General features: G+C 30.9%; 7 protein-coding genes and 1 long non-coding RNA gene across 24 annotated transcripts in view; 3 read left to right on the plus strand and 5 right to left on the minus strand.

Moving 5' to 3' along the window:
- Positions 1–1,987: 1,987 nt before the first annotated feature.
- On the minus strand, positions 1,988–6,844 carry LOC104878711 (F-box protein FBW2). Of its 8 annotated transcripts, XM_059734712.1 has the most exons (6): positions 6,630–6,843; positions 6,418–6,511; positions 4,306–4,418; positions 3,070–3,290; positions 2,932–2,986; positions 1,988–2,784 (listed from the first exon to the last, which is right to left on the minus strand). In XM_059734712.1, exons 4-6 carry the CDS (start codon positions 3,242–3,244, stop codon positions 2,220–2,222), a joined length of 795 nt encoding a protein of 264 aa, XP_059590695.1. In that variant the 5' UTR covers positions 3,245–3,290; positions 4,306–4,418; positions 6,418–6,511; positions 6,630–6,843; the 3' UTR covers positions 1,988–2,219. The 8 variants fall into 8 exon arrangements, with proteins under 8 accessions (XP_059590695.1, XP_059590696.1, XP_059590693.1 ...); XM_059734713.1 differs by lacking the exon at positions 4,306–4,418 and having other exon boundaries at positions 6,418–6,532; XM_059734710.1 differs by having other exon boundaries at positions 2,932–3,290; positions 6,630–6,840.
- A 6,362-nt stretch (positions 6,845–13,206) lies between these two features.
- On the minus strand, positions 13,207–16,495 carry LOC104877453 (putative F-box/LRR-repeat protein 19). Of its 3 annotated transcripts, XM_010645697.3 has the most exons (5): positions 16,385–16,495; positions 15,416–15,892; positions 14,652–14,710; positions 14,192–14,517; positions 13,207–13,800 (listed from the first exon to the last, which is right to left on the minus strand). In XM_010645697.3, exons 4-5 carry the CDS (start codon positions 14,323–14,325, stop codon positions 13,263–13,265), a joined length of 672 nt encoding a protein of 223 aa, XP_010643999.1. In that variant the 5' UTR covers positions 14,326–14,517; positions 14,652–14,710; positions 15,416–15,892; positions 16,385–16,495; the 3' UTR covers positions 13,207–13,262. The 3 variants fall into 3 exon arrangements, with proteins under 3 accessions (XP_010643999.1, XP_010643995.1, XP_010643997.1); XM_010645693.3 differs by lacking the exon at positions 14,652–14,710; XM_010645695.3 differs by lacking the exon at positions 14,652–14,710 and having other exon boundaries at positions 15,416–15,867; positions 16,385–16,491.
- Positions 16,496–20,129: 3,634 nt separating this feature from the next.
- Positions 20,130–24,762, minus strand: LOC104877454 (putative F-box/LRR-repeat protein 19). 4 transcript variants are annotated; one of them, XM_059734715.1, is made up of 3 exons: positions 24,636–24,762; positions 20,973–21,331; positions 20,130–20,825 (listed from the first exon to the last, which is right to left on the minus strand). In XM_059734715.1, the coding sequence occupies exons 2-3, from the start codon at positions 21,329–21,331 to the stop codon at positions 20,468–20,470; spliced, it is 717 nt and encodes a 238-aa protein (XP_059590698.1). In that variant the 5' UTR covers positions 24,636–24,762; the 3' UTR covers positions 20,130–20,467. The 4 variants fall into 4 exon arrangements, with proteins under 4 accessions (XP_059590698.1, XP_059590699.1, XP_010644000.1 ...); XM_059734716.1 differs by having other exon boundaries at positions 20,973–22,019; XM_010645698.3 differs by lacking the exon at positions 24,636–24,762 and adding an exon at positions 23,008–23,484.
- Positions 24,763–29,527: 4,765 nt separating this feature from the next.
- Positions 29,528–31,496, minus strand: LOC100265345 (F-box/LRR-repeat protein At3g48880-like). 4 transcript variants are annotated; one of them, XM_010667196.3, is made up of 3 exons: positions 31,362–31,496; positions 30,464–30,828; positions 29,528–30,301 (listed from the first exon to the last, which is right to left on the minus strand). In XM_010667196.3, exons 2-3 carry the CDS (start codon positions 30,820–30,822, stop codon positions 29,788–29,790), a joined length of 873 nt encoding a protein of 290 aa, XP_010665498.1. In that variant the 5' UTR covers positions 30,823–30,828; positions 31,362–31,496; the 3' UTR covers positions 29,528–29,787. The 4 variants fall into 4 exon arrangements, with proteins under 4 accessions (XP_010665498.1, XP_019072311.1, XP_059590658.1 ...); XM_019216766.2 differs by having other exon boundaries at positions 30,479–30,828; positions 31,362–31,490; XM_059734675.1 differs by having other exon boundaries at positions 30,479–30,822; positions 31,362–31,489.
- Positions 31,497–37,323: 5,827 nt separating this feature from the next.
- Positions 37,324–41,022, minus strand: LOC100243054 (protein NRT1/ PTR FAMILY 4.4). The gene is made up of 5 exons (XM_002265314.5): positions 40,703–41,022; positions 39,928–40,145; positions 39,203–39,643; positions 38,588–38,721; positions 37,324–38,439 (listed from the first exon to the last, which is right to left on the minus strand). The coding sequence occupies exons 1-5, from the start codon at positions 40,839–40,841 to the stop codon at positions 37,542–37,544; spliced, it is 1,830 nt and encodes a 609-aa protein (XP_002265350.3). The 5' UTR covers positions 40,842–41,022; the 3' UTR covers positions 37,324–37,541.
- Positions 41,023–57,956: 16,934 nt separating this feature from the next.
- On the plus strand, positions 57,957–61,510 carry LOC100854143 (F-box/LRR-repeat protein At3g48880). Of its 2 annotated transcripts, XM_019216249.1 has the most exons (5): positions 57,957–58,039; positions 58,230–58,319; positions 58,436–58,805; positions 60,008–60,351; positions 60,694–61,510. In XM_019216249.1, the coding sequence occupies exons 2-5, from the start codon at positions 58,297–58,299 to the stop codon at positions 61,163–61,165; spliced, it is 1,209 nt and encodes a 402-aa protein (XP_019071794.1). In that variant the 5' UTR covers positions 57,957–58,039; positions 58,230–58,296; the 3' UTR covers positions 61,166–61,510. The 2 variants fall into 2 exon arrangements, with proteins under 2 accessions (XP_019071794.1, XP_003634621.1); XM_003634573.3 differs by having other exon boundaries at positions 58,230–58,805.
- Positions 61,511–63,896: 2,386 nt separating this feature from the next.
- LOC104882798 (uncharacterized) lies at positions 63,897–67,123 on the plus strand. The gene is made up of 3 exons (XR_788452.3): positions 63,897–64,181; positions 65,602–66,229; positions 66,310–67,123. It is a non-coding gene; the product is annotated as an uncharacterized LOC104882798 (long non-coding RNA).
- Positions 67,124–69,134: 2,011 nt separating this feature from the next.
- The window catches only part of LOC100258440 (F-box protein FBW2), a 2,905-nt gene continuing 1,361 nt past the window's right edge, over positions 69,135–70,678 (plus strand). The window contains exons 1-3 of the mRNA XM_002265206.4: positions 69,135–69,222; positions 69,712–70,203; positions 70,519–70,678. The exon at positions 70,519–70,678 is cut by the window's right edge and continues 181 nt beyond it. Of these exons, the coding sequence (XP_002265242.1) occupies positions 69,715–70,203; positions 70,519–70,678 (649 nt within the window). The 5' untranslated portion in view covers positions 69,135–69,222; positions 69,712–69,714. The remainder of the gene's footprint in view (positions 69,223–69,711; positions 70,204–70,518) is intronic.

Here is a 70,678-nt window from a genome sequence, read left to right on the forward strand (position 1 = left end):
TTCAAATTGGATCTAATGATCAATTGTATGAATCAATATCAAACCAAGAAATGGATTGATGGACACAAAAAGAAATTCTAGCTCTAGAAGTTTTTTTTTTTTTTCCTAAAAGCTCTCTTAAGAATTAAAATTAATTAACATGAGAAGAAAAAACATGTATGAAATGACACTTAGAATAGGATGATAGATTCGCCTTAAATTAGGCAACGTGATGGATGAATAGGCTATCATCATTTAAGAAAATTAAGATCTAATCTTCTCAAACCACTTCTAATGATTAAGTACGTTTGATATAATTTTCATGTTGCAATGAAATAATGTTGCTCTAAAATCCAAGATGAGTTGTTCAAATAATAGCTTTTAAGATAAGGCTTGTGGGATTTGATCCTGAATGCCATATGATGTTTGACCCCACCCCATTACACCAATTGACTTCAAGTGAGATTATCAAAGTTTGATAAAAAAAATTGATATCATAATTCCGATCACAAGAGTGTCCGATTGATTTTATGTACACAATCAAAGTCATATCACATTATCTATAGACCCATTGACCTTCTGAAAACTTATGGCTTTGATCCTAAATGCCCATAAGCTCCATTATAGATTGTTCATGCATGATTAATCTATTGCATCAAGACTTCAAATAAACAAAGGGGAAGAAAATTACCAATAGAAGCCAAAGTCGAATATAATTTAATTTTGTAGTTGAAAGCATTATTTATAAAGACATTACACAAAACTCAAAAATCTGGCTAGAACAACATTAACTCTTTGGAATGACTAATAATTCGTCTTACATAACATAAAGAGGCACACAAGAGATTTTCATTGTGCTCTAGCTTATTAATAAGGCCACCTGAACCTCAACTGAATTCACCAACCCTCAAATTAATAAATCATCAAAATCTTAGGAAGGTGAGTAAAATTTACTTGTTGGTAGAACCCATGCTAAAACCCCATTGAAGTGAAACTAAATGTATTTTCACCCAATGCCAATTTAAAGTTAAATAGAGTATGGTTAGTGATGATATTATGAATTACTATTCTTGAACCATGGAACAATGTGTACAAATTTTCTCAAACATTGCTTTCTACATATGATCTCTTAGATTATGTTTAGTTCCCGTAAATTATTAAGAAAAGAAAAAAATGTTGAAAAAAAAATGTTTTTATCATGCTTACCTTTACAATGGAAAATACGAAAGAAAATAAAATATAATTAAAATTAATCAAAAATTTATATATTTTAAAATCATGTATTCTTTATATGATGAAAGAAAATAAATGAATTAAATTTGAAGAAATGTATAAAAATAATTTATTGATTTTGAATCTATTTTTTATTTTCTTTCACTGATTTTTTTCTTTGAACTTTTCCTTCTTATTTTTTTTCTCTCATACTTTCACTCAAATCAAGAAATAGATTGATGAACACAAAGAAATTCTAGCCCTAGAATTTTTATCCAAAATGCTCTCTTAAGAAAATTAATTAAGATAAAAAAGGAAAAATACATGTGATTACACTCAAAATATGATGAAAAATTCACCTTAAATCAAGCAACCAGATGGATGTATAGGCTATCATCACTTTATGAAAATTAATTCTTGTTTCATATAATTTTCATGTTGCAATGAAATAATGTTGCTCTAAATCGAGGATGAGTCACCCAAATAATAGTTTTTAAGACAAGACTTCTAGGTTTGATCTTGAAAGCCATATAATGTTTGACCCACCCTACTACACCAATTGATTTCAAGTGAAATGATCAAAGTCTGATCCAAAAGTTGAAATCATAATTCCGATGACAAGAGTGTTAGATTTCATGCACACAATCAGAGTCATACCACATTATCTTTAGACACATTGACCTTCAGAAAACTTATAGCTTTGATCCTAAATGCCCATAAGTTCCATGAAAGATTGCTCATGCATGATTGATCTATTGCATCAAGACACATAAACCAATGGGGAGAAAATTACCAATAGAAACCAAAGTCAAATATAGTTTTATTCTGTAGTTGAAAGCATTATTTACATGACATTACACAAAACTCAAAACAATATTAGCATATTTTGCAGCCTAGCTAGAACAGCATTAACCCTTCGGAGTCGCTAATAATTCATCTTACAGTACATAAAGAGGCATGCGAGGTATTTTCACAGCGCTCTAGCTTATTAACAAGCCCACTTGAATTTCAACTGAATTCACAAACCCTCAAATTAATAAATCATCAAAATCGAAATGAAAAGCATAAACACAGTCGTCGTGACAAATTTTATCGCAGAATAGCTCGTGTTCAACCTCGCGAGCAACCTCGCGGTTATACACAAAAGCGGATAGTTCCCCAAGTCCTATGCTCGACCCTTCACACATGAATGAAGGAATATGTGAAGCAAGCTCCAATATCTCGGCATCATCACCACGAAAACCCCGGCAGTCCCTGATGTCTAAATGCACAAGCTGTTTGCAGCCCTGCAATATCATCACTACAGCTTCCTTCTCAAAGTCTGCTCCATGTAGATCCAAGTACTTAAGTTTTGGCAGTGAAGCAACTATGCCCAATGCTTCATCTTTCCTAATGTAGGAATATGGAGCTGATAGCCAAATGAAGTTGTTGCAGTGAAGACCGATCTGTGGTAGGAGTCGTAGGACAGACTTCACGTGAAATTTCCCTATTCTCATCCTTTCCAAGCTTTTCCACTTGCTTACAAATTTTGGAATAATATGTTTGATAGAAGAATTATACAAACCCACATCCAAAACCTTTAATATGGGACACCTACAAATCACAATTCACTTCATATGAAGCCACTTCTTGAATTTTGGAAAATTTTAAGATCAATAAGTACTGCTCTGTAGAACTATATCTTAAAGTCAAAATGATGATGTTTTTCAATATAATAATGTAAAAGCCAAGATGCCTTACTCGTTTGCAATATACTCCAGTGCCTCCTTGGTGCAGTGTTTGGGGAGTTTGATGACTGTGGCACATCCACAGCTACGGTTAACTATGAACTTCATGAATGCAGTGACAGACAAGTTTTCTTGATATGTAGTCACTAACCTCTCTGCAAAGCCCCTGTCGGGGCTGTCTTCTTCCCATATATCGTCAGGTTTGATGTATTCAGGAAAAATAAGATGCCCCCAGCACTGAGGTTCGCGGCTCGCTTTATACCAAGGCTTGCATACAAAGGGAACATCCAACAACAACGACTCCATTCCCACTCTTCCAAATACATTCACCAAAATATCCATGTTTAACTCCTCCCATTTTCGTTCCTCCATCTAAGAGAGCAAATTAAAAATCACATCCCAAATTTTCCGTCTTTTTAATGCTATTTCATACTGGTTTTTGTTGGAATATTTTCAAGAAAAAGTTGCATGCATATAGGTTAAATGCGAGTCTATATTAAAATAACAGCCCCATGAAACCACATATATCCTTAAGATATTGCAATTTTCAGGTAAACAAAACCGAGAACAGAGAATATAAGCTATACATACCATACATAGAACTAAAGCATCTTAAGATGTGTCCAGTATTTAAATGCCCAAGTTGGAATGAATAAGAACGACAATGGCAATGAATCAAAATTCTAAGTGCAAGAATGGATAATGAAAATCCTTGTAAGTACAAGTTTTAATTCTATGATAATCAACTTCCTATTCTTATTGTAATTCTAATCCAAAATCCCTAATGAACATAGAACGAAATATTTTTCCTACTCTCATTATCGATTTCAACATTCAATGTGCCCAAGGATCCATACACAACTAGACAAAAGGAATTTTTTTTATCTAAATATCATCGATTCTCAATTGAGATTCTAAAGGAATTGGTCCATAATGAATGTAAAAAATTTGTGAAAATAACCAATATATCATACAGGCCTCATGCTTTGTTTGGTACAATTTACGATCTAAAGTAGATTCTAAATTAATGGAACAACACCCATCTTCCAACAAAACTGAAAATTGAAAAATTAGCCCAATAATATCATACAAAATAATAAGCAGCAACTGGCAAAGAACGATTGCATATATATATATATATATATATATATATATATATATATATATATATATATATATATATGTATGAATGAGGTTGATGGATAGAAGCTTGAACCTCAAATCGATCCAACTCAACATGGGGAATTTGATTATCAATTTAGATTTTTATTCCATCAACTAAAATTAAACATTTCAAAAGCAAAAAAATACTAAGAAAGAAGAAAAAAAAATTGCAACAAAATTTGATGAATGAAGAGAAAGAAGAAATGCAAAATAATGGATTTACCTAAAGCTAATCTGTGAGAAACTGAAGCGGCAGCAAGAGTTGTGGGGTGATCTCAGTGACCAAGGAGAGGGTAAAGGTTATAAAATCAGTGAGGCTTGTCTTCGTTGACTTGACTGAACACCAAAGAGAGAAGACCGCGACAAAGCCCAAAAAAAAAAAAAAAATTAATGATTTTTCCTCACATCCACCAAGTTACACCATTAAAAAAAAATTATTTTTAAAAGTTTTACGACAAGCGCTGTTTTTTAAAATAGGAAACAAAAAATAGTTTTTAAATGTTTTTTTTAAAACAATGATGTTTGGAAGGATACTTTAAAAAATAGGTTTTTAAAATAAAAAAACAAGAAACTTGTTTGAATGAAAGAATTTATATTGTTTTTAAAAATAATGTCTTACTTTTATTTTATAAATTTGATTTATAATAATATGAAATTAAATTCAAGTTAAGTCTTATTAAAAAATAAAAATTAAATATACGTATAATTTAAAGATAAATATATTTTTTAAAATTATGAAACAATTTTTTTTATTCTAGTGAAACAAAAATTACTATAAGATAAAAATAATTTTAATATTTATTTTTAATAAAAATAAAATAATTAATTTTATTATTATTTTTAATTTATTGTTTGATCTTATGCATGTTTTTAAAAATTGAAGCCTTATTGAAAATAAAAATAATTTTGTAATTACAAATTAATTAAAAAAATAAATAGTTTTTAGTAAAACATAAATAGAAATATTATAATAAAATCATAAATTATATTTTTAGTAGAACATATACTATTTTATGATATGTTAGAAACATAAGGATATTAATATCTTTGCATTTTTTTTTGGTTAAAAATGAATAACGAATAAAATTTTACCTTTTTAATATATAAATGAGTCAATTTTTTATATTATATATGCACACATTTAGTACTCAATTTTAAACATAATATTTTAGAATATTTTGATTTAATATATATAATTAATTGGATTGGTTTTCTATTGCAAATTATTCATAAAAAATGAAAAAAAATTATTAAAAAAGTTAAAGCATTAATTATGTTTTACTCAATTTATATTCTATTTACTTAGTGATTTTTTTTTTTTAAAAAAAAACTGTTGTGTGTATAAATAATAATGAAGTCATGACTCATGGTATATCGGTTTTTCTCTCTTATTTATTTTTCAATAATTAGACTTATTTTTTAGTTTTAAATTATTTTAAAAAATTATTAAACTCATTAATAAATTCAATAAAAAACATTGATTTGAAGTTCATTTTTTTAATGGAAAAATTTATAAAATTTTAATTATATGCAAGAAAGAAATAATAGAGTCATTATAAACTAATTTTTATCCATAAATTTATGGTATTAATAAGTTTATTATTTGAGTTTTAAATTATTCTTAAAAATTATTGGACTTGTTAATGAATTCAACACATTAACTCTTATTTAATTCGAAGTTTATTTGCCTAATGAAAAAAAATCGAAAAATAATGATTTTATATAAAAAAAAAAAGAAACAATAGAGTTGTTTTAAACCAATTTTTGTTCATAATTTTTTTTTTGTATTAAATGAGGTTATTATTTAAATTTTAAATTATTTTTAAAAATTAGTAGAATTGTTAACAAATCCAATACATTATGTCTTGTTTAATTTGGAGTTAATTTGTTTAACAAAAAAAAAATCAAAAAATAATAATTATATGTAGAAGAGAAATATTAGAATATGCATGTGTTTTTATTATCTTTAAAACTTGTTAAAAACAATTTTTACTTGTTTTTTTATTTTACTTTGTTTTTAAAAATTGGAAACAAAGAATAATAACCAAACAGTGTTATGAATTTTTAAAAATTATTTTATGTTTTTAAAAATAGAAAATAATTTTTAAAATATTTTCTTCTTTTAAATAATTTCAAGAGCCAAAACATAGCTTTAGAGTGTGTGCTAAATATCATTGATTTTCATGGATCATATTATGAAGAAATTAATTGATATATATATATATATAAACATAATGATATTGATGGATTGAAGCTTGAACCTCATATAGATCTAACTAGTGCAGCAAAATTTGATGAACGAAGAGAAGTAAGAAATGTAAAATGATGGATATACCTAAGCTGATGAGATCGAAACTGAAGCAGCAAGAGTCGTGGGGAGAGCTTTATATAGATCCAACTCAACGTGAGGAATTTTGACCATCACAGATCTAATATTCTTAGTCTATCAACTAAATTTCAAAACCCAAAATAAAAAAGAAGAAAAATTTGCAGCAAAATTTGATGAATGAAGAGAAATTAAGAAGAAAAGTAAAATAATGGACATACCCGAAGTTGATCTATGAGAAACCGAAGCAGCAACAGTAATGGGGATATCTCTGTTTGAGAGCGATTAAAGGTTGCAGACTGAAGACTAAAGGGAGAGTAGTCCGAAAAGGAAATGATTTTTCCTCCCATCCACTAAGATAATACACTATTAAAACTTTATCCCCTTTTAAAAGTGATAGATATATTTGAACTTTGAAGGTCTGGAAATGGATACCTCTCCTTAGGTTAATTATTAATTGGTCAATTTAATGTGGACAAGGGGCATCTGCTATGACAGCAACCATGTGCTCCCTTCTGCTTAGTGCTTAAGCTCTCTTCTGGGATAGGCTGAAGAGTAAAGAAGAAAAAGGAAAAGTTAAAAAAGGAAGAGTAAAGAAGGAAAAGGGCAAGAGAAAGGGAAAGTTAAAAAAATGGAGAAAAATAAGGGGAGAAAGAATAATAACAGTAGATGGGAAATCCTTGGAAGTTAATTTTGGAAATACAAAGTGGATTGTATTAGATTTTTAATTATAATTTAGTTACATTTGAATTAAGGAGATGAAAAACTTAGTGCTATGTTTTGTTGGAAGAGAGTTTGAGAAAGAAAATAGAGGAAAAAACAAAAGGAAAGAAATATGAAAAATTATAAAATTTTTCTTTTATTTGAGTGTTAATGAAAAAATTTAAAATAAAATAAATAAATTTGTGATCAAAAATGGACTTTTTCCTAAATCTTTCCATCTTTTCTCAAGAAAAATATAGAGATGATATTTTAAGATTTTTTATTTTTTTCTTGACTTTTTTTTTTTGACTTTTTATGATATCAATGTTAGAGTACATGATATGTATTATTAGCTCTAATCTTTTAAGTATTTTGAAAATTGATTGTTTAATATAGTCTTAAAGTCTTGTTTGACATGAGGTCATATATTTGAACCTCAATGTGTGCATATTTATTATTAATCCTAAAATTGCTACTTTTTTCCTTAACTTATTAAGTATATATATATTTTTTTATAAGTAAAGAGAAATATATTAAACAGAAAGAGGAGACACCAAACTAGTGCCCTCTAGGTATACAGGGAGTATACAAAAGCAGTCCATAGACTCCAAACCAAGGAAGGGGAAAAAACAACCCCTACCCTTACTTAGATCCTAGCCACTCAAAAAAGCTAACAAGAGAACAAGGGCTCAAAACTATAAACACCCTAACCTAAGACCACATATTACATATAAAAGAATGTTTTAGCCTTTGGAGTGAAAACACCTCATCCCCAAAAGCCAACAAATTTCTTTCCTTCCATATTGACCAAAATATACATAAGGGGGCCATTTGCCACGCCTTTTTACGGGTTTTCCCCACAAACGCTCTATGCCATCCAACGAGAGTTTCTTTAACTGAACTAGAGAGAACCCAAGCCACACCAAAGAGAGAAAAAAGAAGATTCCACAATGCCCGCGTCTTAACACAATGAAGTAAAAGGTGATCCACCGTTTTTGCTTCAGAAAGGCAAAGAAAACACCTATTTGCCAAAGAGTACCCTCTCCTTTGGAGTTGCTCCAAAGTTAAGATTTTGCCTCAGGAGGCTTCCCAAGCGAAGAAAGCTACCTTAGGAGGCATATACGCTCTCCAAATACTATCATAAGAAAACAAAGCAAATCCTCTAGGCTCCAGAATAGAATAGAACGACTTGATTGACAAATCTCCACTTCTAGATGTTGTCCAAACCACCTTATCCTTGTCCTCCCTTTGCACCCTAAAGACTTGGATTTTTAGCATAAACCGTTCCACCATCTCAATTTCCCAATCATTAAACGCCCTTGAGAAAAGAGGGGTCCAATCATCCCCTACACCATCTGGGTTCCACACATCCGATACCCAGACATCTTTAGCCAGGGAAATGGCAAGTAAAGAAGGGAAGGACTCACAAAAAGGGCTCATCTCCACACCAGTTATCTTTCCAGAATCTCACTCTCCTACCATTACCCACGCGGTAGGCTAAACTGCTATTCATACCTAACCACTCATTTCTAATAACTTTCCAAAGCCCTACTCCATGCCTCCCACTTATGGCTCGAGTACACCATCCCCCATCCTCTACTCCATATTTTTTACTGATCGCTTGCTTCCACAAAGCCTCACTTTCAATGGCAAAGCACCAATTCCACTTACTTAAGAGAGCTTTATTCATCAAAGCTAAATTTCTCACCCCCAAACCACCTTTCTTTCTTTCCAGACAAACCAAGTTCCACCTAACAAGATGTGACCTCTGTTCAAGTGCACCTCCCCTCCCACAGGAAGTCCCTCTGAATCTTCTCCAACTTCAGCCTTATTTTTTTGGGAAAAAAGAAAAGAGACATGAAGTAAACCAGCAAACTAGATAGAGTGCTCGAATTAGGGTGAGTTTTCCCCCTTTTGATATATATTGTCCTTTCTACATAACCAGCCTTTTCCGAAACCTGTCTTCAACACTATCCCATACCACCTTTGATTTGAAGGGTGCCCCCAAAGGCAAACCCAAATGATAGGAAGGCAAACCACCCACTTTGCAGCCCAACTCCAAAGCTAAATCCTCTATATCATTCAATCTCCCCATCGGAATAAGCTTACTCTTGTCCAAGTTAACTCTCAACCCTGAGCAAGCCTCAAACCACATGAGAAGCCAGCTTAGATTCGTCGACTGATCCTGAGACTCCTCACAAAACACCAAGGTGTCATCCACAAAAAAAAAAAACAAGTGAGATATCAGAATCCCTTCTCCACCCCTACCTCTTACTCTCCACCTTGATAAAAAGCCCCCACTAATGGCCCTTCTCATTAAGCAACTAAACACCTCCATAACTATCACGAACAGATAAGGGGATAAGGGGTCTCCTTGTCTCAAACCCCTTGAACTTTGGAAAAATCCCGAGGGAGAACCATTTATAAGAATAGAGTATCTTACAATAGAGATACACCACTTTATCCACTTAATCCATCTTTCCCCAAAGCCCATTTTTTTGAGCACGCCAACAAGAACTTTCAACAGACGTGATCATAGGCCTTCTCTATATCCAACTTGCACATCACACCCCCTTGATTGTTTTTCAACCTGGAATCCACAACCTCATTTGCAATAAAAAAATGCATCAAGAATTTGTCTATCCTCCACAAAGGCATTTTGGGGTTCCGAAATCACTTTTCCCATTACCTTCTTGATTCTATTTGCTAACACCTTGGCCAACAACTTGTAAAGGCTTTCCACAAGGCTAATCGGACTGAAATCTTTCAAATATTCTGCACCTCCCTTCTTAGGGACTAAAACCAAGAAGGTGGCATTTAGAGATTTAACAAATCTGCCCCTTTCATGAAATTATCTAAAAAAGCGCATAATCTCAATCTTTACCACATCCCACCCAAAAAGCCAAAATGCCATGGTAAAACCATCCGATCTCGGGGCTTTGTCTTTGCCTAGATCTGTAAGAGCTTCAAACATCTCTTTCTTCAAGAAAGGATTCTCCAACCCCTCAGTCTCACTGTTATCTAACCCCATAAAGGACAACCCGTCGATATTAGGGCGTCACCCCTCTTCTTCCGAGTACAACTTTTGAAACGCCTCCACCACACTGTTTTTTAAATTATTTTCCTCTGAGTGCCAACAGCCATTAACTTTCAACCTGGACATCCAGTTTCTTCTACTATGAGCATTTGTCATCCTATGAAAAAATATGGTATTATTGTCCCCCTCTTTCAGCCACAACTCTCTAGACTTCTGCCTCCAAAAAATCTCTTCCCTCATCACCTAAGACTTGTGGGACTCCCTTGCTCCATTTCTTGCTTCACATTCTTCCATATTTAAAGCTGCATATTTCTCCTTTTCATCCCAATGCTCAACCTGCATAAGAACTTCACCCTTTTTAGTCTCAACGATCTCAAACTCTTCTTTATTCCAAATCTTTAGAATATTTTTAAGGGCCCTCAATTTAGCATCTAAAATGTAGCAGGATGTCCTTGTAAATTTTAAACTTCCCCACCAAATCTTCATCTTGTCTTTGAAACCCTCCTCCTCCAACCACATATTCTCAAATCTGAAAGGGGAAGGTCCCTTCTTCAACCCTCCTCTTTTTAGGAGGACCGGGAAATGATTCGAGACATATCTGGGGAGAATACTTTGCACAACCCCATTGCATAGATTATCCCAGTTGTCTGTCACTAAGAACCTATCCAGCCTCGACTGGACCTGGTTATTCAAGCCTCCTCTCCAAGTAAACGGTCCTCCCATTAAAGGAAAATCCCTCAATTCCAAATCCTCTAACACTTCTGAGAATCTCCTCATTGAAGCAGTAAGCCCACCTTCCCTACTGCGTTCTTCTGGAAACCTTACCAAATTGAAATCCCCTCCCACACACCAAGGGTCACTCCATAGCCCTTTAACTGACCCAAGTTCCTCCCAGAAATCCTCTCTATCTCTACTACATACCGGCCCATACACACCAGTGAACACCCACACTACACCATCCACACAATTTTTAAACCGACACGAAATTGAGAAACCCCTTCTTCCCAGTCAACCAGCTCCACTATTCTATTGTCCCAGAATACCAAAATACCCCCAACTGCACCCCTAGAATTGACTGCTCTCCACTCTATGTTTCTTCCCACCCTTAGACTACGAACAAGCCTCGTAGTCATTTCTTTAATTTTAGTTTCCTGTAAACAAACCACGCCCACTCTCTAGGATTTAATGACTGACTTGATAATCTTCCTTTTATCCATATTATTTGCCCTTATAACATTCCACGATAGAATTCTTATCTTCATTTACACCTTGATCCTGAAGCCCCTCCAAAAATACCCATGTTAGAACCTATTTTTGCTTTTTTGTAGCTAATAGTCCATTCCAGCTTCTTGAGTTCCCTACTGGATTTTGAAGATTTTAAACTCGTCTTCCTAGTCACCCCTTCCTTACCCTTTTACTCAATTATCCCCTTCATTCTCCTTAAGAAGTACAAAATTTCCTCTTCGAAGCCTTTCGTCGGCATACCCAAGCAGTGATTGAACCTCGCAAGATTGCTTGAACTCCACCCTTCATCATTTCCCCCTTCTTCCAGGTGACAGACACTCCTTTTCTCAAAAGGACTCGTAAAGTCCGACCCATTGGGACAAAAGCTAACCCATTCCCTGTCTCAGCGTCAACCGAGTCCTAAGAAGGTTCAATCCAGCCTCCGAAAGCCGACACAGCTCTGTTCCGCCCCACGCTTGATGTAAACTGACCCAACTCGCCTTCCGCTCCATAATTAACCCTCTTCGATGCCTCTACAGCCTCGACGTAGCCCTAAAGAGAAGAAGAAGAAGAGGATTCCCGAAGCCCCAAAGCAGAAGAGGAAATAGGAACAACGTAATACCTGGAAGCCTCCTTCATCAGAGCCTCGTCGGTGACCCTCCGACGACTCGACGTTAACTCCATGGCGACTTCAACTTCAATAGCCAAGAGCTCCGCATCCATTCCTCCTACACCCTCCGCGAGAGCAGACAGACCCCTAGCCGAGGAGGGTCGCTCCAAAAATCTTGTGCCTGCCTTAATAAAAGTGGGCCTCAGAGACCCACCCCAGCCCGCCTCTTCAAAGCTGACGGACAATGGGCCTTTGGCCCAAACCACTTCACCACTTAAGCCCAAGCAACCATTCTCTTTGAAAGCCTTCCCATGTGTAAAGAATGCTACTTTATTTCTTCAATTATTAAGTCCATGTGTAAAGACCATATACATAAGATAAAGTTTTAGAGTACATGATACATATTATGAACACAAATCTTGGTTTTAATTTCTCTTTTTATGTTCAACAGATATTTAAGGAAATAAAAGAAGATTTGTGTATATTTTCTAATGGGAAAAGTGAGTTTTGATTTACTAATTTAAAAAAAATATATAGAAAAAGAATTCCAACTTATACAGGTAAGTTTTATCTTCGTAAATTTAAAAATATTTTAAAATATATGCACTTTTTCATAAGTTAGAAATTTATTTCTTAAAATACCTATTTAATTGATAATATTAAATAAAATTATCAAAAAATTAATTTATTATTTTAGTTTGACAAAAGTATTTTATAAATCAATATATTAAAGTTTTTTCTTATATAATATGAGATACAAATCATTTTGAAAAAAATTCTCCAAGATCCTCTAAGTGATAAATAAGATCTTTTTAAATAATTATGAATTAAACTAATTTTATTTTATTTTTTTATATATGAAATAAAAAAGGAATAATAAATTCATGTTATATTTGATTTATGAAAAGTTAAAGAAAATGGTTTTCTTATATTTATATGCTATGAAAAGTACCAAAAAATATTTCAAAAAAAGGGAGGAAAAGTTTTCCATAGAATATATTTTTTTTGGTTTTTTTTTCTTTCTCTATTTTCTTTCCTTCAAATTTATTGGGAATCAAACATACCTCCAAAAATTACTAAAAATAATTTATTTCCTTCAAATCTCATTTATATTTTTGTTATTTTTTCTTTGATTTTCCATTTTTCCTCTTCATTTTTGTTTTTTGTTCTTTTCTTCCAATTATTATTTTTTGACTCGGTTTTTCACAGCCTAGTACATATGGCGGGGATACAAGGGAATTTCTCATAGCAAGTACTTTAGGTTAACAAGCTGAGCTGAACTCAGCTCACAAAGTTCCAATCAAATGGGTTGTCCCATTCACCAAAAGAAAAATTGTTTCTCCCCATTCTGCGTAAAGCAATATGGAGTTCTCTGACCTCATAATTGTTTATATGGGTTGATCCTTCACACCTGAATGACGGAATATGTGAAGCAAGCTCCAATATCTCAGCATCACTCTCCTCAAAAAGAAAGCAGTCCCTCACGTCTAACCTCACAAGCTCTCTGCAGCACCGCAGTATCATCACTAGATTCTTCTTCTCAATGGTTGCTCCTTTTAGAGACAAGTGCTTAATCTTTGGCAGATGCGTGACAATGGCGGACGCTTCATTGGCCCCCACGTAGGACTTTGGAAGCATTAGCTGAAAGAAATTCTTGCAATGAAGACTGATTTGAATGAGGATCTCTGGTACATAATGGGGGGCCCACATCAGTCTCAATACTTCAAGATTTTTCCAGTTTCTGATCAGCTTGGGAATGACACTTGCATTTTTGAGAGATAGACAACCATGGAGACCGAAAACCTTTAAAGCAGGACACCTGAAAAAACACAAAGAAAGAGAAACTCTACTGTTTTAAAAAACGGGAAACTGCAAAAACATATTTGATAATTTTTTTTTAATAGGATATAGTTTTTTGAGAACTTGTAATGTTCTGAAAATGTATCTTATTTGTTTCTTAAAGGATATTTAAAGAAATAATTGTATGAAAATAAAGCATCATGAAAAAAAGTTGCTTTTAAGAAATATTTAGAAACAGAGAAAATAAGTTGAAAACATTCCAAATTCCCAAATCGACTTTTCTTTTAGAAAACATTAAAGAACTGTTTCTTGAAACAACTCCCCAAAACTATTTTTGGAGAATTGTTTTTGAAAATGTTCCCAAATAGGTCTTATTATTTTCCTTTGATAGAAAATTTTAGGTAACTTACTGCTTAGCAGCATACTCCAACCCTTCTTCACTGCAGCGGTAGGGCAGCATAAGAGTAGTAGCACATCCACTGCTGCGATTGACGATGAACTTTATGAATGAAGTGATAGGAATTTCATTTTGATATTCCTTCATTATCCTGTCTGCAAATGCCTTGAAGTTTTATGGAAAAATAAGGTGTTGCCAGCACATAGGATGGAGGGTTGCTTTATACCGTAACTTGCATACCAAGGGTACATCCAACAACAGTGTCTCCATTCCCACTTTCTGAAATACATTCACCAAACAGTTGATGTTTAACTCCTCCCACTTTCTTCGATCCCCAATCTGAGAAGATGAAACATCTAGAGTTATTTCTTCTTCATGGATTAAAATTCAATATAAGATGTATCCTATAAAATTATATTTATAGATTCATGGCATTATAAGAAAGTTACGTGTTTGGGACTCCACACACTTACGAAGTTGATATGATCAGGATGGACTAAGCCTTGGACAGTTTTCCACCAAGATTCTTCGGCTAGAATTTGAAGAAAGCAAAATAAGGAAATAAAAACAACCTTAGTGAGTTTGGAAGTGTTTCTATTTGGAGTAGTTTTAGTTAGAAGTGTTTTCTATAAAAGAGTTTTTGAAACAATCACCCATCAAGTATTGTTTACGCGGAAAGCACTACAAGTGCTTTTCAATTTTTTTTTTAAAAATGTTTTCTAAATTTTTTCTAAAGGCTGGTTTTTCTTTTCCAAAATCGCTTTTTTTTAGTAAAAGTACTATTTTCTAAGGCCAATGACAAATAGAGAGAGTATTTGATAGTATTTAAAACTCTTTTATCATAAAAATTGCTTTTAGAGAAAACTAAGATGTTTAGTAAAATTCAGAAAACATTTCTAAAATGTTGAAAAATCACTTATAGTACTTCTTGAAAAAACATTTGATAAATGATGCTCTTAAAAATATTTTTGAAGAACATATTTTAATTAAAAACATTTCAAATGGAAACAACTTCCTAACACACCCTTAACTTCCATATGGTGGTAATTTTAGAAAACGTTTCTAATATTTTTAACACTTCATATTTTTTATCTTTCAAATATTAGAAAAACTAGAAACGTTTTTTGGAATTACTGAAAAATACACTTTTAATGTTATAGAATTCATTTGCTTTTGCGTGTTTTCACTAAAGGAAAAATTGCATGCATAAAAGAACTAATAACGTAAATATATATACCAGTACTTTGTTGTCGTCAATTTTGGGAGAATCATTTGAGAGCTTGGATGAAGTCTCCCCATTATTTTTACCATCATCACCCACCTCCACTGCATTAGTCTCTTTTGTTAGCAAAGCAGTTGCTTCAAGTACCCGTAAGGGTGCTGGTTCTTCCTCCAAATATATTTCTACACAGTACACTCCAGATCTGCTGGGCACTTCCAACAAAAGTTCCACCCCCTCATCATTCTTTATAGGGATCGGTTTATACTCCTGTGAAGAAATAGGATATCTGCATATGATGTTCAACTCAAAATTCTGTCTGTCGATGGCGGTGGTTGCATAGATTTTGTCCAACAATCCAGCATAGGTAGTTCCATGGAACACCTTAATAGGCATGACATTCACCTTGGCACCTTCGTAAACAACATCATTCGATTCCTTTTTCACTCTCCCGTTCCAATAGCAATTCACTGCAACACCCGTCACAGCCATAATCTATTCCATTCAGAGCCACAATATTAGAGAAAAGATTATGCATATAGAATTTAGATAACAAATGGCTAGAAAAAGTAATCGAAATGACTGAAATTTTGTCTAAATTTCAGTGATTTTCAGCAAGAATTTAAAGCAATTGGTCATCAAACATACTGACCAAACTGTAAGTATTTTCAACAAATCATTCACACAGACCACAACTGCAATCCAACCCAAATATAAATGGGTTCTCAAACCCATTTCTGTGTAGCATTTTCTAACTGTTTTACATCAATTTTCATTACTCCATTAATATAAGATATTATATTTTCTGAGGTTGCTCGCTTCGAAAAATGACCGGATTGGTGGATTGATGCTTGAACCTCATCCGTGAACTAAAATTCAATATCCCAAAGAGAAAAACCGACTACTAGCCAAGTCATACATATTGAGTACATGCAGCAAAATCTTCACAAATGAAGAGAAAGAAGAAATGTAAAACAATGGACTTACCTGAAGGTGATGAGAAATTGAAGCAACAAAAGCAGTGGGGAGAACTCAGAGGAGAGAGAGAGAGAGAGAGAGTAAAGTTAATCAAATCAGTGAGAATTTTCTTTTGCAATTTGAAAGCACATGTTCTTTATTCTAAGGAGCTCCTGCTGATCGAAGCTTCCTTGTGGGATTGGCCGAAGAATAAAGAAGGAAAAGCAAAAGGAAAAAGAAAATAGAAGAATAAAAAAAAGGGAAAAACCTTGTAAGCTAATCATCAATTCTTTTAATTTGAAATCTTAAAGAATATGAGATCGCCAAGATCATTCTTTGCATGCCCCTACTCATACATATCTGAGATATATAATGGTCAATCCTTGACTTGAAATCCTAATAAGACATGGGGTGACCAGTCCTTTGTCTAACACTAGAAAGATATGTATGAGATACAACATGGTTAACTCTTGAGTTAAATACATAAGATAATTAATCCTTAAAATTTTAAAATTAAATTCATATAGTTTACTGATTTAAAGTTCGAGAATACTGGTAATTAATAGACTACAGAGTTTTAGTTCCAATTATTTATTTTTAAATTTATCAAATCTCACCGGAGAAGAGACTACACATTAGGTAGGGCATGCTAAGAATTAATTCTTTTAATAAGCATTATTATCCAATTCCCTTTAATTGTATGACATGTTTCTGATTCAATCCTAGAGAATGAAATAAAAGTCATCATTCTTTTTTCTTAAATTCTAGGTGTTTACTTTATACAAGAAATCAACTTGAGTGTGTATCCTACATAATTTAGAGAAACTTATTCCTTCAAAATGAAGAATGATGAGTCTCCCTTGTCATACCCTTAAAAAACATAAAATACCTATAAATAGAAGAGCTCTTGGTACCTCTCTTCATTGACAATATTGAAACCACTTTCCATATGCATCACTAAGAAGCATATAAAAGAGAGAGTAGGAGAGTGAAAACAAGAGTGGAGTTCAAGAGGGTTGCTTGAACTTCAAACCATATTGAAGTTAGGATTATGAATCAAGATATACTTTCTGATTAAAGTAATGAAGTATTCATGGCCAATTTCTAGGAGCAAAGCAGGAAAAATAATGTTGATACAAATTGGAAACCATACTAAAGTCAAACTTGGTTGAACATAGGGCAATATGTCAAGGACTCTATATTGCCAAAATTACTCCATATAGAGAGTATGATACCATATCGAGAAACTAATAGAGAATATGCCAAGAATATGATTGTATAAAAAATTATACAATCAATTAATGGGATACAAGTCCTCATTCTAAAATATATATATATATATATATTATAGTATCAAAGCAAAAAACAAAATGGCCTCCATGGCAAATCAAGAATCAATGCATTAGTGTTCAAGTCTTGTTTCTATCAAATTCAACACATAAAATTTTGTCTTGTGGTGCTTGCAAGTTCTAGCTCTCTCTTGTTCTAAGTCTCAAATTCATGAATCATCTTTTTGAAAACAGTAAACCGTGTGAAAAGATAACAAGTTCTAAGGAGATTGCCAAATTTGTAATAAGGTTAATCACACTCTACTTTGGATTGTTAGAACAAATTTGACTATTCCTACCAATTGGAAGAAATCCCTTAAGCTTTGGCTACTACGATAGTACTAAATGAAGAGGAAGGTTGTCCTACCTTATATTTTGATTCAAGAGCTACTACTCGTATTATAAATAATCCTCGTAAGATGTCAAAAATTGTTCGTATAAAGGAAATGATGTAATTGTTGGAAAGGAAGAAGCTTTATTGATTTCATATGTTGGTAACACTAAGTTAAAAATTAGACATGGAAACTTAGACTTTACGAATGTTTTAATTGTTCTAGATATAAGAAAAAATTGTCATTTATTGGACAACTTGTGATAATTCATTTCTATATAGTTCTTGTCTAGTGGCTTTGTTATAAAGGCAAATAATAACAAATTCTAGCCAAGGTAATTAAGAAAGATGGTCTTTATGCATTAGAAGATGATGCTTTTCAAGCCCTAAAAATCACTCATTCTAGCAAGGCTTCATCAAAAGTTTGGCATCAATGCATGAGACATCCACGGTTAAAATCTTTGAATTTCTATAGAAAAAAACTTTATTGAAGTGTCTCGTTTGACTAATGAAGTCTCCTATTTTCTTTAGTTGCCCATTTATGTTGTGTCTATCAATGATTAAACTCGCTAATCATGACTTAAAAAAATTTCACAATGGAGGAGGTGCATTTCAACTTGCTAATTTTCAATGTTGCTCGAGTAAATATGGAATTTCACAATGATTCTCTTATCTTAGAATTTCAACTTTCAAGTGTTGGGCTACTAGTGTTTTCAATACTTGAGAAAATATGGGAAAAAGAAATTCTCAAGAAAGATATATCCACATGTTTTCATTGAGTATATCTCACTGCTTGAGGAGCACAGATGACGAGCTCTTATCAACTTGAGGTATCCCTCAACAAATAGTGTATATATCTTGCCATGTTATTTTTTTATGAGAATTGCTTTCCATATACTAATTCTTCTATAAGAAAAAAAGAAGAAGCTCAATGCTCAATGCCTATAAGTTCCACCAAAGAATGCTTAATGAATGATTAATCTTTCACATCAAAATACCAAGTAAAAATAGTGGAAGAAAATTACCAATAGAACCCAAAAGTCAAATTTAATTGTACTAATTTGGTGGTTAAAAGCATTATTTATAAACAAACATTACACGAGTACAAAAAATATTAGCATATTTTGTAGTTTAGAACAAAACTGTTAATTCTATAGAGTTATTCATGGTTCACCTTACATAACATAAAGAGGTCTACAAGGGAATCTCATAGCAGTTCTAGCTTAATTAATAAGCCGAGCTACCTAAACTTTTAATCACAAACTCTCAATCATAAATCATCAAAATCATAACTTAAATCACAAACGCAATCATCTTCATCAATTTTATCAGAGAATAGCTCTTGATCACAAGTGCAAAACTGAGTTCTATCTCAAGTATTATGATCGACCCTTCACACATGAATACAAGAATATGTGAAGCAAGATCCAATATCTCGACATCATCATCACGAAAACCCTAGCAATCCCTAACATCTAAATGCACAAGCTATTTGCAGCCCTACAATATCATCACTAAAGTTTACCTCTCATCATAGGATGCTCCCTATAGAGCCAAATACCTAAGGTTTGGTAGGTGATGATTGTTGATGTTCCATGAAAGGATGAAACATATGGATGTTATAATATATTTTATTGTGGATATAATTGCATAGGGTGCTATTGCATTGGAAAAAAGAAAAAAAACCTAAAGATATTCTTATAATTTTCTTCATGGTATAAGGAAATCTAATAATATAAAACATATCAACTTAGGAAATATTCCATATAATTTTTTTACAAAAAAAGAATTTATACCAATTTGGAATTTAAGATACTTTCCATCAAAGGAACTATGGGAAAAACAAATTCTCAAGAAAGATATATCCATGTATTCTCATTCAATATAACTTACTACATAAGAGGCACAAATGTTTACATCCCTCTTTAAATTGTGTAATATCTCATCATGTTAATTTTTTTATGAGAATTACTTTCCATATGCTAATTCTTCTTCTTCGAAAAAAAAAAAAGGCTCAATGCTCAATGCCCATAAGCTCCACCAAAGAATGCTTAATTCATGATTGATCTTTTACATTAAGATATCAAGTAAACAAAGTGGAAGACAATTACCAATAGAAGCCAAAAGTCAAATATAATTATATGTTTAGTTGAAAGCAATATTTATAAAGACATTACACAAAAGTCAAACAATATTAGCATATTTTGCAGTCTAGGTAGAGCAGCATTAACTCTTCAGAGTCACTAATAATTTGTCTTACATTACATAAAGAGGCACACGAGGGAGTTTTTCATAGCGCTCTAGCTTATTAACGAGCCCACCTGAACCTCAAATGAAATCACAAACCGTCAAACAAATCATCATAATCGAATAAATCATAAACACAGTCATCGTGATTAATTTGATCGTAGAATAGCTCATGGTCAAGCCTGCGCTCACGCTCAAAAATGGTTCCTATCTAATGCGCGACCCTTCACACATGAATACAGGAATATGTGAAGCAAGCTCCAATATCTCCGCATCATCATCACAAAAACCAAAGCACTTCCTGACGTCTAAATAAACAAGCTTTTTGCAGCCCTGCAATATTATCACTAGAGCTTCCCTCTCAAAAAATGTGTAAGGTATATCCAAGTACTCGAGTCTTGGCAGTGAGGCCACGATGGCTGATGCTACATATTTCCTAATGCCGGCACGTCGAGCTGATAGCCAAATGAAGTTGTTGCAGTGAAGACCGATCTGTGGTAGGACAGATTTCATGTAAAATAGCCCTACATGAAAAACCGCATCCAAACCCTTTAATCTGGGACACCTACAAATCACAATTCACTTCATATGAAGCCACTTCTTGAATTTTGGAAAATTTTAAGATCCACAAGTACTGCTCTGTAGAACTATAACTTAAAGTCAAAATGATGATGTTGTTCAATATAATAATGTAAAAGCCAAGATGCCTTACTCGTTTGCAATATACTCCAGTGCCTCCTCGGTGCAGTGTCTGGGGAGTTTGATGATTGTGGCACATCCACAGCTACGGTTAACTATGAACCTCATGAATGCAGTGACAGACAAGTTTTCTTGATATGTAGTCACTAACCTCTCTGAAAAGCCCCTGTCGGGGCTGTATTTTCCCCATATATCGTCAGGTTTGATGTATTCAGGAAAAATAAGATGCTCCCAGCACTGAGGTTCGCGGCTCGCTTTATACCAAGGCTTGCATACAAAGGGAACATCCAACAACAACGACTCCATTCCCACTCTTCCAAACACATTCACTAAAATATCCATGTTTAACTCCTCCCATTTTCTCTCCTCCATCTAAGAGAGCAGATTAAAAATCACATCCCAAATTTTCCGTCTTTTTAATGCTATTTCATACTGGTTTTTGTTGGAATATTTTCAAGAAAAAGTTGCAAGCATATAGGTTAAATGCGAGTCTATGTTAAAATAACAGCACCATGAAACCACATATATCTTAAGATATTGCAATTTTCAGGTAAACAAAACCGAGAACAGAGAATATAAGCTATACTATACATAGAACTAATGCATCATAAGATGTGTTCAGTATTTAAATGCCCAAGTCGGAATGAATATGTCACGACCCAAATTCCGGGCGGCCTAAAATTTGACCCGTGACCCCAGGTCAAAGGTTTGACCCTAAGGGTTCCTCCTATTCCATGTTGGTAGTCAACCAAAACACTCTAGATTTTTTTTTTTTTTTTATACATCCCACTAGAATTCTCATAAACTATAATATCCCAAAACTACTCAAAACAACAAGATTAAATAAATATTCATTATAGTCCAAAATCAAAGTTCACAATTAACAACTTAATCAAATAAAGCTTCATAACAAATCCATGAGTCATAATTACTAAAATAAATCCCAAAATCCAAAAAGAAATACAATAACAAAAAAATGCCACGCTCCACTAGGCCGCTCCAGGAGCATCCTGAAGTCCTCCCTACCCCACCTGTGGATCCTCAAGAGAGATATCTGCATCTAAAAAGGTGTAACAAGGAAGGGGTGAGCATTTCCACATTGCTCAGTAGGGTGCCTAACACCCAAGGGTTAAGGGGATTACTAAATTTCAAAGAATACGAAAAAGACACTTCACACAAAAAGAACAATTCAACAGTATCAATCAATTACATAGTTTAATATATAATATTATATACAATTTCACAATATTCAACAATTACATGAATGCACATGAATGTGTGACACACAATCATACAATGCACTATTGTTCTCGGGCTTTCACCGAAGGATACGCGTCCGCACCCAAATACACTCCCCATTCGGAGTCTTCCCGGGGTAACTTTTGGGTCTTTCACCCTAGGGATCTCTCTCCCTTCTTAATTCGCCCCACACGAGCTTCCACTTCTCATCTCTATTTCATTTTTTTTTTCCATTTCATACACTTTTCACAATCTTCATAATTTTATTTATTTATTTTCACATAACCATGATGCAAATGAATGCCACAATTCCAATGTTCCTCAATAATTCAACAATCTCAACATTCCCCAATAATCCAATAAAATAATTTCACACATTACAATTTCCGATAATATCCCAAATAAATATTCAAAAAATTGCATATCAAAAATCTTGAGATTTTACCACACTTACAAAATTTTTCAACCATTATAATAATTTCTAATATCCAAAATTAACTAACTATTTACCCTAAAATTTTTGAAAATATTCTAACCAATGCCTAAAAATTCACAAATCATTATATTTGAAATTTAACCCAAATTTTGGAATTTTCCAACCCATCTAATAATTTTTTAACATTTCAAAACAATTAATTATCCATCAAAATCAATTTCCCGAAATTCCAAAAATTCCAAACAAATTCCAAATATTCTAGAAAAATTCACACAACACCCATGATTCCTAATTAACTCATAATGACAATATTTACAATTTTTTTTCAAGGGAAAAACATAAAAACTTAAGTTTTAGGGTTAGGGTCCCCTACCTCAGATCTGAAAATTTGGCCGTTAAAAACAAAATCAGCCATCGTAGGATTGTTCCTCTAGTCGAATAGAGTACTTCCTCCGAATTTGGGCCGAAACGGAGATCGTTTGGCCGTCCAAACGGCCGGTCAAAAATCCGGCGAGTGCCCTAATTCCACAGTAGCCTTTCTCTCTCTCACTGCCCCCGCGTGCGTGCTGCCAGTTCTCCACTTCTCTTTTTTTTCTTTTTCTTTTTTTAACAGCCCATTTCACATGGCAGCCACTTAAGCCCATATCCAAGCCCAACTCAATTCCTTTCTTTTTAACAACAAAGGCTTCCTACCACCAGCCCATATCTAAGCCCAATCCATATCATATCTTTTTTTTTTTTTTTTCTTTTACAACCCATTACCTTAACAACCAATATTCAAAGCCCATTGAATATATTTATTTTATTTCTTTTATTTTATTTTCTTTTCTTTCTTTATTCTAATTGTTTTATTTGATTTCCAATTCATCATTTTTTTTTTCATTTTAACACACAATTTTATTTATTAACACCAATTAAAACTAATTTTCTCAATATTATTATTTATCAATTTAATTTAATTTTTCTTAATTAATCTTAATTTATTTATTTTTCATTTTCGTTTTCGTTTTTCGTTTCCGGAAATTTCCAATTTCTAAAATCCTAAGAAATTTTCTATCCTAAGGCTGACATGGCATAAAATTTCAACTCGTTTAATTGATCGACACAATAAAACGAAATTCACCAATCCAAAATTGACACGTGTTCTCCAAACACTTTTCTTTTTGACTTTTCAACCATCACACAAAATAAGACTTTTCAAACTAAAAATGTTAACGTGGCATAAAATACCCGGTCATTACAGAATAAGAACGACAATTGCAATGAATCAAAATTCTAAGTGCAAGAGTTGATAATGAAAATCCTTGTAAGTACAAGTTTGAATTCTATGATAATCAACTTCTTATTCTTATTGTTAATTCTAATCCAAAAGCCCTAATGAACATAGAACGAAATATTTTTCCTACTCTCATTATCGATTTCAACATTCAATGTGCCCAAGGATCCATACACAACTAGACAAAAGAAATTTTTTATCCCAAATATGCCCAAGGATCCATACACAGCTAGACAAAAGGAATTTTTTTATCTAAATATCATCGATTCTCAATTGAGGTTCTAAAGGAATTGGTCCATAATGAATGTAAAAAATTTGTGAAAATAACCAATATATCATACAGGCCTCATGCTTTGTTTGGTACAATTTACGATCTAAAGTAGATTCTAAATTAATGGAACAACACCCATCTTCCAACAAAACTGAAAATTGAAAAATTAGCCCAATAATATCATACAAAATAATAAGCAGCAACTGGCAAAGAACGATTGCATGTATATATATATATATATATATATATATGTATGAATGAGGTTGATGGATAGAAGCTTGAACCTCAAATCGATCCAACTCAACATGGGGAATTTGATTATCGATTAAGATTTTTATTCCATCAACTAAAATTAAACATTTCAAAAGCACAAAAATACTAAGAAAGAAGAAAAAAAATTGCAACAAAATTTGATGAATGAAGAGAAAGAAGAAATGCAAAATAATGGATTTACCTAAAGCTAATCTGTGAGAAACTGAAGCGGCAGCAAGAGTTGTGGGGTGATCTCAGTGACCAAGGAGAGGGTAAAGGTGATAAAATCAGTGAGGCTTGTCTTCGTTGACTTGACTAAAGACCAAAGAGAGAAGACTGCGACAAAGCCAAATAAAAAAATAAAAAAATAAATAAAAAATTCTTCTATAAAAAAATTATTTTTACAAGTTTTACCACAGGCCATGTTTTTTAAAATAGAAAACAAAAAATAGTTTTTAAATGTTTTTTAAAAAACAATGATGTTTGGAAGGATGCTTTAAAAAATAGTTTTTTTAAAATAAAAATAAACAAAAAAAACTTATTTGGATGAAAGAATTTATATTGTTTTTAAATATAATATCTTACTTTTATTTTATAAAAATTTTATAAACTTGATTTATAATAATATGAAATTAAATTCAAATTAAGTCTTATTAAAACATAAATATTAAATATACGATTACATATGATTTAAAGATAAATATATTTTTTAAAATTACGAAACAATTTTTTTTATTTTAGTGAAACAAAAATTACTATAAAATAAAAATAATTTTAATATTTATTTTTAATAAAAATCAAATAATTAATTTAATTATTATTTTTAATTTATTGTTTGACCATAATTTCTTATGCATGTTTTTAAAAATTGAAGTCTTATTGAAAATAAAAATAATTTTGTAATTACAAATTAATTAAAAAATAAATAGTTTTTAGTAAAACATAAATAATAATATTATAATAAAATCATAAATTATATTTTTAGTAGAAAATATACTATTTTATGATATGTTAGAAACATATTAATATCTTTGCATTTTTTTTTTGGTTAAAAATGAATAACGAATAAAATTTTACCTTTTTAATATATAAATGAGTCAAATTTTTTATTATATATGTACACATTTAGTACTCAATTTTAAACATAATATTTTAGAATGTTTTGATTTAATTTATAATTAATTGGATTGGTTTTCTATTGCAAATTATTCATAAAAAATGAAAAGAATTATTAAAAAAGTTAAAGCATTAATTATGTTTTACTCAATTTATATTCTATTTACTTAGTGATTTTTTTTTTTAAATAGTTGTGTGTATAAATAATAATAAAGTCATGACTCATGGTATATCAGTTTTTTTCTCTTATTTTTTTTTTCAATGATTAGACTTATTTTTTAGTTTTAAATTATTTTTAAAAATTATTAAACTCATTAATAAATTCAATAAAAAGCGTCACTTGATTTGAAGTTCAGTTTTTTAATGGAAAAATTTATAAAATTTTAATTATATGCAAGAAAAAAATAATAGAATCATTATAAACCAATTTTTATCCATAAATTTATGGTATTAATAAATTTATTATTTGAGTTTTAAATTATTCTTAAAAATTATTGGAGTTGTTAATGAATCCAACACATTAACTTTTATTTAATTAGGAGTTTATTTACCTAGTGAAAAAAAAAATCGAAAACTAATGATTTTATATAAAAAAGAAACAATAGAGTTGTTTTAAACCAATTTTAGTTCATAATTTTTTTTCGCATTAACGGGGTTATTATTTAAATTTTAAATTATTTTTAAAAATTAGTAGAATTGTTAACAAATCCAATACATTAAATCTTATTTAATTTAGAGTTAATTTGTTTAACGAAAAAAATAAAAATAATAATAATTATATATAAAAAAGAAATATTAGAATATGGTGTATTTCTATTATCTTTAAAAACTTATGAAAACAATTTTTATTTATTTTTTATTTTAATTTGTTTTTAAAAATTGGAAACAAAGAATAATAACCAAAACAGTGTTTTGAATTTTTAAAAATCATTTTATGTTTTTAAAAATAGAAAATAATTTTTAAAAACTCCGTTAAACATGCTCTAAGAAAATGAATTTTTTTTTTTCTCAAATTCAAAAATTTTTAAAAATTATTTTTAAAAGTATAAGATAAATTTTTAAAACTATTGATTTATTAATTTTAGAAAAGGGTGACCATTACTTAGTGTACAAGTAAGCGGTGAAGTTAAGGAGGACAACCGACATTTGCTGGGACAGCCACCATGTGCTCCCATGGAGTACTTTTTAAAGGAAGACCTCCTTATGTCTTAAGCTCTCTTCTGCAATTGGCTGAAAGGAACACCTCTCTCCTTATGGCTTCAGCCCTCGTCTAGGATTGGCTGAAGAGAAGAAAGAAGATGGGGAAATTTGGAAAGAAAAAGAAAAGGAAAAAGTAAAAGGATGAGGGGGAAAAAAAGGGAAGCTTCCCAACATTTCAAAAACAACCGTGGTAGATGAACAGTTCTTTATTTAAAAAAAAAAAACCTCATGTTTCGTGGAATATTGTTGTATTTAAAAACAATTTTTTAGAAAATAAGTAAAAAAATAACTTTAAATAATTAAAAAATATTTTCTAAAAACATATATTTTTTCTTTTTGTTTTAAGAACAAAAAATCATTTCTTAATTTTTAGTTATCAAACATATTTTTCTATTTTTTTTATTTAGGTGAATAAAAAATTATTTAAAAAAATAGTTATCAAACAAAACCTTCCAGACAAGTTTGAGAACTACTCCCTTATTAAAATTAGCTCAAAAATTAATAAATATTGTTTTGTAATTCTTACTACTATTATAAGGTAACAATGATAATGATATTTTGATTATGACGAAGATAATGAATTAATTGGTAGAAATAATTAATTTCACTCCTTATCAGTTTTGTGTTGAATATATCTAATCATCATTAGTTTGAATTTCTATTAAATGCTTTGTATTTTTTTATTTTTTTTTGTTATTTTAAGGTATCTCCCTTTTTAATTCAAAATAAAGGAAATATATGATGAAATTTCAAATTAATGTATGATTATTAAATGTATTTACTCCAAATTTTAGGAAGGTGAGTAAAATTTACCTGTTGGTAGAACTCATGCTAAAACCCTATTAAAGTGAAACTAAATGTATTTTGACCCCATTTTAGAGTTATGCAAAGTATAGTTAGTGGTGACATTATGAATTAGTTTGCTTCAACCATGGAACAATGTATACAAAATTTTCAGACAATTCTCTTCATATATGATCTCTTAGGTTATGTTTGTTTCTGAAAATTGCTAAGGAAAGAAAAAAAAAAACTGTTAAAAAAAAATGTTTTTTCATATTTGATTTTACCATGGAAAATAGAAAATAAAATCGAATATAATAAAAATTAGTTAGAAATTTATATATTTTAAAATTATTTAATCTTTATATAATAGAGGAAAGTAAGTGAAATGAGTTTGAAGAAATATATAAAAATAATTTATTGACTTTAAATCTAATTTTTATTTTCTTTCACTTTTTCTTACATTTTTCCTTCCATTTTTTTTTTTTTTGGTGTTTTCCCTCAAATTTCCAAACCAAACATAACCTTAATATAGTGTCATCATCCTCCAAAAAGGAAGTGATCGAAGAGGTTACGATTTTTTTCTCGATCAACTTTTTCCTAAGTTTGGGACAATATGAAAAAGAATGAAATATAATTAAGGATGAATGATTCAAGCAAAAAAGTAGTTGACAGATATCAAAATGCAATTAACTTTAAGATTAATATAATTCTTTCCACATTTTTTTATCACATTTGTATCAATTAAGTGATCACTGAATGTGATAATTAATAAATAATTAATATTATTAAATAATTTTTGTTTTAATATTTTTTAATATCTAACTACCATCAATCATATAAGTAATTGACATAAAAATACAATACCAAAAATGGGAAAACTTTAGTTTGGCTTTGGGCCTTCTCCAATTCTTAAACCCAAGCATCTCATGAAGAGAATAAGACTATTCAAATAATCATTTCAAGAAAAATGTTTGGTCCACATAAGATCAAGTTGGGAGAAGTACCACACATTTTAAAGCCTTGAGCACAATGCATTGTATACAATGATAATATAAATGGCTTGATAGGGAGAAGTATAATGCATTTTAAATTTGTAAAGACCTATTCATCTACATTGGTCATCACATGTAGTATTAAAGTCCATCATTATTTTAAAAAAAATGTAGTGTTTGAGCACTCATTAACTCTATGGTAATGATGAGGACGACAAGTTTATAAGGGAGAATGAATATGACATCTCACGTCACCCATGAAAAAAGCTTGTTGGTATGTATAAACGGATTTAAAAATGTACTATTTATTGGATTTAAAGTAAATATCCATTGCGTCGTATCCCATTATCTCATTCATACATAGGCATTATCATTCTTTGTTGAGATTAACCCACTAAATAATGTTAACTTGAAATAAATATGTATTCATCTTATTTGTTATTGATATCTTAGATCTAATGATCTATTGTATGAATCAAGATCAAATCAAGAAATAGATCTAATTAATATGTGAAGAAAAAACATGTATGAGATGACACTCAAAATAAGATGATAGATTTAGCTGTAATCAAACAATCCGACAGATGGATAGGATAATGTCATTATCACATAAGAAAATTGAGATCTAACCTTCTCAAACCACTTCAAATGATCAGGTATTTTTAATACATAATCCTTGTTTGATATAATCTTCATGTTGCAATAAAATAATGTTCCTCTAAAATCAAGGATGAGTTAGCTTTTAAAATTGGCTTTTGGAGTATGATCCCGAATGCCATAAAATGTTTGACCCATTTCCACTACATTCAAGTGAAATGACCAAATCTGATTCAAAAATTGATATCAAAATTCCGATCATAAGATTATGAGATTTCATGCGCACAATCAGAGTCATACCACATTATCTTTATACACATTGACCATAATATAAGCACCATGAAAGATTGCTCATGCATGATTGATCTAGACGCCATGTAAAAAAAGTGGAAGAAAATTACCAATAGAAGCCAAAAGTCAAATATAATTATTTGCTGTAGTTGAAAGCATTATTTATAAACAGACATTACATAAAACTCAAACAATATTAGCATATTTTGCAGTCTAGCTGGAACAGAATTAACTCTTCGGAGTCACTATTAATTCGTCTTACATTACATAAAGAGGCACACAAGGGAGCTTTTCATAGTGCTTTAGCTTATTAACAAGCCCATCTGAATCTCAACTGAATTCACAAACCCTCAAATGAATCATCAAATCCGAAATTTAAATCATAAACGCAGTCCTGTGATTAATTTGATCGCAGAATAGCTCATGATCAAGCTTGAGGTCATGCACATAACTGGATTCTATCTCAGGTATTCTGATCGACCCTTCCCACATGAATGTAGGAATATGTGAAGCAAGTTTCAATATCTCAGCATCAACACCATGAAAACCCCAGCAGTCCCTGATGTCTAAATGCACAAGCTGTTTGCAGCCCTGCAATATCATCAATAGAGTTTCCTTCTCAAAGGATGCCCCATGTAGATCCAAGTACTTAAGTTGTGGCAGTGAAGTGACGATGGCCGATGCTTCATCTTTCCCAATGTAGGTTTCTGGAGCTGATAGCCAAATGAAGTTGTTGCAGTGAAGACCGATCTCTGGTAGTACTTCCTTCATGTGAAATTTCCCAAGTCTCATCATTTCCAAACTTTTCCACTTGCTTATAAATTGTGGAATAATAGCTTCGATAGACATATTAAAATCACCCACATCCAACACCTTTAATCTGGGACACCTGCAAGTCACAATTCACTTCGAATGAAGCCACTTCTAGAATTCTACACCATTGGAAGTTTGGAAAATTTTAAGATTAGTAAGTACTGCTCTGTAGAACTGTAACTTAAAGTCAAAATGATGATGCTTTCAATATAATAATGTAAAAGCAGAGATGCCTGACTGGTTTGCAACATACTCCAGTGCCTCCTCGGTGCAGTAATTGGGGAGTTTGATGATTGTGGCATGTCCACAGCTACGGTTAAGTATGAGCTTCACGGATGCAGTGACAGACAAGTTTTCTTGATATGTCATCGCTAACCTCTCTGCAAAGCCCCTGTCCGGGCTGTCTTCCTCCCCTATATCATCAGGTGTGATGAATTTAGGAAAAATAAGATGTTCCCAGCACTGAGGTTTGCGGCTCGCTTTATACCAAGACTTGCATACAAAGGGAACATCCAACAACAACGACTCCATTCCCACTCTTCGGAGCACATTCACCAAAATATCCATGTTTAACTCCTCCCATTTTTGTCCCTCCATCTGAGACTACACATTAAAATTCATATTATTTTCAAATTTTCCTACACTTACTATCGATTCCAGCATTCCAAAAGTGCCCACCTAGTGATTGTTGAAGATCCATAGATAACCGAAGAAAATTTTCCTCTCATATTTTTTTCTTTTTTTTTCCTTCCCTCAAATGTTTCACAACCCTAAAATAGCCTTTATGTATATATTACAGAGAAAAGTGGTCAAGGAATAAAGCTATACATAGGAATTAAAGAACCTTAAAGTAATGACCATAAGATAACTGGATTTTGTCTGAATATCATCCAGTTTCAACTGAGATTCTAAAGGAATTGGTCTATAATGAATCTGAAAACCAAAAAGAAAGAAAACAAAGAAAGAAGACAGAGAAAAATGCAGGAAAATTTGATGAATGAAGAGAAAGAAGAAATGCAAAATAATGGATTTAACTGAAGCTAATTTGTGAGAAACTGAAGCAGCCAGAAAAAAGCTCAGAAAAAATCGATGAATATTGACGAGAAAGCAGAAATGTAGAATAATAATGGATTTACCTGAAGCTGTTCTATGAGAAACTGAAGCAGCAAGGGTTGTAGGGAGACCACAGAAAGGGCAAAGACGATTAACTCAGTGAGACTTGTCTTCGCTAACCTAACTAAATACTAAAGAGAGAAGACAGTAAATAAAACAAAATAAAAAGTAAGAAGTTACTTATATATATATATATATATTTAAAAAAAAATTAAAAGTGAAAAGTTTTTTTCTCAAATTTAAAAAAAATTGAAAATGTTTTTAAAAACATATGATAAATTAGAGTTTTTACATATTATATATGAGTTATTATTTATTTTAATCTATTACAATTTAATTTATAAATATATTGGGTGATACAACATTACCTTTGTCTTTATTTTAATATATTATGAAAAAATAGATAAAATCAATTTTATCAAATAATCTTAATTAATATTTAAAATAAATAATAAGTTTTAAGTTGATAATTTAATTTAAAATCAATTTAAATTATTAAATAATAAATATTAAATTTTATGAAATACTCCATTAATATATTAAAAGTTAATTTGAAAATAAACAATTTAAAAATATTTATCTTCTCACATTTTTAGTTTTTAGTAATTTTCTCACCTCAATTCCCACGTATGGGAAATATATACATGTAAATAAGTAGATTGAAGTATTAAATAAATTTGATTTGCATAGTACACTCCCTATCTGATAACTTAAGTTTTAAGTTAATTGAAAAATCTTTTAATGATATACTGTACTGAAAGAGTGAGTTTAATGCTTTGTTGTCTTATTGACTTATTTTAAGTTCAGAAAAGGGAGACGATTCCTTGGTGTATAAGTAATTGGTTAGTTTAAGGAGGAAAAGTGACATTTGCTGGAACAGCCACCATGCGCTCCCATGGAGTACTTTGAAAGGAAGACGTCTCCTTATGGTTTAAGCTCTCTTCTGTGATTGGTTGAAAGGAACAACTCTCCTGATGGCCAACCTTTCTTTTGGGATTGGCTGAAAGGAGCACCTCTCATTATGGCTGAGCTCTCTTTTGGGATTGGCTGCATAGTAAAGCAAGAAAATAGGGAAATTTTGAAAGAAAAAGAAATGGAAAAAGTAAAAGGAAGCTTCTGGACAATTCCAAACAATGGTTTTTGATAACAAAATTACTGTCTCATGTTTTGTTCAACATTGTTTTATAGGTTTTAAAAATAATTTTTATATGTAATATTTTATTTTTAATTATTTTTCATATTTATATAATTATTTTTAAAATATTTTTAAAAAATAAGTAAAAATAATTATATTTTAAAAATAATTTTTATATGTAGCATTATTCTATTCTTAATCATTGTTCATTTCTGTATAATTATTTTTTTTATAACAACACTAAAAAAAATAAGTGATAACAACTAAATATTACTAAAAAAAAAATAGTGTTATAACACTTATTTATGTTTGAAAAATAAAAAACCTTTTTCTATTTTCTTGCTGTCAAATGTATAGTTTTTATTTTTTTATTTTTTATTCTCAAAAATAAAAAATTATTTTAAAAAATAGTTGTAAAACAAAATCTTCAAAACAAGTATAAGAAGTACTCTCGTTTCAAAATCAGCCCACCAAAATAAATTTTAACCATCCAAAAATTTAAATATTCTTTTGTAACTCCTACAATTTCTGTAAAGTAATAACAATAATGATATTAAACTCTTCTAAGTTTTGAGGTAATCATATATATCATTATTATTAATTTAAACTTTTGTCAAATATTTCATCAATTTTTCTCATTCATGTATTTTCAATCATCCCTTTTAACTTAAAAAGAAAAAAATATTGAACCAAATTTCAAACTAATGTATAATGATTAATTGTATTTACTCTAAATCTGAATCAAAGGGAGTAAAATTTATTTGTCAATAGAACTCATGTTAAAATCCTTGAAACTACATGTTTCGTCACTAAATGTCATATTAAAGTTAAGGAGAGTAGAGTCAATGATGACATTATGAATTGCCCTCCTCAAAGTTTTCAAACAATGACTTCCAATATGATCTCCTAATCAAATATGAAATATAACACTGAGATTATACTTGGTTCTCAAAAAATTTGAGAGAAAATATACATAAAAGAAAATAAAGAGGAAAATTGTAAGATGGTATTTGTTTGTTTTTTTTTTTTTTACTTAATTATAAATAAAACTTTAATATTTAACAGTGTTAAATATTAGATTGTTTTTTTAAAATATTTTATTTTTATTAAATATTAAAAAGTAAAAAAAAAAACCAATATAGTATTTTTTTCTATTTAGAAAAAGTCAAATATTATGGTTTTTTCCATTCAACAAAAAATTTATAATAAATTATAAAAAAATAAAAAAAAACAAACAACTTAAAATCTGAAAGCAAATTGCTTTAAGTAAAAAGCTGAAAAAACAAATTCCCTCTTAGAAAAGAAAGAAAAATAAAAAGTAATTTCAAAGCCAATATATTATTTTTATATACTTCTTCAAACTCATTTTATTTACTTTCCTTTATTATATAAATATTAAATAATTTTAAAATATATATATTTTTAATTAATTTTAATTATATTTTATTTTCTTTTGTATTTTTTTCCCTAATACTTTTTTCTTTTTATTTCTCGAACACCTACTCAAGTAAATATTGTATTGGTCTCATACATCGAAATATAAAAGCTGAAAAATTCAAAGAAAATGGGTAGAGAAAAACTCCTCAAAAAATGCCTCGATTATTTCTCCAAAATATACTTGGTGTATAAATATTTTTACTTCACAAAAAGTTATACCTCATTTCCTTACATTGGCAACAGGCAACTGTCTTAAGCGTCCATACCCATGGGTTTGATGTTATGTGGGCCTTGGTCTGGGCCGTCCTTATTATCCAAAGCCCTGTATGAACCCATTTCAGTTTCGATTTTGGGCCTCCTCCTAGTCCAAACTAATGCTCAAGTCTTTAGCCTAAATATCTCACAGGACCATTCAAAGAATCATTTCAAGAAAAAAAAGGTTGTTCCACGTCACATGCATTTTATACAATGATATTGCTTAATAGGGAGAACTACAATGCATTTTAAAGTTGCAACGGCCTATTCATCTAAAGCAAATAATATTTACATGGGTCACACCACATAGTATTGAAGTCAACTGTGGATAAAAAATGTATAGATCGAGTTTGACCACTTATTGACTCTAATGGGTATACGAGTCTACATGGGAGAGTGAATGTGGCATCCCACATTACCTACAAAAGAAGATTGTTAGTACGTACATTTGAATGTGGCATCCCACATTACCTACAAAAGAAGATTGTTAGTACGTACATTTGAATGTGGCATCCCACATTACCTACAAAAGAAGATTGTTAGTACGTACATTCGGGTTTTAAAAATGTAAAGTTCATTGGATTAAAAACAAACAATATCCACTGCATCGTACCTCATGATCTCATTCACATGTAGGCAGTTCCAATATATTTCTTTATTGAGATCTAACCCACTCTATAATATCAATTTCTACGCTAATATGAATATCTATATATACAACCATGTCCATCCACTTTGAAATTAAGAAACATATCCTGAAATTCATCTATAGTACTACATTTGATTATGGACTCATGATTCTATTTGTATAGTTTCATTATTTTTTATTTTGATAGTTACACATACATAGAAGCAAATTACTACTAATATTTGTGATACTTTTCTTTGAAATAATTAACCATAGGAATGTTTTTTAGATGAGTTCTTCACATATTCAATTGTGCTTGATGATCAATCAATTGTTTTACTAGAGATAACTACACTATGTGTGTTTTTTTTTTTTTTTTTGAAGTCCCGTTGGTGTTTTTATCACCCAACTTGTTGGTTCCAATGTGTTTCAAGAGTTCAAAGATGGGGTTCCTTCTGTTTGCCCACCTTTTTCTTTTTCAGTGTGTGATTCATCCTATATATATATCTTGTTCACTTGTTCTCTTCAGTTGTTTGTATGCTGATCTAGCTAGTGTAAATTTGATTCCAAAGACAATCTTCCCTTCTATACAGTTCTGTTGTTCACTGACCTACCTTGTGTATATAAGTAATGTGACAAATGTTAGTGTCAAAATCAAAGAAAGAGCCACCAACTTAGGCATTTTATTAGTGAAGGACTCTTATTTAATTCTTTTGTTTAACAACCAACCATCAATGATAAAGTTAAATATGAGGAAATTGTGATGCATCTTAGACATGGTTACCTTTTTTTCTTTTCAATAAGTGGGGGACATACCCTGTGTGTTCTTCTCTCCATTACTATCCTCTCCTAGCGCCCTCGTGTCTTCCTTGTACATTTGACAAGCATGGGCTTTGTAGAATAGTCAGTGAGAGCTAGCAGAATGTAGTGCTGTGGTTTCTCACTATGTTAACTAAACTAGTACTAGGGATGCCTTATATATGCACAATATAGGATCTTTTGGGTGTCACCAAAGGCATATATAATTATTTCGTTAATTTAATAGGCGGATATAATGGCTCAAGAAATGACCGAATTGGATGGTTAGTCTTTGTCATAAGCCTTGGGATGGTAATAGCACCGAAACAGAGACGGGTGTATGTTGTAAAACCACGAGGCAGTTACAAAAGAAGGAAAAAAAAAAAAGTGGGGTTTGGTTTTTTCACTTAATTCTAAACAGAATTTTAAATTAAATAGTGTTTAATAATATTAAATATTATGTTATTTGTTTTTGTAATATTTTATTTCTATTCAGTATTAAAAAGTAAAGAAAAACAAATATGATACATTTTTTTATTTAAGTTAAATATTTTGATTTTTTCTATTAAACCAAAAATATATAATAAGTTATAAAAAAAATAGAAAAACAAACAATATAAAGTTTAAAGGAAAATTGTTTTCAAAAAAAAAAAAAAACTAATTAAAACAAACAACCTCTTAGCCTGATTTTATTGATAATCAATTAGTTTTCAAATGAGAAAAATCATAGCATTAATAGGTAGTATCAATGTCAAACTAGTATGCAACAATGTTGTTCTCAGAGAAATGATAGCTAAAAAATTTAGCTAAGATGGTTAAAAGCTTCAAGATGAGGATGGTTGTGATGAACATGACTGTATAATCCCCGCAGCAAGCTTGGAATGATGAATGATATCTGGATGAGATAACTATAGTCATGGACCCAACAAAACGAACTTTATTTCTTTTGTGCAACTAAGAATTTTTCCGGTTTAATTTGAAAATTGCATAAGGCTAGAAATCCATAGATAATCATCCTATTCAATGTTGGTATAGTTCCTATGCCTTTGATCAATTAAAACCATTCTTGGAGAAAGCACTAATGGTTAATTAGATAGTGTGTGTGGTTTAAGCCATTATTGTATGTGGCATAATGTAAAGGGCCATGATCTAGTTTTTGACTTAGTGGCTCTGGTAAAGCATAGGGCCACATGTGTTGGCAAAGAATGTTGCGTATGGGGACCATATTGAGAGTCCTTAATTAACAAGCATATAGATGGAAATTATGATGAAAATTACTCTCCCACACGCAATCGCCGTGGGCGGATACAAATGGAGATATGCATTCGCATGAACAGGACCGTTCTCTATCACCAAAACATGTATGGGACATGTCTCTTTGCCAAGATAAAAAAGTGAGTCAGAAGAAGAAAAAGAACAAGTATAGGGGAACAATTTCCTAGCTATTTATGCATATAGGATCCCTAAGGATAGTGAAATTTCCAATTCTTTAATTTAACCTTTCCACATGTTTTTCATTCCCAGTAGATTCCATGTTCATGAATCACATCACCGTAGATTAGATTTGCTTTATAAAGACTCTTCTTTTAACTAACTAAAGCACAAAGCACAACCCCACCACTTCCACTGCTTGCTTTTCAAACCAATAAAGAAAAGAAATGAGATGAGGCCCTCCTTGCCCATGATCTTATTCAGAATGACTATTTAGGAGAGCGTGCATTGAATCTTGTTGTTGTTGAAATTATACCTAACTTTCTTATAGATCCTTGGAATCAAGTTCAATATACACCCTTACAATTTAGAAGCTCCATCTTAATTAAACAGTCAATTATTTGAAAACAAAAGAAAAGGGAAAGGACAAAAAAAAAAAAAAATACACTAAAGTTCTAAACCTAGCAGCTGCACTAAGTAATGCCTTTCTAATACATAAGTCATGTGATTATATATCATTCAAGGTATGTTATTGTCAGCTGCAATCTGCTTTGAGGAGTTGAGGCTGTGATTTTCTAGGTCTTCTGCATAGGAACCATGTTGGGAAGTGGGTGATAGAGATGGGTTATAAGAATACCATCTAGACCAAAAGAGATAGTTGAAGAAGTTGATGAGACTTAGAGCAGCTAGCAACCAGTAGAAAAGGTCTAACCGGTCTTTGTTGAGATCGTTATCCCCGAGCCAACCCCGACTTGAGGAATGGCTGGAGGTGATTCTATTGACTAGAGAAACAAGGAGGGAGCTCAAAAAGAAACCGAACGAGTACGAGCAGTATGTCATGGCAGTTAGAAATGACTGCATCCCTTCCACAGACTGTTTGTAGAAGAACTCTATTAGCCCTACTGCTGTGAACATCTCAGAGAGGCCAAAGATAAGAAACTGAGGGGCAATCCAGAAGATGGAGAGGATTCTGTTTGAATCCAAAGCAGAAGTTCTTCTCTTTTTCTCTACCAGTGCAGCTGAAACCATGGACAGAGTTGCAACAAAGAGTCCAATGCCAATCCTTTGGAGAGGTGAGATTCCAGAGTCCCTTCCTGTGATTTTTCGGGCAATTGGGACGAAGACAGTTTCATACAGTGGGACTAGAAAGATAAGCATGAGGTAAGGGATGGATTGAAGTGAAGCTGGAGGGATTTGGAAGCCTTTTATGAGTCTGGTGTTCATGGCACTTCCTTGTTGGACCGAGAACGTTTGGAGCTGAGCTAAGATGGTATTGAAGATGATGGTGCAGGCGAATATAGGAACAACCGAGATGATTATCTTCACTTGCTCAACCTGTGTGACAGTGCATAGTCTCCACGGGCTCTCACTCGTCTGCGTTCCATCTTGAACTTTGATGCAGGCCTTGTCAAGAAACCTATAGTTTTATTAAGATGATGATGAGAAATAAAGGCCTCAATGGTAACATATAAGAACAATTTCATAACTTCACATTTATTCGTAGCTAAACTTTCAAGATCCCATGATTGATTCAGTATAGGCATGCCTTCAGATCTGTATCCCACCTGAACTTTTCAGTATGGAGAAGATTTCTGACATTAGATGAGGCCAAAGCTTGTTCTGGCAACTGGCTTCCATGGAGCATCCCTGAATTTGAAGGACAGATTTGCTTTCTCTTTGTGATTGCAGCTACAAAAACCTGAAAAGGGATGGTGAAAAAGGGGATGAAAAAAGGAGAATTAGAATCATTACAAATGCTGACTACCATATACAATTGCTCCATTCTGATAAGAGATATACATAAAAAACTAGCTTTATGGACCACCTTGAACCATTAAGCATATCACTAATCTTATATACTCAAAAGGAGCTTTTACTAGAATACTTTCACCAATATGTTCTTTATTCAGCAAAAGAAAAACAGATCAAATCATTCCATGATCAGCTAAATCATAAAGTCCAATCCTTTAAAAAATCAATACCACTTTTGATTGTCCCAGAATGAACCAACACATAAAACTCTTAACCTCTAAGAAAAATTAATTAGCCTCTAATATACCAGTCAGAATGATCTAAGAAAATATTCCAAGAAAAAAAACCTACTTAGCATAATGAAATGTTTAGTATATAGCCCAGAAGAAAAAGCTAAAAGCAAAGAAATTAAGTTAGAGATAAATTACTTGAGCAATTGGAGTGAAGATACTTCCACGGGGGGGTTTGTTCATATAAACAAGGGTACCGGAAATCAAGCTGATCAAGCCCATAGCCATGGCTGCAGCTGAGACTCCGAAACCGACATCCATCCCAGAATGCGTTTGGACCCAGACAAGAACTGTGAGTGCAACAAGCTCCCCCATACAGAAGGCGAAGTAGGCGGCATTGAAGTAAGAGGAGAGCTTCTTGGACTGCTTGGAGTCCTCCTTTCTGAACTGGTCCGCCCCATGAGAGATTATGTTGGGTTTCAGGCACCCACTTCCTAAAGCCACCAAGTAGAGTGCCAGAAAGAATATCAAAGCCTTGTAGCCCTTGGCCTCTGAGCAATTGTCTTCATCCAAGACCATGGTGCAGTGGGCTGGCCTCAGCTGGGGGAGATGAGCTTGGACTGACAACAGTATAAAACCCTAGAAATTCAGTCCAAAACCAGTTGATTAGTGAGAAATTCTATGGACTTTATATAGAATCTAGGGAGTGGGATGACAATATTAACATAAGTACAAGCTTGAGAAGAATTTAATATTTGGTGAATTGAGGTTTTTTTTTTTAAAAAAAAAAAAAAAAAATCATTTTGCCTCAAGAGACAAGAATCTAGGAAATGCAAGTTGCAGATAGTGGGTTGAGATATATGAATGATTAAGCAGATGTATAGTGAGAAAAAGGAAGTCATGTCAGACGTAGAAAGACTTACAGAGAGCTCCACAAACCCAAAGATCAACATGGTCCAAAAGCTCCCTAGATAAGAATCTGAGAGGAACCCACCAAGGAGGGAGAGGAGAAACACAGTCCCTATAAAGTTTGTGACTATGTTTGCTGACTTTGACAAAGGGAAGTGCATATCATTGAACACATATGTTATGAGATTGTTCCCAACTGCAGCAATAGCCATCATCTCAAATGCCTGAAGACCTGAATCACCCACCAAACATTAATCAATCAATATATATATATTCTCAAAACAAGTATATATATTATTTAAAAAAAAAATAACTGAATGAGCACTACCCACTACAAACACTTTATCAAGATCACAGCAAAATTTCGAAATTCACCTCCATTGCTCCCATCATTGAGTTCATACTATAATACCCACTTCACTAATAAAAGCATAGAATAGTGCTAGCTACCAATGAAATGAACTGCAAGAGTTGGTTAAAGCAAATTTTATAGAGCTAAACTGCCAACCAAAAACTAGGTGCTTTCTCTTTCTGTGGGTAACCATGGTCTCAATTCAACACTAGCCCGTTGATATGAAACCAAAGTCTCAAAACACATAAGACTTTAAAGTAGGTCTAAGGGTAGTCCTTCTATAACCATTGCAGGCCGGCCATTTGAGGCGTGTTGCACTAGCTCTTTATGACAGACTCTTGGGTTTGAGATGTATATGAAAAATAGTGAACACAAATATACAAGTATATAACAAAGAGGGAGAGAGATAAGTATAAGAGAGAGAGAGAGAGAGAGACCAAGAACAAAAATAGCAGCGGTCATTCCACCATGCTTGTTAGCCTTGCACGGTCTGCCTCTCCAATCAACAGAAGTCTTCACAGACATGGTCATGGACTCTCCTTTGAGCTTCCTTCTCGTCTTCTCCATGCCATCCATATCTTCTTCCCTACTAGTGTTTCTTCCCTCTTTTTCTAGTTTATCTAAACCCTACTGTTCGCTTTATTTGGGACACAACACAAGAGTACTCTCTTGACAAACTTCAATAACACGCTAAAACTATATAGATATTGAGAAAGAAACCAAAAGCCCCTCTTCTCCCAAAGGCTTCTTTGGTGATTCTGTGACAAACTCACAAGTGGGTTTGCCTCCTATTTATAATGTCATCTTGCATTTCCTCCTCCCGTCTTTTCAGCGATCTTTTCCCAAATGGTTCCCCTCATAGCTGAGTTGACTCATCCATAGTGCCATGGCCCATAAAAGCTCAAATCAACAAACTCAGTGCCACCCTGTAACGTCCCACTTTAGCCGAAGTCCTCGTTGTATCTTATAAATTTGTGGGGTTAAACAAATAAACTCGTTAAAGTCACGTATCCCATTTTATATCTCAAATCGTATAAATATTGACCGCCAAAAATCCAATGGATTTGACTTCAAAACACATTTATAAGAAGTGTACACATTTATCGCATCAAAAGCTTTTTCTCGGATGACGTGGGATGTCAGACACCCCACACACATGCACTTAGCATCATCCATATGCAAAAGAGCTGTACATACTCGCTCCCATCCACCTTAGAGATGGGTGGTTCCGAGTACCATGGACCGTACTTGTCCCCCAATACAAGCCATTCATGAATCACCATGATCATTCTGGTTGGTATGTCATCTCTAAAGTGGCCTCTAGCCCACAACTCGCAGAGTGGAGCATTAATCGATATCGATCCCACAACCTTTTTTCATATCTACATGCTTTTCCAGTACCCTCAATTGTGTTTTAGGACAATGCCCATCTCTGCTCAAAGTGTCAATCCAAGCCTTTGATACTCCCTCGTGGTCGGACCATCTGAAATAATACAATATAATGAAAAGTGTTCATCCATTGTACCTGAGCTCCAATACCTTGAATGTGTATGTATTTATACTGGTCTGCTCAAGTCAAGCCCATAGTAATTGAATCAAGACAAAGTTGGGAAAATCGTATAAAACAGTTTCTTTAACTTTGTATAGCCATGTTATGGGATAAGAACACATGAGAAAATTTTTTGTATTCTCTATCCAAAAGAGTGTGGTCTATGGGTAAGTAGTTGTAATTCTTAGCTTGATATTATTGTGCTATGTCCCACGAGATTTCACTAGTAATATTTGTGTTGAGTGCATGCATGATATTAATAAATTTAATTTGCTCAATCCCATGAATATAATCATTCCATTTTGAGAAAGGTGATGCTACAATATTGAAAAGGTATTTTTGATACAGATTAGACATTGTCATATAGTTAAAAAGACAGCCAATTTAGTTTATACCTTGTAAATAGTCTCATTATTTTATATACATATTCCATTTCTTTATAATTTGCTCTTTCTTTATATTTAAATGTTTGTACATTGTTCAACGGACTCGAGTTTACTATACACAAACAATTTGAATTAGGAGCTGAATATAGTAACCAATTAATATTATAACATTTTCTTTAAAGAAAAAAAAAATTCATATTTTTTTATGACATTAGTTTAAGATTACATTGACCAAAATATACCAATGGGTATCTTTGATCTAGTACTTTTCATTTCTACCTACACCGAATCCAGCCCTACTTTCCATTCCAGAAAGCAACACAGCACGTGGCAGAAACCCACTCAATGAATAAAGGATCTGAATAGCCTTTTAGGACAAGAAAATTGAATGGATATTGTTCGAATATTAAGAAGATGTTGAAATAATGACTAAGAACAGTAATATATGGCATATATATTAGTGTTGGAAGCAGATTACTTCTGGCCAATAAAGCAAAGATTTTTCTTAACAAGAAAGCTTCTTCCTCCACAATATTATAATAGAGAGAAAGAGAAAGAGGTGGGTGTTGGTGTTGGTGTTGGTGTGGTTTGCATGATGGGCCTCTGAAAACAGCAATAGAGATAGTGCAAGCTACTATTACTGGGTGTAACTCTTATTTTATACAAATTAAACAAACACTAGAAACCAAAGTCAAATATGTCATGGCTCATGTGGCTTAAAAACATTTCAATGAGGCATCCAATCAAGTTTTGGCTTCTCAATTTTTAATTAATTTTCATTCATAGTGGGGTTTCCATTTCATTAACCAATTTAATTATATCATAAGAAGAAAATGCTCAATCAATATATATATATATATAGAGGTATTACTATCCCATATAATTCATTCAAACCATATGTTAAATGAGTAATAAATTTAAACTATATATAGTAGAAGAGTAGGGTCTAGCAACATGAAGATGGGTTGAAGTTTTTCTCAAGCATGTTATACAATGTGATCATTGCAAATGCCTAATTCATGTTTTATGTGCATGTCCTACTATTTTGAAATAAATAAAAAATTAATTGTACTTTTAAATGGACAGAATTTTCAAATTTTAACGGTCAAATATTTAAAATTTAATGTTAATTATTAAATTATAATAATTAGGGTTCATTTTTAAACATTCAATAATCGATATTGCAAAGATAAGATGTTTTTAGAGGTACTATTTAAAATCAGTATGCCTAATTGCAGTATCGATTTTTTTTCTAATTTAATCAAGAATCATATGTTAGGTAGATGAACAATTTTAAACAACTTCAATAGAGTTTGTACTATGTTGATTCTTCTATGATTTGGCTAAAAGGTTTTTTTTTTCTGTAAATGAATTTATCAATTAACTAAGAGAACTATGAAATTAAAGATGATGTCAAAATCTTAGTTAAAGTGACATTAATAATAAGACATAATTATGCAATGAACGATCTAATACATACATACATGAGGAGTCAAAGTTTTCCCTAAATATTTATTTTTTAATTAATCCCAACCAAATAATACTAAAGAAGATTTATTATGTTTAACCTTGGTTTGTTAATATAATGCAACAAAGTTAACATTAATTTTAGAAAAGCATACTCGTTTAATCCCCCCTCTCATACAAAAAAAAAAATGTTTACACTTGGAAGAAAGATATGTCAAAGAAGTCTCCTCTATCCAATATATGCAAAATAAAATTTTTAATTAATGAAAAATTAAGGAATATTCCTAAATATTATATATATTGACTTGATGTACAAAAGAATTGAATTTAGCTTCACTCAAAATACCAAAAATTCTCAAAATAATGGGAAACTTTTTTAAAAGAATGCTCCCTATCCCTCAAACACAAATCATGATTCCAAATTTCCAATAACTCATGAGATGTGATCAACCTTTTTCTTAGTTGTTTTGGATTGAACAAGACAGCATCAATGCTGTTTCCAACAGGTACTTGTGCTTTCCACAGTCATCCAAAAGCCCACCTCGGATTGGATGACCCAGGGCTGACTTTTACACGTGGCAACATCTCATGAGTTTGTCGGTTGGACATCCTCAAATTCATAAACCCATGAGTGGGTGCAATGAGAGAGGGGGGGCAAGGGAGAGACAAGGCTTTTGAAATTTTGGTAAGAGACTAGAAGGTGTATCATAATATGGTGGACCCTACTTGCATATTGGGTGTGTGGGCCCCACTTGTTCATTCTCATCCAAGTGGGTTTTGCCACCTCATCTTCATCATCTCTTTTTTGGTCAAAGTCAAACTTATGGCCATTTTTAGAGAAATGTCAACTTCATGTTTTGTAATATTTAATACTATAGGTACACCCAAGAAATACCTTTGTAAAAAGAGAATAATGGATTATTATTTCTTACCCATTTATGGTTTCCAACAAATTTTCTTTTCCTTTTTTTTTTTTTTTTCTTTTCTTCTTTGTTCTCTCTCTCTTTTTTTTTCTTTACAAGATTCACAAAATTTGACTCCTACCTTCTCCACTTTTAAAACCCTAACTTTGTTTAAGTACAATTCTTTTTTAATGGTTGAAAAGCACTTTTATACGCTCAAAAGTTTAATTAAATATTTGAGTTATTATAATTTTAATTATGTTGTGTCCGTGAAAACTTTAATGCAAACAACATTACATCAAGAACATAAAAACAAAACTTCAATCACTAATGTCTATATTTAAAGATAAGAGAATATTTCTATTATACAATAAAAAAGATTATAAATGATAGAACCGATATAATTATTAAGTTCTCGAAACATTTCATATATTCTCACTTTTTATATACATATCTTGAATCACAAGTTATCTCACTCTATCAAGTGTTTCTTGTTATTCATCACATCTCTATCCATGGTCTCTATAAACTCATCTCTATTTCATAATATTTTCTCAAATAACCTAAAATATTTATACAGATATTTCCAACAACTTTTTTATTCTATAAAAAAATCTAATATTATAATAATATATTAACTTAAGAAATATTCAATATAATATTTTTATAAAAAAATTCTTTATTAATTAGCAATTTAGGACACTTTTCAACAAATTAAATGTTTAATTTTAAAACGTAGGGTTTGATTTTAGATTTCACCAAAAAGGTCTTAATTTTAATATTGCATTTAATTATGCAAACAATTAGATGATATTTTCAATAATTTTGTATTATTGACTTTTTAAAGAAATCTTAAATTAAAGCATAATTTTAATAGGGAAACATTGATGTTGGAATATTTTTATCAAGCATGGACCACCTTTTCTAATAAGCTTCCATATTAAATTTTATAAAAAATCAAAATTGAAGTTATTTTTAATAATCACATTTTTAAAATACAAATCTTAAATATAAAATCGCAATAACAATTATTTAAAAAAAATATAAATATAAATATAAATTTTTATATTTATACTTTTCCACTTTTTCAAAAGGAACTTATACTAAAAAATTTATTCCACATGTGGTTTTTTTTAAAAAAAAAAAAAAAAATCAACTTGACCAAAAATTAGGGTGGTATGGTTGAAATCCATGCATGATGTTATGATGATGTATGATGTCACATGCATAACCGACACATCCATGAAAGTGGCAAACAATGGATAGACGTTTCCGTAAAGATCGGCTTTGGCGGCCGTAATACTCGGCGTTTTAAGCGCTACTCTTTCCACGACACTTCGAAATTAAGCTCAAACCTGTACATGTAGGAGCCTAAGCCACTGCTTTCAATCCCATCGTGCATACATGGCGACCATTAGTGGGTTTATCCTTGTCATTCAAAAATTCATCGTTAAAAGTAGTCGTTTAATTGTATATGAAATAAAATTTTATCTAAAATATTTTTATGAAAATATTATATAGTTATGAAAAATATAAAAAAATTTAAATTTTGATTGTTATTTAGAACACTATAAAATAAATTAATTCTTAAAAACATGTTTTTAAAACAAATTCTAATTTTTTTAAAAAAAAAAAAACAGTTAATGTTAAAAAAAATTTAAACATGTTTTGTAAGCTAGAAAATTATTTTATTCAAAAGAGTGAAAAATAATTTTTTTATTCTAAAAAATAGAAAATTATATTTAATGACCTATTTCAACGTACCTTCTTTAGTATTCATTATTCTCGGTTAGGACTATGAGGGTATTTAATTATATTTGCTTCTCAAGCTTTTGTCTTTTAATGTAGATGTTTGTGGAACCAAATATTTTCATCATTTTTTATCTTTATTCTTATTTCTTTTATCCCTATGATTTGATTATTATTCTATCGATGAAAAGCAAATAAGATTTAATCATTTTTTTTATACATTTGATCATTTTTATTCATACTTGTTATATTACATTCTTATTCGGATTATATTATTTGCATTTTTAATCATATTATTTGTCTAATATCATTTGTACCTTTAATCACATTTTAAAAATTTTAATAATATTTTCTTTTGTATTTTGATCAAATTCTTATTTTATACTTATTCAAGTGAAATTGAGCAAAGACCACCCATATTGTATCAAAAAAGAGTGTTATTGCCTAGTAAATAGTATTTTCAAAATTTATTAATTTGTCATATTATATATATATATATATATATATATATATATATATATATAGATATATATAATGATCATAACTTCTCTAATGATTAACTTTGTTATCCTTTAGTGGTTCTAACTACTCTAATTATTTTCCCCAATTCAAGGATTAGGTCATTTGAACCTTTTTATTGAATCTAGCAAATATTTCCCATGATTCTAGGAAATGGGCGAGGATGATTATTGACATTACTAGAGAGATCTCATATTGTTGTAGACTCCGGGAAAAAAAGTAAATATGTAATTGTGTGGAGTGTTGGAGTAGGTTGGTATAGGGCCCAATGTCTAGAACTTGAATATGCCAATATCATGGGGGTGGACTTTGTGATTTGAAGTCCCAACCAAAAGCTCTTGGGTCTATTATGGTTTATGATTTAGGGTTTTTTAGGTGTTTGCCTCCCATTTAGGGGGCTAATTTTTTACAAAACGGTAGGGTTTTAGGTTATTTTAGATCCTTCATCATATGTACTAGCACAACTTTAGCATAGTAGCTTAGCTATTTCAATTGTCCTTAATATTGTAATAATTCCAAATTTATAAATCAATGATGAATGTTAAACTTAAAGCCCTTGGAACTTTAACTCCTTGAGATGCATTGCTTTTATTAATTAATTTCTTAAGTTTAATCTATCCTAATCTTGATATTATTAAGTTTAATCTACTCTAATCTTGATGTTATTGATTGTAACATAGCCATTATTATTATGTTTTAAATGATAAATTTATCATTATTTTTAGAACAAGTGGTTACTCTAATTTTGTTGAGAGCTTTTTGTGAATTGGCATCGGGTGGTCTCCAAAGGCATGAAGCCAACACTGCAACAAGAAAAGGGGTGTGTTGCAACCAGGGTTAATCATCCATGACCAAAAGTTAGAAATTAATGATAACTATAGACTATAATCATTATGATTTAAGATGAGTTGTTTACATGTGACATATGATATAAATCTTAAAAACTTATTTGATTAAAATGGATGAATTAATTAGTCTTAAATTTGTAAATTTAATTTCTTTCATGCTTTAATTTGAAAAATAACTTATTTTTTTTACATAAATATCTTTCAATAGTTTGATTATTCTCATGTATGTTTTTTTTTAAAAATGTTACTTTTACAATAATAAAAAATAAAGATTTTGTTAATGAAAAATATGGTATTTTTTGAAATTAAAAAAAATAAAGAATTAGATATACAAATTTAATTCATCCCTTTTAATCAAATAACCTAAACTTAAACTAATTAAACCAACCAAGAACTTAGACATCTAAAAGTGTACCAATGGAATTTGAAGTATTAGAACAATGATGCAAGTGTTTACATATTGGATATGGAGTCATTTAGCTATTTTGTCTCTACATAGATTTCCAATCCAAATATCCTTGGAAACAATATCAATCCAAGATTTTCGCCTTGAAATATGTTGCTTGGTACCAAACAAATGCACAAATAATTATTAGCTTTTCTATAAATTAAGTCAACCACCCTAGTTGGAATTGGAGAACCACATGTGCACATGGATAACCGCAGACACAAACACACACAAAGTGAAGGAACTATCCATTGATGACATCCCCACTCACATGGAAAAATAAAGCTATAAAAATGCAACCGACTATGGTCACCAAATCTCTCTAAGTTGAAACTTTTTTCATTTCTTTAGACTTATTTTTCATTTTGGGAAAAGGGTTCAAAAGAAGGACTTCATCTTGGTGGGATCAAAAGAAGCAAGAAAGATGGTTGGTAGCTAGGCAGCTCCTTTATGTTTATTTGCTTGCTTTCAAATTCTTCTCTCCCAAACTTTTTTTTTGTTTCTTTATTTTTAGAGTTCTTAATTATTAGTCATTGAGGACATTCAACCAAGAATTAGATAAGATCATATGCAGAGGTTAAGGATATGTTTGATTTTTTAAAACTATTAAGTAAAATAGTTTCTTACATTTAGTTTCAATATAAAAAAATATATATAAAATAAAAAATTTTGAATTTTTAAACTATTTAATCTTTATATAATAAAATATATATATATATATATATAAATTTAAAAAAACATATAAAAATAAATATATTTATTTTAAATCATTTTTTTTATCTTTATTTTTATTTTTATTTTTATTTTTCCTTGTATTTTTCTTCAAACTTTTCTACCCAAATATAGACTAGTCCCATTTGTGGCGTGCTCTCATCTTAATCACTCAAAAAATTAAAGGATACTAAGGCCCCCCTAGCTCTTGCACTGAGATCTGCAATTACCAATGGTGCAGTCCATGTGTCTTCTCTCCATTTGCGACTATGCTTGTAAGTGGGAGACAGCCAAGCGATTTACATGGAGAAGAAGAAGAGGAAGAAGAAGATGATGATGATGATGATGATATTGTTTCACGCATTTTTATATATATATGCATATTCATTCTTGGATGTGGAGGTGTTTGATCAGGTAGTGCTAGTGTGGTCCAGTCAGATTCCACAGGAAGGTACCCTGAACTTAGAAGAATGAGGACCTAGTTCATTATCATCAGACTGTGTGACATAAAGACGTAAAGTCTGCATCACATAAAAGGTCTCATGAACAATGAAAATGATCAGCATGTATATGCAGATTGTGCTATCAATATAATGCAAAAAGTTGGCTATATACTTCTGTAGTATCAGATAGACACAAAAACAATGTTCTTATCCCATCAAAATGCATCATCTCCAACCTCACTTTTCATTAATTATCCAATAATAGGCTACATGTTAGTTTGGTCTAATTACTTTATACTTAAATCTCATTTATCTATAAGAAGGCTTGTTTTTTTATGCACAAAGACTCATTTTTTGTTTTTGTACCTCTCTTCAATAAATAAATTTAGTCATACACATAAACGACCTAAATTGTTTGCTCAATATGATATTACTCGGTGCCATGACATATTCCTTGATATCTAAATCTTAACCATTAAAACATATGGTGAGATCTAAATTATTGAATAAGTTTAAAAACAAATAGACCAAGGTATAAATATACAAACAAATGAAACAAGGGTACAAAAAATGATATTTAAAAGTGTATATTTGATACCACCGATTGACGGTGCATTTTCGATGTCTATATATAATCATTTGTTTTTTACCTAGATCTCGTTTACTTATATAAGTGGACTCATTTCTTTAAATCGAGTCTCATTTTTTTTGTAAGTTCATTCAGATCTTAAGATTTAGCCATACAAATAAAAAATCTAAATTGTTTGTTGAATATGATACTACTTGGTGCCATGGAGTTTTCCTTTAGAGTTTATCTCTTCATGTCTGTGCCTAACTTGAGATATCCCAACTTCCACTTCACTAATCAAAAGTTGGGGGTTGAGGGTGTGACGACCCCTAATTGTCCTCATCTTCACGCACCCTTTGTCCCTATAGAGAAAGGACTCGTTGATGTAACTTTCTTTCTTTCAAGCCAACTTTTGGCCTGCATAAGAGAGCTAGGGATTCCTTTCCGGAAAGTTGACTGTCCTCTACTTGGTAGACATACTCTGATAAATGATCTACACTTTATATATGTATACTTTTGAGTGCTATGCTTTTTTCCCCTCTAAATCAACCTAGCTAGACCGACTGTAGAGCAAATTGAATTTTTACCCAATAGGAATTTCAACCTAGTGTTTGAGACATGGAAATCCATCAAGACAACTTCAACCAAAAGGTCACACCTAGGAATGTTAATTGCAAATGAAGGTTTTTCTATGCCATTGAAAAACGCCTTTTGGTATTATATCCAATCAAGGATCATATTAATGATCACAAAGTTTCAGGATTATTTTTAGAGGTCATATTTCGTTCTCATAAAATATTAAACAAAGAAAAATAAGCATAAAGAAAAAAATGATTTTTTTTCATATTTAATTTCATGAGAAAAAAATCAAATATTATTAAAATTAATTAAAAATTTATACATTTTAAAATTATTTAATCTTTATTATGATTAAAGAAAAATATTTTATTGATTTTAAATCTTTTTTTTTTCTCTCTATTTTCTTTCCCTCATATATATATTTTTTTTTAAATTTTCAGAAACTAAGCATAACCTTATAATTTGATAATGATATCATTTTTCTTATCATAGACATATATAATTTTTTCCATAAATAGAATTGATGTGAATGAGAAGATTATGAAATTTGGGTCTAAAATAAATTAAGGATCAAAACATTTGGATGGCCATGTGCTTGGTGGCAGCACCCAGCTCCCACTTACTAAGAATGATTACATCAGTCTGCGCAAAAAGGTATATACGTGTGGTTGTATGCTCCAGTTATAATATTTGCCTTATGATGCTGCATTAGCACATAAATTGAGTGATGGAATAATGGCTAAGGCAAATTCTAGTGCTATAATAAAGTCATAAAGAGAGAAGATTATGAAGATGATCATGATTAAAGCTTCTTTAACATTTTGACTATGATTTACCAATTAAAAAGGAAATAAATTAAGCATTTTGACTTGATGTTAGTTTCAACCAGATTCTGTTATCTCAAAAATCAAAAAGTGCAGACAAAATTGAGTGATTATTTGGGGGCATAAACTATTCAATCCTTGAAACTAAGGTCCACAATTCATAATGCAATGACTAGGAGGCACATCTAGATACAAGTGGGTCAAGATTTGAGGTTTTGGTCACCATGATTAAGCTTGGGTTTTACTTTTTTATTCCTTTGAGGTCATTGAAAATTTGGCAAAGAAAAAAAAATTGTAGAAAATTTCAACCTTGTGACACTTGTTTAACTTCAACTCATTCTTCTTGCAATTTTGGTCTTAGGAATGTAGTGAATTGCATAAATGAATGGTATTTAGGATTTTTGAAGTTAAGTGATTTTGATAGATCAAGGGGTAGGGATGTCTATTTAAAATTGACCAAAAATTTATTTGACTCGAGATGATGAAGAGAAGGTTCATAGTTGATCCAATGTGGCAAACACTTATGATTATAATAGACTACGAGTGGTCACATTATAATTATAATAGACAACGACATCAAAGAATGTAATTTTATTAAAAAATAAAAAATAAGCAAGCATACAGAGAGAGATCTTTGAAATTCTTATGGAAATAAGAAATACATTTCATTTTTCATTCATTGTCATGTTAGAATAGAATTAAAATAAAAACTTAATTATCATAAAAATCAAATCACATTTTTTGTTTGAATTTTGACTCTCCTCTTCTACTTATTATTTTTATTTACTTCTATTCTCATTCTTAAATATATTATTATAAATGTCGAGATAAAAAAGTGAAGTTCATAACAAGATAAAAGGCATACCAAATATCTAGAGGGGGTCTTAAAATTCCTATTGGATTTTCTAGGGCATGTTTGAAATGTTAGAATAATATACGGGAATTGAATGACAACTTTATTCAATTTTCCATTTGAATCACTTGTTAGAATAGAAATTAGAATAAAAAATCTATTCTCACAAAAATTAAATCATATTTTCACATACCTAAATTTTGATTCCTCTTTCTCACGGAACAATTTTACTACATAGATGAAAGAATTTCAAAGCAAATGAAATATATATCCTTTACCTTTCATGAGGCTACATAGGAAAGTGGGATAAGATCAGAAGTAGAAGCTTACACTTAGTGCTAAGAACTTAGAATTACCAATGCCAACAGGAAACCAAAAATGGAAATTGGCTACTGCATGCCACAAATCTGACTAAAAGGGTTAGAGTGAGGAAACAATCATAGGCATATTTGAAAAACAGGAAAAACAAATAATGGTGAAAATCAAAATTCATTTGGACCACATGGATGGATAATGCTTTGGAGATTTCTTGTCTGCTTAGCTGCTTTTGTGCTTTTCATTGCATGCCACGATGCAGTGACATAAAACATAGTACTTATTATTGTATTAGTTTAAGTTGACAATTTTGTTATAAAGATTACGTGTTTAAAATTACTTCATTATCACTAAGATATGTATTCAAGAGCAAGATTGAAGAATCAAGGAAGTAGAACAAATTACAGTAATCTTATAGTCCTAGGTTTAATTAATTAATAATTGAATTTAATATAAAAATAATTTTTTAAAAAAAAAATAAAACATAGTTCCTTATTGATTTTCACTTCTTAATTTTACTAGACATTTCATTAAAATTATTTTTCATAATCTAACTTATCTAAGGAGAGAAAATACATAGAGGGAAAAAAAAACTATTTCGCCATCATTTAACCATTGATCCTAAACTCTCAAAATCAATATTTTAACTAGAAAATGAAGAAACGCAGAAGTCATTGATTTGATAATTAGTAGGTATTTCTATAGTCGATAAAAAAAAAACTTTATAATTAGTATAAGAGTATGTTTTTATCATTGCAATAAAGAATGAGAATGGAAATATTTGGATTACTTATGTTTTTATCATTGCAATAAAGAATGAGAATGGAAATATTTGGATTACTTTGAGAAATAAGAATTAAAAAAAAAAATTATTTCATGGAAGCCAAAACTTGCTCGCTAAAGCTCCGATTCCTCTCTTTTACACACTCTACAATTTACCTTCATTTTCATTGTATTTGGATCCCAAGTCCTATGTATTGAGTGCATTTATGAAAAAAAAAAAAAAAAGTTAATACTAAAAATTTTTCAATTAAACTCTCTCTAAACAAATCCGCCCTCAACATGAGAACTAGATCAAAGAAGCAATTGCCATATGCATGGTTGCTTAAAACCATATTAAAGCAAGCATGTGATGTTCTACTCTCCATTTTAATGCTCTTTCTTTTCCTTCTTTTCCTATATACCACTCCATGTTAATTTAGCTCTATCCGGAAGAGGATCAAAGTGGAAATAACTATAGATATATAGAGAGACCGAGAGACAGAGATAGAGAGCTTGTGAATGACTATGTTGTGTGGTTTTGCATCAACAAATGACAATAAATGCTATTATTGTATGTCCCAATAACTGCAATAGTGTCATTAGGAATTGACCCATAACCATAGCCCGGCCCTTAGAACTGTGGCCACTTCAATTTGCAGCATAAGTGGCCATTGTTTGGTGGGATATAATGGCAAGCAAGTATTATCATTCAATCTCAACCTCTCCCTCTCTTCATCTTTTCCCAAACTCGGGAAAAATTCCTCAAGAAAGAAGAAACTGTTACATCTTCATAATTTCAAATCACTATTTCTTGAAGATGACAACACTATACATACAAAGAGATCATGTATGGAACATAGAATCTCACAAGATTTTGTTTTTGGTCAGGAGATCATGTTGGAGAACATTGTTTGAAAATTTTATACATATATGTTCCTTGGTTCAAGGAGAGTGCTACATTATGTTATCATAATCCACTCTACTTGATGTTAATTTTCACTCTAGTGGGGGCTTTTAGATTGAGCTCTACCAGCATATGCTTTATTAGGATCATCATCACCATCATTATCGTATTAGTTTATCGTATAATGAGTTAGTAGTCGCAAATAATATTTGATACAAATTTTGTCCGATAAAATAAATATATATACATATATATAGATATATATCATGCCAATTTACTTGGACTAGAGTCCAACTGAGTTTTCAACGGGCTTATAAATAAGCTCAATAAATCAAGGAAATAAACCAAGGGCAGAGCCAAAAAAATGCTCGAAGGAGGGCAAATCTAACTATTAATTTCAGGGACCGAAAATTAAACAAAAAGTATGTATAGTCTAATGGTAACAAATGACTCTACATATACACAAAAAAATTCAATCAAGGCATTAGATGCACTCCTGAAATAAATGGATTGTAAGGTTTGAATGGATTACAACTTCGGGACCTCTAAAAATATAATTGAACGTATTTTTAAAAATGATTTTTCATTTTTCTTTTTTTTAAAAAAAGAAAATTTTTCTCTAAAGCCGAAAACATGTATGATAATTTTTTGACAATAATTTTTTTTAAAAGATTTTTCTAAAAATAGGATGTTTTCTAAAAACATATTTTAAGTGTTTTTAGTTACTATCATTTCTCTTTTGAGGCTGATTTGAAAAATAATTGTATGAATATGGAGAATAATTGAAAATAAAGCATTATATATAGGAATTATTATTAATAAATATTTGAAAATAAAAATAACCAGTTGAGAATATTTTAAGTTTTCAAACAGTATTCTAAAAAACATAAGAGAACTATTTTTGAAAACGTTATCAAACAAGCACTAAGGTTGAGATATATATCATATTAAGCTACTAATAAACCAAAAAACTCAAGCTGATAGATAGTAAACCAACTATATATATTGCATGTCAACTTACTTAAACCATAGCCCTACCAAAACTCACCATAACAGCCTTGGATGGATGATAAGTATATGATTTTCCTCAAACTGTGGCCAGTACTATATTGTGGGATTTTGATTTATGCCCAGTATAGTAATCATCTGCAGCTTGTGAGTGAATGGGTGGCAACTTCAGAACTAGGCCAATGTCGGTGGGCTGATTTTGAAGTGGACTCAAACTTGTTCCCAAGCCCAAGGGCTATGAATGTGTGTTGGGCTAGTGTCGGATAGCTAATTGTACAGGTCCAAGCTACAAAGGAACTGACTTCACCTTAATAATTGTGGGTCAGAAAGAATGTGTATTGGGCCGCTATGAATCACCATAGGCCCATTTTCCATATCCAGAACTTCAAAGTTTGAGTGGCGTATGGGTTGCTGCTTGGTCGCATATTGGCATATAGTGATTTGACTATCGCTCTTTAATTAAAAAAAAAAAACAAAGAAGGAAATATTGGTATATATTATTAGTTCATTCTATAATTTCTTCCCTTCCTTAATCCAAAATTCAAATAAATTATTAGAAAATCTTTCACATTCTTGTGCCGGATAAAAGAATATTGTATAAAATATTTCACATATTATTACGTTTTTTATAAGTAATTTCCTTGTAAAATAAGAAAAAAAAATGTTTAAAATGTCTTTATTAATATTTTAGGATATAGAAAAGAAAAAAAAATTGTTATGAAAATGAACATGTAAGATTTATATTGGATATGTGAATAAAAAAAAGTAAAAACCATGCAATAAGACTTGTTTGATAATTATTTTTTTAAAATGTTCTAAAAAATAGTTTTTTGAATAATTTTTTAAAATCATTCTCTAATGTTTTATAGAATAAAAATATATTTAAAAACATAAATGATTTTAATTTATTTTTAACATTTAAAAATATACATCTAATATTTTATTTTTAATCATTCTATATGTTTACATAATTATTTTTTAAAACAATCCTAAGAAAAATAAATAAAAAGAATTAAAACTTATTTTATGAAAACACCCTAAGAACAAAAAAAAAGGAAATATTTTTTAAATTTTCATTTTTTTTTTTTTTTTTTTTAGGAATAGAAAACTATTCTAAAAAACAGTTATCAAATGACCCTGAATATTTATTTTTATTTTTTATTGTTTTTCAAGTAAATAAGCACTTTATTATGTCATTATGTACTTTTTTTTGTTTACGTTTTTTTCATTTTCACATACCATAAATCATAATTAAAATTTCAATAAAATTCACATAATATTCTCAATTATTCACTCCCAATCTTTGCCCTTTCTTTTCTCATTCCCAAGCCTTCTTCTTCTTCTTTCTTTCTTTTATTTTATTTATTTATTTTGTCCTTTTTTCACTTTCAGTTTTCAGCTTTTTCTTCTGTCTCTTCACTTTCCTCTCCTTTTCTGCTCTTCAGCGTATCTCACCAGAGAGCTTGAGCACTAAGGAGAGATTGTGAGACCTTAAGCACTAAGGAGAGATCTCCCTTTCTTAGGTCCATGGAGCACCTGTCCTTATCCTTAATTACTTACGAACTAAGTTGAGAACAAATTAGGAAAAAAAACAAAAAAAATGAAACATTGATGATATTTAGACAAAAATCCCCCAAATATAAAATATTATCAGAAGTTTCACTCCTAAGGCTTCCTTAATCATTAAGGAGAGGTCTCCGTGTTTTAAAAATCCATGGGAAGCACATGAATAAAGGAAATAGCTAAATCATAAGTTTCAAACTCATAGCATCTAATTTAAAAACTTATCAAAATAGTTTGTAAGAAAAATTCTTAAAACTAGTTTTTATTACTTTTAGCAATAAAATTTTATTTGAAAACATAAATATAAAATACAATTTTCTTCCTTTTTATTTTCTCTATGAATATACTATGTTCTTAAATATTTTTTATATCTTCAAATTTTATTTTCATAATATTCTATAAAAATAATTACTTAATATAGTTTTAAATTGCTTTCAAAAGCAATATGATTTTTAGAATAAATTCTTAAAAAACTATTTTAGTAGAAAATTTGTCAAATATATTTTTTAAAATAGAAAATTATTTTTAAGAACAGCTCCAAACAAAATCATAATCACTCTTAAGACAAGACAGTGTAATTATGATAATTTAGTAATAGAACTAAGAACTTAAATATTAAATAATAAATTAAAATTACAAATCAAACTTATTTAAAATATAACATTGATGGTTAAATCCCTCTACCCAAATGATCACTCAACCTAAATTTAGATTATCATTTGGGTTGAGAGAATAGAAAATTTGTTTTAAAAAAATTAAAAATCCGTTGAACCTACTTTTACACACTTCCTTCATGTTTTCTATTTTTAAAAATAAAAAATAGTAATAAATTTTGTATAAAATATATTAACTCTTATATTAAAAAAAATATGGCTTTACTTTATGTATTTAAATTTTATTTTTAAAATTTAAGATAATAAATTTGTTTAATATCCCAATTTTTAAAAATCATTATTATAAGTAGAGATAGTAAAGATTTCTAGTATATTATATAAGAGAATTTTATATTGTTTAGAAATAATAAAGAAAAGTTGATATCCTAATGACCCATAAGAGAAGTATTTTCCCAATGCTTTATATTGTTATAAGATAACTTATAGGATACTAAAAGTTTAGAACTTTTCTTACCTTTCATCTAGAACTTTTTTTGCCTTAATACTTTTCAAATAGCAAACTTAAGCAGAAAGTTTTGCTAAAAAGTTGAAAACTCGAAAGAAAGAAAGAAAAAGTCATATTATTTGCCAAGTTATCTCACTGTGGTCTTTAGTAAAGTCAGCAAAGTATAAAGAATTTGTGCCCTATAAATTACAAAGAGAACTCTTTCGGCTCTCCCTCCAACTCTCAAACCATTTGCTTCAGTTTCTCATCAGCTTCAGGTAAATCCATTAAATTACACTTCTCCTTTCTCTTCATTCATCCTAATTTATATTTTTTTTAACATTTTTTTGGGATACTCTCCGGGAACCAAACATAATTTTATGCATGGCTGCATCTATATCAATCACCTTAATTAATTAGAGATGTGGTTGTTTTGTTCTAATTTTGTGGCTGTGAATTGAATGGTAGATCATGGATGCGACCAGTGTGGCAGTGCATTGTTATTGGAATGGGAGAGTGAAAAAGGAAAGCAAGGATGTTGATTATGAAGGTGACAATGTGAGCATGATGCCTATAAACCTCAACTATGGAACTACGTATGCTGAATTGTTGGATAAAATATGTACAATCACAGGCATTGACAGATTTGATTTTGAGTTTAACATCGTATGCAGATACCCTATTTCTTCACGGGAATATAAACCCATCCCAATAAAGAATGATGAGGCTGTGAAACTTATGTTGGAGGTGCCAATCAGGTCTGGGGTTTCTTGTGTAGAAATATATTTGGAGAGTAATGCAGTCTCCTTTCCTGTTGAAGCAAACGCAACAGCAAATGTGCAAACATCTCCTTCGATTCGTTTGCTAGAACAAGAGAGTAATGCAGTCTATGGAGTTAATGATGGTTTAGCTGATAAATTCCTGTCCAAGGATGGCTATGGTAACACATCTATACGTAGGCTTTTGACTTGCATTATTGTTAGAAACTATGGGGAGGCATCATCTAAGAATTCAAACGATTTTCCTACATATGATGACAAGGAGGTATATTACTAAATGATGTTCTTGTTAATTACTTTGTTTTCATGCATATCAATGACATTAAATTGTTCATGCATTTTTTTTCTCAATAGAAATAATCCCAAAATAAATGGATTTCATCATATTAAAAGTTGGTTGGACATATAAAGTATAAAAAACATTTTTGAAAAAAAATTATATGTTTGATAAAATTTAGAAAATACTTTAAATAAAAATACTATTAAATGTATTCTAAATAATTTTAAATACTTTTGATCAAACACATCACTCTAGAAATTAACCTGGAGCTCATGAATGAATTAAGAAAATGCAAAGTGGGAGAGGATCATTTGATGCCATGAAAAAAGTATATGGTATTGGAAATCATCCCAAATTCCTAACTATTTATATTTGTCTCATAAAAAATATTGCATAGAATATCTCTTAAGTTGTTGATATGTCATCATAATTTTTATTTTTTTTGTATAGAATAAAAGATGTTAATAAAAATTGAGGAAAAAATTTATAAGATGGACACGAGTATATGAAGATTATACATGATAGATAGAAACATGGGGAAGAGTGTAAAACATCCAGTGGAATAAAATGGCTGATGGTTTATGATTTAGAGAATAAATATAAGAAATATGAAAACATATAATATTTCAAGACCTAATAGTTACATATGATTTTCGTTATCCTCTATAATATTTTATATATTATAATATAATGATATTTCTCATCTACAAATATAGGTATGATTGGTCAAATTATGATAAATCTTTGCATGCAATTGATTTATATATATATATATATATATATGTTAACACGGTTGCTTTAAAACTTTTATTGGCACAACATAAATGATTTATCATATGTTAATTTTTATTTCATGATAAATATCCTCTCAAATTGTAAAGTTTGAATCAGTTTTGTTATAGTTTTTTTTATATAATGAATGACGAATTTACTCCTATTATATATTTAACATTTTTATGTTTTAAGGTTTTCTTTTTAAAGTGTATGATCGCAATTGAGAAATATTTTATTTTTTTTTCATAATTTCGCTATTGTAGTCCTTTTCATTTCTTTTGATTAATAGATTTTTGAGTATTGGTATACTCTTAGGCGGGATCACATTGATTATTAAATCATGTTTTTTCTTTTTTTTTTGACTCGTGTGTGGTTTGGTTAATATGTACAAATTTGAAATTTTCCATGCTCAGATGGGGGGACGAAAGTGGGAGGACTTAAACATGGACTGTTTGGTGAATGTGTTTCACAAAGTGGGGATAGAATCGTTGTTGTTGGATGTTCCCCGTGTATGCAAGTCATGGCATAAAGCGAGCCTCGATCCCAAGTGTTGGGAGTCTCTCATTTTTCCTGAAGACATCAGGTGTAAAATATGGGACAACGGTCGCTTTTCAAAAAGGTTAATGATGGAATACCAAGAAAATTTCTCATCCACTGCGTTCATAAAGTTTGTAATAGACCGTAGTCGTGGACGTGCCACTGCACTTGGGCTCCCTGGCTGCTGCACCGAAGAGGCACTGGAGTATGCTGCTAACGAGTAAGTAATCTAAATTTATCTATCAAAATAGTGCAGATAAACAAAAAAATACACACGCACAAGTAGAGGCAAAAGCTCAAAAGTGTTACAATTTTTTTATGACTGCCTCTATTATATTTTGAGGTTAATTTGGTTTTTATCCAGTGGTTCTATGAAGAAAAACCAGGGGTAATCAACGACCATTTCTCGGATTTTTACATGCATTATTCTCATCTGTCTTAGCATAGGTTGCTTTTCCTCCTTTTCCTTTACATCCTCCGCATTGCCAACAAAAAAATAAAAAAATAAAAAGAATTATCCTCTTGCAGTGTGAAATCCTAACGAAATCATTCTTTCCTGCAGGTGTCCTGAACTAAAGACTTTGAAATTGAATGCTGATCTACCTAACAAACAACGAAGAATTATCCCAAGGCTGATACCAAAGTGGAAAAATCTGGAAGTTTTGGTCCTCGACAGGAGACATAGGATGAGGGGAATTCTAGCCCAGATTGCCCTTCACTGCAATAACTTCATGAGGCTATCAGCTCCAGGAATCAATGTTGGCTACTGGGAAGCATCAGCCATTGTCACCTTACTACCAAACCTTAGGTACTTGGTTCTAAAGGGGGCAACCATTCGGCAGAAAAGGGTAGTGATGATCTTGCAGGGCTGCAAACAGCTTGTGCATTTAGATGTCAGGGGCTGTACTGGTTTTGATGAGGATGATGCTGAGATTCTGGAGCTTGCTTCTCATATTCCTTCCTTCATGTGTGAAGGTTCGCGCCGTAATGGTCACTTTCCCTTAAAATGTCTGTATGAACCTTTGCCACATTGATCGTGACGGTCCGTGCCCTTCTGACCCCTACGATGACTATGACCTTAGAGATATCGATCGTGATTGTGATTAGTATTTTGATTGAGACCAGGTGACTTGGTTCAATTTGGGCTTGTTTTTTGACACGGGGTCTGTATGAGAAATTCCATTGTGTGACTACCTACATGCCGGTTGAATTCAAATTTTTGTAATGTCTGTTAATAATTACTACTTCCAACTATAGAATGCAACTAAATATATGAATTGTGTTGTTGTTGTTATTATGGGAATGGTACTACTTGATAGTTACCTAAATGTAATTTTTTTTTTCCAAGTTTTATTGATAATTTCTTACCATTATGTTCACTTGATGCCTAGATACAAGTCGTGGAGTTGATGGGCATCCGGAATCAAGGGCAAGAGTTTATTCTTATTCTGTTAATGAAATTTACGTTTTGGAGAGATTTTAGGTAAAAAGATTTAACATCAATTAATTATGGTTTAGTATATTTATATTAAACCTTAAACAGTGTAAATGAAATTAACCCTCTATCTAAAAATGATGCAGTGTGAACATGATTTATATGGATGAATGTTGTATCAAGCAAGCATTATTTATTGTGAATATTTTATCACTGCGAGGTTTTTTCTCTAGTAATTGGAAGAGGTTTGAGAGAAAATTCTTAGGTTTTGTTTATTTTGTAATCATCAATCTAATATTGCTCAATTTGACCTTAATCTAAATATTTCATGAGATCAAATTTGGATCTATAATCTTCTTGATTTGTTGGTGACACTTCATTGGAAACACTGCTAAGAAAAACCGCTTAGTTCGGTATGTTAAGTTCTCAAAAAACTTAAAAGAAATGTGAAGGGAAAAAATAAAAATAAAAAATATAATAAAAAATAGATTTAAAGCAAATGAATTATTTGTATATACTACTTTAAATTCATTTAACTTAGTTAAACCTTTTTATACAAAGATTAAATAATTTACAAAAATGTATAAGTTTCTAACTAATTTTGATTATATTGATTTTTTTCTTCGTATTTTCTATTATAATCAACCAAACATGAAAAAATTATTTTATTTAATAATTTTTTTCTTTCCTAACTATTTTCGTGAATCCAAACATAATCTTAGTATTCAAAAATAAACAAAAATAGTGCTTTAATAGTATTTTTGATAATATATTACATAGTAAAAAAGTGATTTTTGAAAAAATTATCTATCAAGTGAATTACCTAAATTTTTAAAAGTTTTTCAAATACCTAATATTTGAAAGAGATTCTAAGTATCAAAGGATGTTTGTAATCCTCTCAAATTCAATTCCAACAATTTGTGTTTGGATATATATATATATATATAAGTACTTTTGATGATATTTATTTATAATAGACAATATAATAAATAAAATATTTAGATATCAAATAATTATTTAGGAATAACTTCAAGTGATTCCCTAGACTTTTAAAGATAATTTTTAAAATTTTGACAAGCACTTAATTTGTACAGAGGAAAAAACACTTCTACCTCTCAAATTTACTCTCAAACATACACTAACCTCAAAAGAGGTTTTATGTAAACGTACCATTGTGAAAGACAATCAAGAATAGCAAACTCAAAATCCCTCAACTCACTATTTAAAGTCTTTCTTTTATTGTTGATTGAAGCTTATTTTGGTCGGTTTCATATCATGAGATGTGTTTGGTTCTAGAAAGTATTAAAGAAAGGGGAAAAAAAAGGCTAAAGAAAACTATTTCTCATACTTAGCTTATCTTTGAAAAATATGAAAAAAAAAAAAAAAATATATATATATATATATATATATATATATATATATATATATATATAATTAAAAAAATACATTTTCAAATTATTTAATATTTATATAAAAAAAAACAAGTGAAACAAGTTTGAAAATATATATAAAAATAATTGAAATAATTATGTTTTGGACCCAATTGGGCTTTAAATTGACCTTCAGTTTATATAAATGACATAATTGAGAGGAAGAATATAAAATTTTAAAAGACAAAAATATCTATGAAGATGACACATCAGGGTTTTTTTTTAAGTTGATTGGTTGCACATGTGCCAATAACTTGGAAAAGACTCTAATTTTTCATTTGATTAAATAAAAGAAAATGTCATTTACAAAATATCTTTTAATTTTTTTTTTTTACGAAAACTAATTTCTATTTGAATTAGAAAATATTTATTAAAAAATTAATTTATGTTTAAAAAAAACTCTCAAATTTATTTAGAAAAGCATTACAATTTATTTTTGAAAAAAGTTATCCCTGTTTATCCTAAAAAAAATATTTTAAATTAATTATAAAAAAATTAAGAGCAAAAAAAGTTCAAATTTATTAAAAAAAATGTGATTTCAAATTCTAAAAAAAAAAAAGATTTATTTAAAAATAATAATTTATTAAAAGAAAACTCAATTTATTAAAAAGAGAAATTTGATTTTATTAAAAAACATATATTTTTCCTTTTCAATTTTATTCTAAAAATGATTTTTTCTACTTTTATTAAAAAAAAAATTTCAATTTTTATTTTGAAGAGTTTTGTTTTTATTTTATTTAAAAAAAAAAAATTTGTGATATGATTTTTAACCTGAATTTTGTACTTTTGTTTTTCACGATTAGCAAAGGGTATTTCAAGAAATATTGAAGTTTTGTGTCCTTCTTCTCAATTTTCATACTTTCATCGGGTCTTGCATCTTAAATGGGCAAGTTTTATGGACTTAAGGTCAATTTTTTGGCCTAATTGAATCAAAGCACAATTTTCCCAAAATAATTTATTAGTTTTAATTTTTATTTTTATTTTTCATTTCTCTTTCCTTTTATTTTCTTTTGTTTAGTATTTTCTCTTAAATTTTTCAAAAACTAAATATAAGTAAGAAATTCTAGCAATTACTTAAATAGTGGTTGTAAGTCGACGTCAGCAGACTCAGCACTCAGCAGAGAAAATTTTCAGTGATTTCTTTACCTTTACTCTGTCTCGACCTCTCGCCGGCGTCAGCTACAGGTAAATCACTGCTTTTTAGACCTTTTTTTTTGTTTTTTTTTTTTTTTTTTGCCCTGACGGTTAGATTTCCCCACTTCTCTTGCCCCTTCAGTTTAATTTCTCATTCGGTTCGGATCATTCCGCTGTTTGTTTTCGACCCCCTTCTCTCGCCGGCGTCTTATTATTGTTGATAATAATAATAATTAGATGTTGGCTGATCTCCAGTTAGCTTGACGTAATTGGATGTTGCCCCATTAGTTTGGAATATACTTCGGATAGTGATGGATACAATATGAGGCTGGGGACTGTTTTAGAAATTTGATCCTGTCGCCATAAGTAAACCACTCTCAATTTTTCATTCCCTCATATGGAGGGATGGAAATGGGAGGAGTTGAATAGGGACTGTTTGGTGAATGTGATTTGGAAAGTGGGAATAGAATCGATGTGGGATGTTCCCTCTGTATGCAAGTCTATGTAGTTGAATTTCTGGGTGGATTTGATTCGGAATGCAATATGTTAAGAATGTGGTTTAGTTTGAATGAAAAGCTATATCCTTTCACTGCAGGTTGTATCAGTTTATTCCCACAGATAAAGTCTGAAATAGAATTAAAAAAGACAGTAAACTTGCTTGAAAATCAAAATTAACACAATACAGTTTAGCACAGAAATTTGGATTGAAGAGAGAGCTCAAGGGAGAAAGAGGAACAGCTGCCGGTGTTATCCGGCCCTAAAATAGAAAATTTTGGTTTAAATAAATAGTAGAACCCTTAATCCAATGCCTGAAAATGGATCGATCCTACATAAAACTAGATTGATCTTGAAACAGGGTACAAAAACACTGCTATCCAAGTCTCCCTAAGCTTCTTAAAAAAATACCCAAGAAAACCGATAATTTGAAAGTGCAGTTGATTCAATTTCATGCATCTACAACCTCTACTACATATTTTAGTCTCTAAGCACTTTCAACATCTTGATCTTTATTGGGCAAGTAGTTCAAAGAAGGATTCAAAAGATCCGAGTTGGGAGACCGTTAGAAATTTTTGTTTGAAATTGTCAACCTTGCTAAAACACTTACAACACTAAACTTGCTTGAAAACCACATTCACATAATACAATTTGGCATCAAAAAACTCAATAGAAATTTTGTGAATAATTTGACATAATGGATATATTCATACAGTGCAAAATTCTTTTGATTTTTCCACCGGATTAACATTTTAAAGTCTTATAATGTCTAACAGGCTTAGGCCTTACCCCATCACATCAGTCTTATAATGTCTAAACCCATACTCATGAACACCTCGTGTGAATGACTGGGGAAAGATCAAAGGTAGGAGAAGATCATTTCATGCCATGAATCCACTAGATCGGACCTGCAATATGTTATATTTTTTATCTCATGGTAAACAAAAAAAATCTGAACCTGTCATTATTTGCTCAGATGGATCCACAAACACAGCCGTATATGCACAGGGAATTTGGGAAATCAACAGGTTTGATGGGAATGTTGTATGCTGTAATATATCTGGCATTCGAACAAATCACTGAGTGGCTATACACGCTGCTATTGAAACAAATCAATGAGCGGGCTATACACGCTGCTATTCAAACATCCGAAAAAGGTTATTGGCTGAGTGTTACAGACGAAAATGTGAGAAGCTATGCTTGCAGTTTCGGGAAGTGTTATTGGCTGGGACTGACAGACTACCCCCGAAGAAGATATACAGAGAATTTAAGAAAATGTTACTTGCTCTGGGGAGACCAAAGTGGGAGGAGCTAGACAGGGACTGTTTGGTGATCGTGCTTCAAAAAGCATGACTGAAGTCATTAGTGTCCAGTGCTCCCTATGTCTGCAAAACATGGCATGAAGCAAGCCTTGATCCTAAGTGCTGGGAAGATCTTGCTTTTCCTGAACATATTGACTTAATGATGGAAGTGACGGAACGGCTAGGTGGCATTTCAAGGACTGCATTCATAAGGGCCATAGTTGATCGAAGTGGACGACATGCTACTTCAATTATGCTGTCCAATGACTTCTCCATAGAAGCATTGGAGTATGTCAGTAACTAGTAAGTTTTGAAAATTTTCTATGAGAAGAAAATTAAGTCTTCCTTGCAATTAATTAATTAAGCTTTGTACCATTTTCCAGGTGCCCTGCCTTGAAGTCTTTGGCTCTGCATCATCCTATGGCTCACCAGAAAGCAGTTGTTATTTCAAACCAGATAAGCAAATGGGGAAATCTTGAAACAGCAACCCTCATGAGGGCCTGTCATATGAAGAAAATAGTACCCCTAATCAGTCTTCATTGCAAGAACTTTACTGATCTAAGGGCTCCCCAATCCTACATTGGGGAAGATGAAGCATCACTCGTTGTCACCCATCTGCCAAAGATTAAGCACTTGAGTTTAAAAGGATCAACCATTGAGGGGGAGACTCTAGTGATGATAATACTGGGATGCAAAGAGCTTGCGAGTTTAGACGCCAGGGACTGCACTGGTTTTAAGGCTGATGATGCTGGGATACTGCAACTTGCTTCACATATTCCTGCATTCAAGTGTGAAGGTTCCAGGGATTTTAAGAATTACAGACACAGGCTAGTCAATGGTGTTCCACAACAAGACCTTGAAGAGGGCCATATTGATATTGAATGGGATTGCCTTTTTCATAACTTTGGATAGCTTGATGGGCTGAGTTCAGCAGGGCTTGGTAACCCAGAGCTGCCATGAGAAATTCCCACATGTATACACAAATAATGTAAGATGAACTATCCATACGCCAATGTTTTTGCCATCCTAAACTCTTCAAAACACGTCCTACATTCTCCAAAACATGTTGCCATTGTCTGAGCCTTTTGTAGTCTACCTGTGGATGTAGCTTTGGCCAATAAAGAGCGTTTAGGAGTGTTTTTCTCGTCCAAGTATTTTTAGTTATAAAAAGTAATACAAATAATTTTGTAATTTTTTGAAAATGTTTTAATTTTGTAATTTTTTGAAAATGTTTTTCTAAATATATTTTTGTTGTTGTAGTAATAAGGGTGAGACTTTTTGTTGAAATCATGGCATTTGGAGGATAGGAGAAAAGCTTGCCAAAACAAGAAGCATCGTCCATGTTATTGTGTTTAGCATTATAACATGCTGGAAACAAGCTATCTAGGTTTATATACAAGGCAAAAAGTATGTTTTCATATATACATTTGAAAAAAAAAATATATCATAAAATAAAAACTCACGAAAAATAATTCAAATTTTATACATTTTTAAATCAAAAGTAATACCCGGATAGATGATGAAAGGTAATTAATTACCTATATCATTAAAAGGTAGTAATTGTGTAGGTAAAAGTAATACTTTTGATATATAAAATCTTAATTATATTTAAATAAATATACTAAGTTTGGATTTTATAAATTTGGGTTTTTTTTTTTTTTTTCATACGTATTTATGAAAATGGTGATTTTGAGCTGGTATTGGACTGGCTGCTTGTAAAAGTCCAAGCAACAAAGAAAGTGATCATTTTGGGCTAGCAAGATTTTGGGCTGATATTGGACTCACAGGAGTTTGGCTTTTACCTGATCTAATAATTAATAAATTAATGTGGCTTAAGAAACAAAGGAAACATACAAGCCATGAGTTTAGCATTTGTTTGGGCACATTTTTAAAGAGAGAATTGAAAATTTATTTTTAAGAAAAAAATATTCTATTTGGGAATGTAAATATAAAAAACAATATTCTCAATTTATCTTTTCTGCAAAGGCCCTATACACTTATATCCACCAATTTGTAGAATAAAGTCTCAAGAATTTGCTTTTAATAACAATTTTGTCAAATATGTTTTCTAAGTTAAAAAATTAGTTTTTATTCTAAAGAATAAAAAACTATTTTTAAGAACAATTACTAAACAAATCTCATAATCTTTTATAAAACAAGGAAGTATGTCGTGATAAGTTCAGTTTTTTAGGGCTTATTTAGGAATTTTTTTCAAAAAAAGTTCTTAAAAATATTGAGAATAATTTTCAAAAATAATTCTTTGATATTTTTTTTTAAATAAAAGTCTATTTGAAAATTTTGAATACTCTTAACATGTTTTCTACATTTTTAAATAATTTTTTTTGTCGGACTTTATTTTCAATCCTTTCCTATATTTATATGATTATTTTTAAAATAATCCTTAAAAACAAATAAAAATAACCCAAACAATATTTAAAATATGTTCTCAAAAAACAATTTAACTTCAAAACAAACTCCCAAAAATTTGTCTTTTATCAAAAAGCTACGGACGTGTTTTCAAGTTTGGAATAACTTACTATTTTTAAGATTAAAAAACTGTTTATAAAATTAATTCCCAAACATATTCTAATTTACTTAAAAGTTTAAATTATTAAATAACGAATCAACAAATCAAACTTATTTAATCTCTTATTTGCATGTGTTAGCCTAAGCAAATATCACTACCCCACTTAGGTGTGGAGTTGGTGTTTCATGTGGAATTGAAAGATAAGAAAAATTGTTTAAAGAAAATGTGAAAGTGTGGGAAGTATATTATATTGTTTAGTAATTAATTGGCCCACAGAGGATAAGTTCAAGAATAAATTAGGAAATTAAAAATTAAAAATTAAAAAAAAAAAAAAAAGTCTTACTACCTTCATTTTTAAATTTTTTATTTTTAAAATTATAAAAACTTAAAAAATAATAATTTTAAAAATTATTTAAAATTTTAAGATATCGAATAAAAAAATTACTACCTTAAATTTTAAAAATTGTAAAATAATTTATAAGGTAAATCTATATTTTTTATATAGGATATTTTATTTTTATATAGAAGTTTTTTATTTTAAAAGCAAAAAAATAGAAAGTATATTCAAGTTAAGTAGTAAAATAAAAAAAATTATCAAAGTTAAAAAAAATCACATGATTTGCACAGCTATCTCTCTGCATGCTTTAGTCAAGAGTCAGCAAAGTAAGAAAATGTGTGCTCCATAAAACACAAAAAGAAAACTCTCACTCATTTCATACACTTTACTGTCTCTCTCAAAAGAGTTGCTTCAGTTGGTCATCAGCTTCAGGTAATTATTCCACTGTATCACAATTCTTCTTTCTCTTCATTCATCAAAATTTTGCTGCATTCACCCAATTTCTTTAACTTGGCTGCTTTCTTACCTTCTCTATTTTTTTTTCTTTTTTTTTTTTTCTGTTTTTTTCTTTTTCACTGATTTTGAAATTTTGAATCCCTAGTGTTAAGATCAGTTAGATATAGATGGGGTCCAAGCATCAATCCACCAACCTGATCATCTTTAAGGATGAAAAATGAAAATCTGAAAAAATACAATATACATATTAATCAGAAAATGCCCAACAGAAATGGGTTTGAGAACCCAAGAGAGACTGGGTTAGGAATCTTTGAAATCTTCGGTTTACAAGTGGAATGTGATACATAATTTCATTATTTCAAGCATAATTTCTTTATATGTTTGAAGTGTATGCATGGTTGTGTCTAAATCAATCACCTTAGGGATACGGTTGTTTTATTCTAATTTTGTGGCTGTGAATGGTAGATTATGACTGCAACTGGTGTGGCAGTGCATTGTTATTGGAACGGGCGAGTGAAAAAGGAAAAGGGCGATGTTGATTATGAAGGTGACAATGTCAACATCATGCCTGTTAAGCTCAACTATGGAACTACCTATGCTGAATTGTTGGATAAAATCTATACAATCACAGGCATTGACAGATGGGGTTTTGAGTTGAACATCATATGCAGATATCCTATATCTTCACGGGAATATAAACCGATCCCAATAAAGAATGATGAGGCTGTGGAACTGATGTTGGAGGTCCCAATCAGATCAGGGGTGTTCTGTGTAGAAATATATTTGGAGACTAATGCGGTCAATAAACCATTTCATGTTGAAGCAAATGCACCAGCAAATGTGCAAATATCTCCTTTGAGTCATTTGCTAAAAGGAGAGTGTAATGCGGTCTATTCAAACGATTGGGAGACATCATCCAAGCATTCAAATGATTCTCCTAAAAAAGACGATAACCAGGTATATCGCTAATTGTGGTTCTTATTAGTTCATTCTATATAGAACAACGTTTGATTTGTGCATACAATTTTTTCTCAGGGGAAAATAATCCCAAAAACAAATGAATTTAAAATCTGAAGGTGCCTTAGGCCTTGACTGATCACATCACTCTTGTGATCTGGAGTCTAGGCAAAATGACTTGTTCCATGAATGACTTTGGAAAATTCAGAGGTGGGGAAAGATAATTTTATGCCATGAATCTGAGTACATAGGACCTATCATATGTTAATTTTAAGTCCATAATAAATATACAACTCTGAATTATTCATTGCTCAGATGGAGGGACGAAAGTGGGAGGAGTTAAACAGGGACTGTTTGGTGAATGTGTTTCAAAAAGTGGGAATGGAGTCAATGTTGTTGGATGTTCCCCTTGTATGCAAGTCATGGCATAAAGCGAGCCTCGATCCTAAGTGCTGGGAGTTTCTCATTTTTCCTG

Source organism: Vitis vinifera, chromosome 18, assembly GCF_030704535.1.
Source record: "Vitis vinifera cultivar Pinot Noir 40024 chromosome 18, ASM3070453v1".
NCBI classification, from domain to species: domain Eukaryota; kingdom Viridiplantae; phylum Streptophyta; class Magnoliopsida; order Vitales; family Vitaceae; genus Vitis; species Vitis vinifera.

Coding starts and splice junctions, on each gene's coding strand:
- LOC104878711 (XM_059734706.1), bottom strand. CDS start 6,758: ATGGGAGGAAAAATCATTTCCTTTTCGGACTACTCTCCCTTTAGTCTT. Junction 3,291..6,629: donor TTCTCATAGATCAACTTCGG/GTATGTCCATTA, acceptor TTGCTCTCTTAG/ATGGAGGAACGAAAATGGGA. Junction 2,785..2,931: donor CTGGAGTATATTGCAAACGA/GTAAGGCATCTT, acceptor TGTGATTTGTAG/GTGTCCCATATTAAAGGTTT.
- LOC104877453 (XM_010645693.3), bottom strand. CDS start 14,325: ATGAAGGAATATCAAAATGAAATTCCTATCACTTCATTCATAAAGTTC. Junction 13,801..14,191: donor TTGGAGTATGCTGCTAAGCA/GTAAGTTACCTA, acceptor GTGTTTTTTCAG/GTGTCCTGCTTTAAAGGTTT.
- LOC104877454 (XM_010645698.3), bottom strand. CDS start 23,049: ATGGCTGATTTTGTTTTTAACGGCCAAATTTTCAGATCTGAG. Junction 21,332..23,007: donor GCCAAATTTTCAGATCTGAG/GTAGGGGACCCT, acceptor CTGCTCTCTTAG/ATGGAGGAGAGAAAATGGGA. Junction 20,826..20,972: donor CTGGAGTATATTGCAAACGA/GTAAGGCATCTT, acceptor TGTGATTTGTAG/GTGTCCCAGATTAAAGGGTT.
- LOC100265345 (XM_010667196.3), bottom strand. CDS start 30,822: ATGGAGGGACAAAAATGGGAGGAGTTAAACATGGATATTTTGGTGAAT. Junction 30,302..30,463: donor CTGGAGTATGTTGCAAACCA/GTCAGGCATCTC, acceptor TGTGACTTGCAG/GTGTCCCAGATTAAAGGTGT.
- LOC100243054 (XM_002265314.5), bottom strand. CDS start 40,841: ATGGATGGCATGGAGAAGACGAGAAGGAAGCTCAAAGGAGAGTCCATG. Junction 39,644..39,927: donor TTGGGTTTGTGGAGCTCTCT/GTAAGTCTTTCT, acceptor CTGAATTTCTAG/GGTTTTATACTGTTGTCAGT. Junction 38,440..38,587: donor CTCCATACTGAAAAGTTCAG/GTGGGATACAGA, acceptor ATAAAACTATAG/GTTTCTTGACAAGGCCTGCA.
- LOC100854143 (XM_003634573.3), top strand. CDS start 58,233: ATGGATGCGACCAGTGTGGCAGTGCATTGTTATTGGAATGGGAGAGTG. Junction 58,806..60,007: donor CTACATATGATGACAAGGAG/GTATATTACTAA, acceptor TTCCATGCTCAG/ATGGGGGGACGAAAGTGGGA. Junction 60,352..60,693: donor CTGGAGTATGCTGCTAACGA/GTAAGTAATCTA, acceptor TCTTTCCTGCAG/GTGTCCTGAACTAAAGACTT.